Raw genomic sequence first — 57,013 nt, 5'->3', positions numbered from 1 at the left:
CAGCAAGAAGGCACAGCAGCCCTCCTGCTCTCCAGGGACCTAGCGGACCTCCTACGGCTAAAAAGGATAGCCTACAAAGGATGGAGGACGGGATTCACCTCCAAGGAAGATTATTCTGCGCTGGTCCGGTCCTGCAGGGAGCAAACCAGGAAAGCCAAGGCTGCAACTGAACTCCAACTAGCTTCAAGCATCAAGGACAACAAAAAGTCCTTTTTCAGATATGTGGGGAGCCGGAGGAAAAGCAAGGGCAACGTTGGACCCCTGCTAAACCAGATGGGGCAACTGACAACTGATGCCCAGGAAAAAGCCAACGAATTAAATGGGTACTTTGCATCAGTCTTTCATCAGTCCCATGGGACGCCCATGCCTGCTATGGGACAGGGAGATCCGGGTGATGGGGATCCCCTACCCTCCATAAATGCTGACCTCATGAAGGAACATCTTGAGAAGCTGGACATCTTCAAGTCAGCCAGCCCTGACAATCTGCACCCCAGGGTACTCAAGGAGCTGGCGAGCGTCATAGCCCAGCCCCTGGCACGGATCTTTGAAAACTCCTGGTGCTCTGGTGTAGTGCCCAAAGACTGGAAGAAGGCCAATGTGGTGCCAATCTTCAAGAAAGGGAGGAGAGTGGATCCGGTTAACTACAGGCCCATTAGCCTGACTTCTATCCTGGGGAAGATCTTAGAAAAGTTTATTAAGGAGGCCATCCTTGATGGACTGGCCCAGGCTAACATCCTAAGGGATAGCCAGCACGGGTTTGTTGCGGGTAGGTCTTGTTTGACCAATCTCATTTCCTTCTATGACCAGGTGACCTATCACCTGGACGAGGGAGAAGAGATTGATGTCATATACCTTGACTTCAAAAAAGCTTTTGATCTGGTATCCCATGATCACCTCTTGGCCAAACTGGCCAGTTGTGGCCTTGGCTCCACCACGATCCGCTGGCTGGGAAATTGGCTCTGTGGTCGGACCCAGAGGGTTGTAATTGATGGCAGTCACTCATCGTGGTGCCCTATGACCAGTGGGGTCCCTCAAGGCTCTGTTCTTGGACCCATACTGTTCAACATCTTCATTAATGATGTGGACATTGGAGTCAGGAGCGGACTGGCCAAGTTCGCCGATGACACCAAACTTTGGAGCAAAGCATCCATGCCAGAAGATAGGCGGGTGATCCAGGCTGACCTGGACAAGCTCAGCAAATGGGCAGATGAGAACCTCATGGTGTTTAACACCGAAAAATGCAAGGTTCTCCACCTTGGGAGGAAAAACCTGCAGCATCCTTATAGGCTCGGCAGTGCTACATTGGATAGCACTACAGAAGAAAGAGACTTGGGGGTCATCATTGACCACAAGATGAACATGAGCCTCCAATGCGATGCTACGGCTAGTAAAGCGACCAAAACGCTGGCTTGCATCCATAGATGCTTCTCGAGCAAATCCCGGGACGTCATTCTCCCATTGTACTTGGCCTTGGTGAGGCCGCAGCTGGAGTACTGCATCCAGTTTTGGGCTCCATGATTCAAAAAGGATGTGGAGAAGCTTGAGAGAGTCCAGAGGAGAGCTACACGCATGATCAGAGGTCAGGAAAACAGATCTTACAATGATAGGCTGAGAGACATGGGACTCTTTAGCCTGGAAAAGCGTAGGCTCAGGGGTGATCTGATGGCCACCTATAAGTTTATCGGGGTGACCACCAGGATCTGGGGGAACATTTGTTCACCAGAGCGCCCCAAGGGATGACGAGGTTGAACGGTCACAAACTCCTGCAAGACTGTTTCAGGCTGGACAGAAGGAAGAATTTCTTTACTGTCCAAGCCCCCAAGGTCTGGAACAGTCTGCCAGCGGAGGTGGTTCGAGCACCTACATTGAACACCTTCAAGAGTAAATTGGATGCTTATCTTGCTGGGATCCTATGACCCCAGCTGACTTCCTGCCCTTTGGGCAGGGGGCTGGACTTGATGATCTCCCAAGGTCCCTTCCAGCCCTGATGATGTCTATGAAACACTGTTTGTTGTGTGGCATAATGAAATGCCCAGGCTGTCCAGAAAGGAAAGGTAGGGTTACAATATTTCCAGTTTCAAAAAAGAGGACATCTGTATATGATTGTGGAGAGGGGGGGACACTTTCTAACTGTTACAGTAAATAGCAAGTGTTATTGCCACAGAAATTAAATGTAAAACAAAACTAAAAGCCACAGCACCCCCCCACCCCCACCCTGCCCTGCCAGTGCCCCTTGCTCCCAACCCATAGTCCCCCATCCCCTGGCTATGCTGGTACCCCTCACTCCCAACCCTTATCCCCATGTCCCTGCTGCTGCCTCTCACTCCTGACCTGCAGACCCCTGGCCCTGCCAGTGCCCCTCACTTCCAACCTACAGTACCCTGACCCTTGGGCCATGCTGGTGCCCCTTCCTCCCACAGCTCCCGCCCCCATGCCCCATCATTCCCAAGCCACAGCCTCTCCAGCTCTGCCAGCGCCCCTCCTGACACACAGTCCCCTGTTCCCACCAGCCCTGCTGGAGGGGGGCCCAGCTGCCCCTGTCCCAACCACGCCAGAATGCAGCAGCGACTCTGATTTATGCAGGCAGCTGCAGAGCAAGTCTGCCCCTGGTGGAGGGAAAAGGAGGGGAGGAGATCTGTAGCACGCCATTTAACAGCTCCCTGGACCTGTCTTGTGTGAATGTGGATAGTCCCTTTCTGGGTATGGTAGTAGTATTTCAAATTGCTTAGCTCTGATGGGACTTGAATCCACAACTTCTGAATGCCTGGTAATTGCTAGAAAGCTAATGCACCAGCCAGGGCACCACAGGGTTACTTGTGCCTTAAAATACTGCAGCTTCCCAATCCAAGTGACTACATGAACTCAGCAAACCATCACAGTCACAACAGTTAAACTGCATGTGATTCATTTTCAGTTTAAGGAAGGTAGGAACTGTTTTCAGAATCATTTCTCTATCTGGCTAGTTAACACAGGTAGTACATTTTCTGTGCAAGGGAATGAGAGAGCCAGTACCCTGAGTGTGAGGCTCTTGCACAGGAAAAACACAGGCTGTCTTGTACTGATGTTGCTCTTCAGCCAGTGCAAGGTTGAAGAGTTGTGTTCATAGCAGCCCTAGTTTTTGGTTCAAGTTGGTGGCCTTCCCCCTTCACAGCCTGGTCCGTGATCTGGGCTGCAGTGAAACTGATATTTTCAGAAGGTCAAGGAAAGGGTGATGGGCATCTAGCTGCTTGGGTCATCAAAATCACCAATTTTATGGAAGAGTACAGTAACGGTCTTCAAACTCCCAGCACCCGTTGAAAAGCACTGCCAATACAAAACAGCCTGGGTCAACCACAGAGACATGGCCAAAAATAGATTGGACTGTAAGTGGCATCAAGTAAGTTAAGTGCAGCAAACCTGCTAGTATCATGCCTGCCTGCTTCTCTTTTTAGTGTTAGGACAGCAAATCCAGGACCCTGTATTTCAAACAGAGGTATGCAGCAGAGCCTCTCTTTCTGTTGCTGACCCGCTGTATGCACCCCACCAAGTCACTAAGAACACTAAGGCATTTATACACCCTGAGAAGCATGGAGTTCTTCATCTCCTTCCCCAAAGTCTTCTCTGTGTGGCTTTCACACTACTCTTCCTGGATTGCGCAATGCCAAGGTTTCCACAAAGCCTTGTTGACCACTGTGCTTTGTCTCTTCACATTGAGATGGTGACCTGGGGTAGTGTGAGTATGGGGGCTATAGGTTCTCCTTCACTGCTCTCTCCATGGTTACTTATCCCTGGAATCAGGCCCTGGGTCGCTAGGTGTGAACCTCTCCCTGAGAGCACCTCCATTAGACTGTTCCTGTGGTTGCCACAAGGCAGGGAGTTTGTCTTCTACTGTCCCCCATCCTTCTGGCAAGACTGTGGCAAGGAGCCATTTTTGCATGGGGCTTTTTTGGGAGTCTCCCTGATGGAGACAAATCACAGATTAATGAGCTGTTGACATCAAATACTATTTTTTTCCAGCTTTGCAAACTCCTGCTCTGCACATTGCAGTCCTAGTGAGATGTGGCAGACTTATGGGGTCCTACCTCACAACTCTCTGATCCCTGCTCCCTGTGCAAAATACCACTGCAAGATGGGATTCTTAAATGGGCGTGTGAATGGTTACTTCAGCACTCCACCTCCTCCTTACCTAGAAGGTACATCTCCTTCCCCAGGTCCTTGGCCATCTCCATATAAGCATATGCTGGAGCTATCCAGGCTGTACAGCCGTTCTGGGGATGCTGAATTAAACCTATGGGCAGCAACAGTGGGCTAACCGTTAGAAAAGGTCTGACCTATTCCTACAGTGTTTTATACCAACACCAGATGAGTCCCCCATTGGGCACAACGTTGGCAGAGGAGCATGGGTCAAGCTGAACAGACTGAGAGGTGGATATATATGCTTCAGAACAACACTTCACAAGATGCACATTTTGGACAGCCCCTGTGCGAATGCAGAGTCCAATAAACATCACAGCATTTAACTGAAAGCTGCAATCTCTACAAATGCCCAGAAGGGGTGGGTAGAAGCCGTACATTGAGTGATAATGCCAGACAGTGGCTCACAGATTTGCAAGTTGATATCTGACGCTATATGAAGAAGCTTTTTGTTTGCTGTCATGGTCTCAGTGTTTTGTTGGAAATCAGTCTCCTACAAACAGGATGAATTGTTTTTCCCTTGCCTCCCCCCGGGGAGATCAATATATAAGAACGTAAATGCCATACAGGGTCAGACACATGGTTCACCTAGCCCAGTGTCCTGTCTCTAACAGTGGCAGGGGTTCTCAATCCCTGGGCCATGGCTTGGTGGCAGGCCACAGTGGGTTGGCTGCTGGTCTGCAGCCTGGTTGGATGCCAGACCGGAAGTGGCAAACCGCAGCCCCAGAGCCAGGTGGAGAGGCCACGGCTCCTTTCACAGGGCCCTCAGCAGCACAGGGTTTGGCCTGGGGAGGGGATCCTTACCTGTCTGCTAGCCGGAAATTCTAGCCACAGTTGGCAGTGATTGCTGGGCCATGGTCTGCTGGGCTGTGGCCACTTCCGGGCCATGGTTTGCCAGGTTGTGGCATAAAAACTTTGGGAACCCCTGGTTTAGAGGAAGAACACTGAACCAATGAGGTCCATCCCAACCTTGCGATTCAATATAGCAAAATATTGTCAAATGATGAAAATGTCAGAACAAATTCTGGAATGCAGAATTACATTTACACGTATAGTTCCCAGTATAGAAATCTGGTGACTTCCTTTTACAGTAGAATATAAGAACTGGGTCATACCATAGGTTCATCTTGCTTAGTATCCTGTGTCACAGTAAACGCTTCAAAGCTTTGTTTTATTCCAATATAGGCCCACAACACTTTTCTCTAAACAACTATAGAAACAAAATTCCAACACTGTAGTAATACACAGGTTTTGAATGAGGTTGAAGTTATTATCCCTTACCAACAGAAATAATGTACAATAATTCTTATAATTTATAATCTGTATTATTGATATAATGTTTATATATGTAAACATAGCATTCCATAATACTCAAAGAATCTGGCTAGAGACTGGTTTACTGGCTGGTGAATTCTTGTCTCGATATTTTTCAAGCCCAGTCTGCAAATGGGTTTGTTGCAAAAACACAATACTAGGCCTGTCGTGTCCTTGCTTCCAACACTCCTCTCCTTTTAATGGAGCCATTTAGCCCTTTCACATTTCTTTTTTATTGGCTCACACATTCCTCCACAGTTCATCCATTTGTATCATTTCTATACTTTGTTTTCTAAATAAAATTCCACTTTCTCAGCTGAAGTCTTGCCAACATGCTTGTAAGCTGTTTAGTAACACCAACAATAATAATACCCTCGTTATTCACATACCACACTCACCTTTTCTTCAAAATTAGCAGTTGAAAACTGGGCTGAGTGTCTTAAAGAGGAAACTGATTCTGAATGGTTTAGTTAAAAGGACAAATCCTTTTTTTTCCCCTTTCATTCTGACTTGCCAAGACAAGGTACATGTCTTATTTGTGGGTGTGTGGAATATGAATAAAGATGGCACATATATTAGCTAGAACTGCCTTCATCTCTTTAGAATATAAGCAAATAAGAAATAACATGTAACTGGTTATATTTGCTCTACTTAATATGCCTGTAGTACTATTTTGGTGTCTGTGTATCATTTTATACATTTCAGCCCTAAAAATAGCCTTATTTACTATACAACATTTTGCAATATATTTTTCAGGAGCATTTTTCATTTTTCCTCCAAAGCAAAAGCGCTGAGCTTGTATCAGGTCTAATCTCACACATGACGGCATGAGCAAGTGCTTATCTCATTGGCTTGGGTTTGCCATTCTCACATTTCCTGAACTCCCCAGTTATATTTTACCAACATAATGTGGGCTAAACAGAAAAACAGGATGGGGGAAAACTTCTCAGGATTCTCTCTCTAGGGTATGAGGAGACCTGGCTGGGCTTTTGTGCAGGTAGAGAGGGATAGGACAGCATGGTCTGATGTTGTCCAGGACCAAGACCAGTATAAGGGCACTGCCCTACCTGTGTCTGAATTGCCACTAGGGTTAGTGCTGGTGACAGGGCATGGGATGCTCACTTGGCCCAGTGAATGTGCTGTGCCTGCTCTTGGGCCTTGTACTTTGGAGCTCTCCAAGATAGGGTGGGACAGGGCAGCCATAACAGCCATAACAGGAAGACACTCTATCATCTGGGTGCCCCTGCCTAGGAGAGATCCATGCCATCATTGCCTTTACTGGGTTGGTGCAGTACTCAGTGGTTGGGACTGGCTGGGGGCAAGGCCGGTTCTGACCTCATGGTGTTGTCTCCTGTCCCATATTTCCTGTCCTCTCAGCCAGGGTTCTCTGAGCAACAAAACTCTGGGGTACCAGCATGGTGTTGCCAATACAGCTTTGTCACCACTGAGGTAACACTCAAGGTGGGAGATCCAGGAGGAAAGATCTGCCCTCTCCACTTGGGCTTTGTGTTGGTTTGTTGAAGGAGTCTCAGGATTTAGGGAGGTGGCATGGGATGGGATGGGGGAGGACTCCCTTGTCTGAGGACCCCCTCATAGGGCAGCAGGACTTTAGGTCCCATGACTCAACAGTGTCCATGTGATGTGACTGGCACAAGATGCTTTTGGGCTGTCTGAATCTTGTTTCCCCCATGTCCCTCCCCCCCACCCCATCAGCCCTTCCTAGTCTAGTCCTTCATTACCTCCTCTACCTCTTCCCAGCTTTTCCCAGGCCCTTATAACCCATCCAAGCTTCTCCAGGTGGGATCAGTGCTGGCAGAGGTGTGTGGAGCCAGAACCCCAGGGGAAAGCACAGTTTGACTGAAGTTAAGGGTGTTTATACTGTGTGACTTGTGACTATCAGATTATAATCAGGGTTGCTAACAATCCATACATTTACCAACAGTCTGTAAAAAACAGGTTAAAAATGCCTATTCATAAAGTCCATAAAAATGGGCTGTCCATAAACTAAGCAACCTGGAGCTTGATTGAAGAGCCCTCATTGTAAAGAAGGTGGAATCAGGTTTGATGGGCAGACAGAGCAAAGCAGCACCACCTATTGTCTGGGTGGGAGTGCAGCACCCTGCAGGGAGCATCCTCTCAGCTTTATAGCCCACGGGAGTCTCTGTAGCTCCCTCCCCATCAACCATGTACTGCTGCACTCTTATGGAACTCCCTGGTCTCTGTGGTTACCTGTACTGGTTATGTTTCTTTCTCAAGGAACAGGACCTGTTTGGTTGCGTCTTGTGGGAGGGACTACAGGCAATTTATCTCAGCAGCTTGTTCTGTTTCTCTTGTTTTGCCCGTCTCCAGGGATTGTATCTTTTCTCCACGCTGAGTATTTTCAGACTCTACCACTTGCAGCTGAGCCTTCAAATGTGTTGCACTCCTCTGTCTTATGTCCCAGCTCCATCTCCAAGGAAGGTGGCTTACTCAGGAACTTTTTGCTCTTTAGCTGTTGCTCAGTAGTCTTCTTCATTTCTGTCATCATTACTCTGTCCATTTCTGCTGGTGTGGATTGGGCTGCAATTACCACTTGTTGTAATGCCTGTGCTGCTTCCTGTAGCTGGGAATATTTCTGTCGCTATTCCTCAATCTCATTACACAGTTCCTCCACCAAATTGTCCTGACATGCCAGCCATCTCTGTAAGGCCTCTATGGTGTAACCTACATTTTTTACCTATTGGTCAAGAACAGGCCTGTCATCTGTCAGGGTTGCCTGGGCCTCTACCTGTCTTGGTGTTAGTGCCGCCATTTCCTTCTCCAGCAACTGCAGCTTCTTCTCATGCTTCTTGCTCTTTTCTACCTCTATCACAATGAGCCACTTGAGTGCCCTTGTTCTTTCCACCTGAAATGCCATCAGGTGTTGAATTTCTTTGGACCTATAGTCTTTCTTCCCAATGTTTGCAGACGTTGTTACAGGGCAGCCACCATGGCTTCAGCCTGCTTGGTCTGGACTTTTCTGCATCCAGCTCCCATTGCAGGTGAGCTCCTCTCTCTCCAGCTTCCTCCGATCACACCCTCCAGCTGAGTGTCTTACTTTTCAGTCCTCCACTACTCTCTGTCATACCTTTCTCAGGTCTTCCTTTCTCCATTGTTCTATCCTTTGCTCCTTCCCCACAGGGATAAGAGCTCTCCTATTCTAGGCCTACCTCTATCTTCCCTTCAGTCTCTGGCTGTAGTCCTGTCTGGGCCTTTGGTTTCCCTTGACCCTGGCCCCACCTGTCAGCCAAATGAGCCTCTCAGGTTCTCCTGGCCCCTCCAGCAGTATTCTCAACCCTGGCATTGCTCCTCTATATTTACTCTTGGGGTTTCTATTTTGGCACAAGAGTTCGCTTCCTCCCTCTCAGAGGCACAAATGTTCCCCGTGCACGGCCTTCCCGACCAATGCACAACTGTGACGGGGTCATCTCAAGGCCGGTCACAACATTGGTCCACCCACCTGTCTAGGGCAGTCTGCCTACCTGACTTGCTTACCATGCCTTTGTTGTAATTAACAAGTTGTTTCTAGGCAGGAGGCTGTCCCTTTAATGCCTGAATACCAAGGGCATAATACACAGCTCTGACCTACTCTTTACTGTGTCATAGATTCATAGATTGTAAGGCTGGAAGGGACCTTGGAAGATCATCGAGGAAAGATAACTGGGGGTCAAGTGACTCCAGCAAGGTGTCTAGTCTTCTCTTGAAGATTTACAGGGTAGGCGATTGCACTACCTCTGGAGGGAGCTTATTCCATAGTCTAAACACCCTGACTGTGAAAAAGTTTTTCCTAATGCTGAGCCTGAATCAATTTTCCAGGTGTTTGTGGCCATTACTCCCAGTTTTCCCCTCAGCTGCCCTGGGGAATAGTTGCTTAATGTTGAATTTCATCAGGTTCCAATCTGCCCAACTTGCTAGCTTGTCTAGGTCCGCCTGTAACTGTAGCCTATCTTCAAGTGTGACCACTCTTCCCTGTAACTTGGTATTGTGCGCGAACTTGGCCAGTGAGTTCTTCACACCCACATCCAAATCATTAATAAAGATGTTAAAAAGTACTGGACTGAGTACCGACCCTTGCAGGACATTGCTGCCCTCTTCTTGCCAGGATGACACAGATCTGTTCACTATGACTCTCTGGGTCCTATCTTGTAGCCAGTTTCTCACCCTCCTGACTGTCTAGGAGTTAAGCCCACAATCCTCCAATTTTCTCACAAGGACATTGTGGGATACTAGGTCAAAGGGCTAGGCAAGACCTGCCTGGGACTAAGCCATGACTGTCATTCAGAATCTTACCTTCTGCAAGCTTATCGCAGATAGACTCCTTGATGAACTTTTCTAGGATTTTTCCTAGGATGGAAGTTAGGCTGATTGGCCTATAGTTACCTGGGTCCACCCTCCTGCCGTTTTTATGGATGGGCATAACATTGTCCCTCTTCCAGTCCTCAGGGACTTCTTCAAAGTGCCACAAGTTGCAGAAGAGTTTTGCCAGGGGTTCTGCAACTTTGGCCAGCTCCTTCAGCATTCTCGGATGAAGATCATCCAGTCCTGCAGACTTGTATATATCTAATTTTATTAACTGGTCATACACCAATTCTATGGCAATAGTAGGAAGGCAATTATTCCTACTGTGCTCATCCTCTACTCTACCTGGTGTGGTTTTCCCTTTGGTCCAGTGAAAGACCAAGGTGAAATAGTCATTCAGGAGTTCAGCTTTCTCCTCGGTGCCAGTAACCAGCTCTCCTAAGTCATTAAGCAATGGGCCCACACTACCATTTGTTTTCCTCCTGTTTCCTATGTACATAAAGAAGGACTTCTTGTTCTCCTCGTTATACTACTACTGTCACCTCTGTGTGCCCCTCTGACGCTTGTCCCTCTGGGCCCTGTGCCTCCATGCGCCTCTGGTGCCAGGCCCTACACAATAGGGTGCCCTGCCCACTGGGCACTAATGAGGCCTCTACCTTCCCTTATAGTCTCATCCCAAAACCACCAGCCTAAACAATAATACAAGCACAAGCCCCTTGGCTACAACCCAACAATAGCAAAGAAGACTGTGTTTTGCCCCTTTAAGAAGGCAAAACTTCCACCTTAGGATAGTGTGCCTCCTAGCCCTGGGTACCTAGTAGGCTTCTGGAGCCTTAGTCCTTGTAGGTAGTAAAGCAGGCAACCAAACATCTCTTGGTAATTCTCTAAGGCTGGGCTCCTTCCCTTGGCAGTCTCCAGAGAGAATGAACCCTGCTAGCTCCAGCCCTGAGCTTATATGTCCCCAAGGCCCTGCCACCCTCTGGTGGTCATGGTCTGCAGGTGCTAGCCAATTACTCCATTAGGCTGCTGCTTGGGCAACCTGAAGCCCTGGAGCTCTGCTTAGCCTGTAGGGCTTCCTGGCCAGGCTGTTTCAGCCCTTAAAGGAGCAGGCACATCCTAGTGCCCTGCTACACCCTGCACAATACTGCCCACTCTGTCCCCCCATTCCAGGTTTATAACTATTTTCTCTGTGTGATATCTTGAATCTGTCTCTGGGCAGAGCTCAGACAACTTGTGAATTTGCACAGGGATGTTTTGTATGTCTGTTTTTGGCTTCATTGAGCCCTCAGGACCAGGACAATGTATTTTGAGCACTTGTGCCAGGGCTAGATAAATACCAAGGGTCCTCCCTTCCGTGGGCATACTACCTTGCATTTATCCATGCCCCTTAGCTGCCCACCTCTGCAGTATAGGAAAACCTTTCTGCAGTTGTTTGCTACCTACTGTGGAGTTGGCAACCTGGAATCATCTTGAATCTTGGCAAATGTTGTCATCCCCCTATTTATTCCCTATTCAGGCTATTTATGAGTATGGGAAACAGTCCAGGTCTCAACCCAGAGCCCTGAGGAACCCCCTGTAATCTTCCTCCCTTGCACTGTGTGTGTTTGTGTGGACAGTTTTGGTTGTGGTGGGGACTTGGGAACTGGGTGTGTTGAAGGAGTCAGGGGTCTCTGTGTGGAGAAGTGGAGTGTGTATGTATGAGGGACTGTGTGCAGAGGGCAGTGGAGGGTGAGTGTGTGTAGGCACATAGATGAGCCTATGAACTTCACTTCATAAATCTACTGGATACAAAAAATCATGGACTTATAGACACTGGATTTATGACACATCACAACCTTCCTGACATCTGATACACCAGATGACCACTGCCTCAAGAGGACCACTTGCTTTTCTTCACACGTTTCCCTCCCTCCTCACCCCTCATCTGTACCCAAGACCTTGCTGGAGTTATTTGAGCCCAGCAGTCTTTACCACCCAAAGCAGGGGAGCTGGACTCAATCTCATGAGGTCCCTTCCAACCCCTAAACTTCTGTGAATCTGTAAATGTCTTCTATACTTCCACTCATTTGCATTTTCATAGACTTCTTGTTAGACTTTAGCTTCTTTTCTACCTTAAATAACACTTAACAGCAGCAGAGTCTCCCAATGCCTAAAAAGGGGTGCTTGTGCCCACAAGCTTGCAAAGAGCTTTTTCCCAACTATTTAGTTGGTCTAATAAAAGATGTTTACCCAAAGAGGCCTTGCCTGCCTATGTCCTTAGACCAACACGGCTACAACCAACAACCCTGTAGGCACATATAGAATTGTGCATGGGGAAGGGAGATGGGATCTATGTGTGAACAGAGAACAGTGAATGGGGGAGGTCTGTGTGTGGGGGTAGCAGTGGGTCTGCATGCATGGGGAGGTGAGGGGTCTGTCTACAGAGGGCAGTGGAAAGGGAGGCTCTCTAGGTAGTAGAGATGTTTGGGGGAAGGAACTGATGGGGAGTGTTTGTGTTCAGAGTGGCTGAGGAGGTTTTCAAAGAGCTGCAAGGGAGTTGGAGGGCTCCACAGAGTGGTGGTGGAGGGCTGTCAGAGGCAGTGGAGTGGTTATGTGTGGGGGTGTTAGGGTGCTCTGTGTGTGAGGAGAGGACAGTGGGGTGTTGTGAGGAGTCTGGGGGCAGTGGAGGGGTTCTGTCGGCCTCCTGTGTATGTAAGGACATGTGGAGCATGGAGGGGTCGGGGTGGTATGGCTGGCAGTGGAGAGGTCAGTGCAGAGAAGTCATGGTGTGAGAGAACTAGGGCATTCTGTGGGGACTGTGGGGCTTGCAGGGGAGCACTGGGGTCTCAGTACCAGGGGCTGGGGGGCTGGTGAGGGCAGCATGCTGGTGCAGGAGGAGATCTGTGTATGCTCATGCAAGGGCAGCAGAGGAGGGGAGGGGTATGGGGGGCAGCTGAAGGAAAGTGCCATGTGTTTCTCCTGATAAAAATAGGATCCCCTGGCGGGAGGGGGGCAGGGGGGCATGCCAAGGGCAGTGATACAATGAGCTAGGCTGACAGTTGCAGCCCACAGTGAGCCCACAACCCCTAGGAAGCAGCCAGCAGGTAGGTGCAGCCTCAGCCCACCATTTCTTGCCAGCCCAGGGGGTCAGGCACCAGCAGAAACCCAGAGATGTGGGAGGGGTCACAGAGGGTCTGGCACCAGCTTGCCCCCAGCAGACACCAATGGATCAGGCTAGACCCCCCCTCCCCCCTCCACAGACTGCTATCCTGCTGAAGACCCCGTGGCAATTCCTGTACTTACCCCCACAGTACCTGTGCCAGGCCCTGGGGGATACAAGGCTATAAAAGCTCAGGGTTGGGATGGCGGGTGGGCTGTGTGGTGGGAGTGAGGAGCTCTGGCAGAGCTGAGAGGACCCCAAGGCTGTGCTAGAAGGGGGCTGTGGGTCAGGAGTGAGGAGCACCAGCAGAGTCAGGAGTGGGTCATGAGTGCAGGACTATGCTTGGCTGAACACCCAACATGGGGTGAGGGTGCTTGAATGGGGGACCAGGTTGGTGACCACAGCTTTGCCAAGGGGGCCCCACAGCGAGAGGCAGGGGTATATTTAGCTGGTGCTGGCACTCATGCACTCCCCCCTCCCGCAGCACCCATGCTTCTCTCCCCACCCCCACCTGGTGCAGGTTTTAGTGCTTGAGTCACTGGCCTGATCCAGTCATGGGTATTTGGGGTTTGTTTACTAGGAAGCAGGAGGGTCTGGTGCTGCCCCCTGCCTTAAAGGGCCAGATTCTAGCCTGTTGGGAAAGGGTTAATATTCCTCACCTTGCTCCTGCTTCCTGTTTACATCCCCCATCACCACCACCACCACCCTCTCTTCCTAGACTTGGCAATAGTGTGGCCAAGGTAAGTAGAGGCCATGAGGGGCAATTTGCAGATGAGCACAGGGCTCTCGGCAGGCTGGACGGTATTCTTTGCACAGCTTAAATCTGACCCTCCTACCTTTGGCCTCCTTGCAGAGATGGAGCCACAGGAAGCTGCGCCCCTCCCCACACCAGCAACAGAGCAGCCCAGGCCCTTGGAGGCTGATGGCACGGCAGGAGAGACTGTGGAAGGGACAGCAGGGATGCAAGCCAGAGAGGCAGCACTGGGGGACAAAGGGCTGGGGGGAGCAGGGGATCATGGGAGCGAGGCCAAAGGGAGCAGTGGGGCAGTAGTAGAGGATGCTGGGAGTGAGGCCAAGGGGGGCAGTGGAGCAGTAGTTGAGGATGCTGGAAGTGAGGCCAAGGGGGGCAGTGGGGCAGTAGTTGAGGATGCTGGGAGTGAGGCCAAGGGGGGCAGTGGGGCAGTAGTAGAGGATGCTGGGAGTGAGGCCAAGGGGGGCAGTGGGGCAGTAGTTGAGGATGCTGGGAGTGAGGCCAAGGGGGGCAGTGGGGCAGTAGTAGAGGATGCTGGGAGTGAGGCCAAGGGGGGCAGTGGGGCAGTAGTAGAGGATGCTGGGAGTGAGGCCAAGAGGGGCAGTGGGGTGGGAGGACCTGAGGCTGAGGTGAGAGCAGAGGCAGATGTGGGCTCCAAAGCAGTGGAGACAGCAGGAGTAGGAGTGTCTGGGGCTGAACCCCAGGAGGAAGCAGCTGGGACCAAACCAGAAAAGGAGGTGGCTGAAGAGCGTGGGGCTGGAGCCCCAGGCAAAGAGGTGAGTGGTCCTCCTGTGTCAGCTGCCCCCACCTCACCAGGGCCAAGCGTGACCTGGAGGTGCTGCCTGTACCTATGCATCTCCCAACTGGGAGTCATGTGCAGCTCGCATACTGGTGTGTGAGGAACACTGAGCAGGGGGTAGGGGGCAGGGATGCTGCCCCACTTGTGGTGCCAGGGTTTTGGAGTAAATCTCCCTGCCAGGAAAGTCAGGAACCCTCCTCGAAAAGATGTTCCCAAACTTTTTCTTATTGCATACCCCCTTCCAGATTCACCAGCTACAGGTATATGACACAATTTCTCTCATGTTCCCCCCAGAAGTGTCTTGTGTACCCACAGGGGTACACATACCACAGTTTGCGGACCTCTGTCCTAGAGAAACAACTGGGGGTGATGGTGATGGCTGAGCAGACGTAGGAGTCCCGAGCTGTGGGGGTGAGGATGGTCCCATAAAGGCTTTACCCTTCTGCTACCCCAGGAGCGCACTGCCAGCACTTCAGAGGAGCCACTGTCCCCAGACCTGGGGGAAGAGGAGGAGTACTGGCCTGAGTTTGCACCCAGCTCCCCTGATCAGGGGCCAGCAAGCCCCACAGGCAGCACTGTCTTCGCCCAGGACACAGGGGGCTCACAGTCAGGTAAGGACAATGGGGATAGGGGACAGGGGTGAGGGATGGACAAGATATCCAGTGTGCATGGAAGGGAACAATCAGCCTACACAACCCCCCTCCCCTCTCTCCCCCCACACAGGGTCACTTCCAGCACACACCCCCCCCCTCACCTCCCCCCACAAGCCCCAGCTCCGGTTCCCGGTTAATCCCATTGTGGGTGATGTCTTGATCTGTTTTTAACTCTCTAAATTCCTTCTAGAAGATGCTTCCAAGGGCCAAGAGGGCAGTGCCAGGTGAGTGTACCCATCATCCCATGTCAGCTTGGACCTTAGGGCTGGTACATGCCTTGCATATTGAGGGGGGGAGGGGGGGGCTGTGCAGCACATCGCCCCCTAGTGCCAGGCTGCAGTATTGGAGCTGGCATACAGCCTGGGACTACACCTAGTGTCCCCATAAGACACAGGGCCCCTAGTGCCAGGCTGGGGAGTTGAGGCTGTTGCACTGCCTGGGTCGGCCGCTGGGGCATGGGCAGCATCCCAAGTGCCAGGCTGCAGTTTGGGGACAGCAACATGGTGTGCAGCTCAGGATGGTGTCCCTATGCAGCCTTGCTAGTCCTGAGCTGGGAGCTGGCAGACAGCTAGGGTGAGAAGATGGTAACTGCCACACAGTATCCCTTGGCTAGGCTGGGGAACAGTGCAGAGCCAAGGTTCAGGCATGGTCCTTCTAGCAGCACAGTGCCCCTTGGCTGTAGGCTGGTGCTGGTGCACAGCCAGGGCAAGGGGCTGGTATCCATTGCTGCACAGCTGCCCCTAATGCCAGGATAGGGTCAGGCACACAGCTGGAGTGGGGGGCACTGGGTGGTCTCTCCAGCGTGGTGCCCTTGCTCCATGGCCCCCCTCTCTGACATGCCCTCACTTTCTCCCCAGCCCTGGTGAGGCAACGCAGCAGCCCAGGGAGCAGAGCCCCACACCTGAGGGAGCAGCACCTCCCAAGGAGAAACCGAAGCGGCCAGCACTGGATCGGAGGGAACTGACTCGGCCCCGCCTGGGCCCCAGGGCTCAGTCCCGCAAGGCCATTGTGGAGAAGTTTGGGGGGTGCGGCACCTCTTCGTGACCCTTGGACCACTTCCAGCCCCTCCAGGATTATCGGGGGCGGGATATAGGGAATGATTTGCCAGCAGGCCACCCTGCTATAAGGCATTGGGACAAAGTACTTGGGATCCCCCCTTACAGCACCATAACTCCACAGAGGACTTGGGGCGGGGGGTGGAGTCTGGCAGGGGTACCCTCCCAGGTATGGGATAATACAGTACCACTTCCAGCACCTGGGTGGGCTCTTCCATGGCCAGGCCCCTCCTAGTCCCACTTGACCTTGGTGAGACAGAGGTGGAGGGAGGGTCTTCTCTAGGCTGGAGGAGTACAGGAGAAAAGCCTGTCCCTATGCTAGCTCTGAGACCATTTTAGAAGGTCAGGGGGATTTCTTTTCCCATCCCTCCCCTCCAGGGCAGCCAGTGGTCCTGCCCCAAATATCAAGCGGACGGGGGGTACCAATGCCATCAAGAACATGCTGCTGGAGTGGTGTCGCGCAAAGACCCGTGGCTATGAGGTGAGGGGCTGGGGAGGTGAGGATGGTACCTAGCAGGCAGCATGGGGTGAAATGGGCCAGTCTCTTCCACATCCTGGCAGGGGAGCAAGGGGCAACCAAGGGGCTGAGGCAGGAAATGGTGCCCACATCAGCAGGAGCATGACCACTATAATGCCAGCCAGTATGGCACAGCCTGATGACCCCCTGTCCCCACAGCCACTGCCCAGACCTGGCCCAGGTGGTGTGCTGGAGGTATGCAGATGCAGGAGGAAAGTGCCTGAAACCCAACAGACTGGGCCACCAGGCACTGGCACGACACAGCCCCTGGCCGGCTGCTCTGCTGCCCCCTCTCCCCTCTGGCTGTGGATGGATGCCAGGGCAAAATAGTGTCTGCCATGAGCCATGGGTACCAACCGGAGAACAGACCACCAGCTGTCCTGGTCAGGCTTAGGCTCCTCCTGGGCCTGCAGGAGTGATGTCAAGGGGTAGGTGTGGGAGCAGAGTGAGGAGGATAGTACAATGAGTACTCATAGTCTGACCACTTTTCCCTCTCTTCCATTCCCTTCTCCATGCCCATGCCCACCCCAGCATGTGGACATCGTGAACTTCTCCTCCAGCTGGAGCAGCGGCTTGGCCTTCTGTGCCCTGGTGCACAAGTTCTTCCCTGATGCCTTTGACTATGCGGCCCTCACGCCTGAGAACCGCAGGGAAAACTTCACCTTGGCCTTTGCCACCGCTGAGTGAGTGCCCACCTGGAGGTCCTCTATGAGCCACATCTGAGTCAAGAGCTGAGCCCCTCAGAGGCAGGGGCAACAGGGGGCAGAGCCTGGAACTGCCCAGTCCAACCTTCCCCAGTAGGGGGCCTGCCCTGCCTACTAGGGGAAGTTGCAAGGGCAGAGGGCACATGCCATCCCACAATGCTGTGAGGAAGAGCCTGGCAAAGCTCTTGTTGCCAGAAGGCCCTCTTGCTGCAACTGCACTAATTAGCTCATTAGATGATTAGCAGGGTGTTCCTTTTGTGGCTTGGCTGCTCTCCCTATGAGCTGGCAAACTCACAAGAGCCACGAGGCACAGCTGCTTCCTTCCCAGCCAGCCCGAGAGCATGGGCCCAGCCCCGGGGCCAGACCTGCCCATGCCATGGTGAGACCAGGACATCCAGGGGTGACCAGCAAAGCTGATAAAGCACCAGACAGCTCCTGGGAAGTGTCCTCCAGACTGCACTGAGTGGCCTGGCTGAGCCCTCCTTCTCCCAGGCATCCTGCCCATTGCCTCCTGCTCAGAGGGACATGCCCCAAGCCACAGCCCTGGGCCCTGGTGTTCAGGCTCCTGGGAACGGGTCCACAACAGGGGGTGGAGTGAGCCATCCATATTGGCTGGCACCAATAGGCAGAGGAACCAGGTTGGGGTAAAGGATATGAGTGCCTGCCCTTTCTGCCCACAGGAAGCATGCCGACTGTGCCCCGCTGTTGGAGGTGGATGACATGGTGCGCATGAGTGTGCCCGACTCCAAGTGTGTCTACACCTATCTCCAGGAGCTGTACCGTAGCCTGGTGAACAAGGGGCTGGTGAAGACCAAGAAGCGGTGAAGCAGGGCAGGGCCCACACTGAGGAAGGGGAGAGAGCCAGCACCTACAGAGACTGCCCACAGGCATGGGGAGGAGGGTGTTCCCACATTCCCAAGTACAAAGCCTCTGCCCCGTCTGCCAAGGACAACTGCAGCCTGGGGGGGCTACTGGGCTGTGGCTTTGTCTGCTAGGTCTCCTACAGCAGCATCCTCCTGCCCCAGGAGGTGGAGAGGCTCTTCCTGCTAATACAGAGCAGACTGGGTGAGAGGCTCAGGAATAGGGGGATGCTGCTGCCATCCCAGTTCTGCTAGGACCCTGAGCCCCCCCACCAAGTGCTGTTGCTTCTACAACCCTGGTCCAGTGATGGGAGTGTGGGCATCACTATGGGTCCCAGGTGTTTATGAGCCTGGCTTTGCTTTCAGTGTGAGGGTTGGAGTTACTAGATACCAGGACAGTCTGTTACAGAGGTGGGGAAGACCTGCAGATGCCCAACAACCCCAATTTAAGCCTAATGCTGTGCAGACCCCTCTAGACTGGCAGATCATTTGGACTGCCCCTGCCTCTGCCTGCCAAGTCCAGGAAGTAGCCGGTGGCAGGCACAGCAAGTTTCCCATGAGTGCCCCAAAGCAGCTGGGATGGTAGCAGCTGGCAGGGACCATACTAAGCAGTCCTCCTGCCCCTGAAGCTGAACACCCTGTGCCCTACAGATGTCACTCTCCCCTTGGCCAGCTGGATGTGTGCTCCTCCTCAGCACCACATGCATCTCCTCCCCTGGGAGCCCTCTCCAAGCATCTGTTTGCTATGTCTGCAGCAGGTGCATAACCACAGCTAGTGTGTGCATGTCTTCAAGGCATTAAAGCAGGTCTACTCTGAGCTCAAGTAGCTGCTGTGCAGTCCTTGGAGTCAGTTGATCAGGGGCATACGGAAGGCTCTGCCTACACATCCTGCAGCCACATCCCTTCCCTGCAGTCAGATGGGCGTGACCATCCAGGCAGTAAAAGAGCAGAGTGCCTCCTACAGAAAGGCACATCTGTGCTGAAGTTTAAGGACTGCATTAGTGCCCTGTCATCCTGTTGCCTGTTTCCAAGCCAGCCTGTTGAAGATCCTGGGCCTCCTCCCTACCAGTATGTAGGGCTGCGGAAGGAGGGTGGGAGGGGAAGTGAGAAGGGCTGGTGCTGCCCCCTGCCGGCACAGCCTCAGTTCTGTTTGGTACAGAAGAAAAGGAGCACCTCCAAAAGCCAGCCTCAAAAGCAAGAGGCTGTACCTGCCCACTGGTATCAAAGTCCTTCACCCCTGCACTACCAGCCTGAAGCCACGACTGAGGACAGAGGCTGGCATAGGGGTTGGGAATAGTCCAACCCTGGGAGCTTGTGCTTTGACATCATCTCCAATGCAGCAGGTGGGACTCCCAACACCCTCTGCTTTGAACCCACCCCAGACCCCCGCCAAGAGAGAAGCCACATTGGCGTGACACACGTGGAACTCAGAGATCATGGTCTGCTTTTATTGGCAAAAATAAACAGCTACTTAACGTGTGCTCACAATGAGGAAAACCCACCCCATACAGGAAAAGGAGAGTTTAAAAAAAGATGGAGGTCTTCCACCAAACTCCCTAGCTCAGCACTGCTCTCCTTGTCAGAGTGGGCACAGCTGGCCTGACCTCAGTCTCTTCATACCACCTTCCTCAGTGCCTAGTCCCCAGGTCTCCCCAAGGTCACTTCCTGCTGTGGGTCCCTCCAGGTTCTCCTTGCTTCCTGTCTTGTCAGGTCTCAATTATTAGGCCAGTCTGAGCCATGAAAGCTGCCTGCTCCACCACCCCCAGATTTCTGCAGCTCAGATCTTAAAGTGCCAAGCAGACAGACAGACAAACACAAAGCCCCACACATATAAACCCTAAACAATCAACATGGAAAAGAGGATTCGTGGCTTAAAGTTCTGGTGCCAGAAGGGAGACCCCAGTGTCCCCATCAGAGCTGGGGAAGAAGAGAGGAGTCCTCAGCAAAGAGGGGACAGACAGTCAACTGGTGCAGGGAGAGGGGCACCATGGGGTAGGGCCCCGGCTCCTCTCCAGGCATAGGGTCTGCAGTGAAGTCGAGGCATCGGCAGCCCTTCCCTCCAGTCAAGGGCAAGGGACATGCTGCAAAGCTCCAGAGAGTGCATCCTGCCACCTGTCTCAGTGCATATGTGGAGGTATCCTGCCCCTGCCCAAGAGGGAGTAGGCACAGGCAGGAGAGAGCAGAGCAGGATGGCGGGAGGCGGTAGAGAGGGGGTGTCATTCGCCCGGTCTCTTCTCACTGAACTTGCGAGTGTGGTCCTCAGCGTTGCGCATGAAGCGCTTGGGGTCCTGGGTGAACTCATCGGCCAGGTCAGCACGCAGTGGGTGGTCTGGTTCAGGCTTGTTCACCAGAGAGATCAGGGCCTGGATCACTGCCAAAAGCACCAGGGGGGTCAATGTAGTGTGAGGGGGCAGGGGCACTTGCCCCAAACCAGAAGTGCAGTAAACAGGGTTGGTGCCCTAGACAAAACCCGTGGGCAGGGAGACCATGCACCAGGCTGCTGCTGCAAGAACATGCTGTAGGGCTGCTCTTCCTGTCAGGACCTGGACTCCATGGGGGTGAGAGGTGATTCTGGCACCTCTGGTTAGTGCCACACTCACCCACCCCTAGTTATGCTACTGCCCCAAACCACCCCGCCCACCCCTGTTCCCAGGCACTAAACAACAAATGAATGCCTGCAGGCCCTGCACACCCCACTGACCCCTGTCGAGCTCCAGGAAGGCTAGAGTGAGCAGGGGCCAGGGGAGAGCATGTACCTTGGTCTGTCTTGGTGGCAGGCTTCCAGTTCTCAGCGCTGATGATGGGCAGGCAGACCTGGCCCTTCTCATCCACGTTGGGATGGTAGATTTTGGTCTTGAAGGTGATCTTGGGGGGCTTGAAGGGGTACTCAGGGGGGAAGCTGATCTCGATCCGGAACGCACCTTTGTTGTAGGGAGGGCTGTCCTAGATGTGGGTCAGGAGAGCGGGGAGGGGAGTTACAGAGTGCCATCCAGCCCCAAGGGGCCCTTGAGGCATTAGACTCCAAAGGACTCCTCCGCTTTCACACTAGCCAAGACCCCCGAGAGCAATCCTCCCCTTGTTCAGATCCCCCCATGCTCACCGGCACCAGGAGCCCCTTCCACAAGAGCACGTTGGTGTCATCCACCTCAATGTCCTGCAGGCAGCGGGACCCCGATCTCTTCATCTCATCCAGCTCCTGCCACAGCAAACACAGACCAATCAGGGACCATGGCCCACTGCCCCCAGAAGCCACCCACCTGTGCCTGTCCAGCGCTGCCTTAGCCCTCCCACCCCATGCCCACCGTAGCGTGTGCAGCCCTACCATATTCTCCCAATTACAGGGAGGCTGCGGGGGGCCGGGTGGGTCCATCAGGTCTCAACCAGCCCCACCTGTCAAGCCCAGGCCCCTCTTGCACAGGGCTCCTATCTGTGCCTCTACAGACTCACTTCCTGAGCCTGGGGCAGTTTCACCAGGTAGCACCCACAGGCCCCTCGGAGACGTTCAAGGGGCAGTGGGCGCTGGCTGCTGCTCCCCAGCCCTTGTTATCACCCTGCGACCTTTGCTCCCTGCTCTCCCTCTTGTTGTCCCAAGGGCTTTCTTGGGCACCCAGCAGCCTCCCTGGCTGAGGGGGGCGCATTGCTGGCGGCCTAGGCCGGCTGGTAAGGAACAGGCCTGCACCCGAAAGCCCGGGGCAGAGCCGCGAGGGAGGACACGCCGCCCCCGGGAGCCGTGCAGGGGGCCCCGGGGTGCCCTGTGCTGCCCCAGCCGCCCGGCCATGAGGGGAGGCGGTGAGGGGCCGCGCCGGGCCGGGCCAAGCGCCCCCTCCCCCGCCTCGGCCACTGCCGAGCAGCAGCGCGGGGACGCCCAGGCGCGGGAACCGAAAGCGAAAGCGCCCGCCCGGCCCCGCGTCCCCTCAGCCCCGGCCCCGGGCCCGGCCCGGCTCGGGTTTCCGCCCCCCCAAGCGGCCGCCTCGCCGGGCTGCCCGGGCGCGGAGCTCCAGCGGTACCTTCCCGACTCTGCGGCTGGCAGTCATCTTCCCTAGCCGCGGCGGCCCGGCCCGGCCCGGCCCGACCCGACCCGGCGCCCGGAGCGGCCCGTCTGCCGGAGCTGAGCGGAGCGGACCCGCCCCCGGGGCGGCGCTCCCGGCCCCGCTGCCGGCCCCCTCCCGCTGGCACCGGCCGGGCAGGGCACCAGCTCGCGCCCAGCCGCACCGCCGCGGGCCTTGGACTGGGGCAGGAGAGGACAGTGCTCGCCTGTTCCCGGCTGGTCTCGTCAAAGGCGTCGTTTCGGACCCAGGAGGTCTCGTTTCGGGCACGTCTTCTCGGCCGGGAGCAGCGCTTCTCCAGCCGTCCTGCGCCGGGACCCGTTCGTGAACGTCAGCGGGCAGCCGCGGCCCACCGGCCCTGGCCCCCAGCGCGCGGGGTAGGCCCCGCGCCTGCTCCTTTCAAGAAGAATCCATTGTTAGAGGTTGTTGATCCAAGTTTGGTAGCGCAGCCCCTTCGTCTATTCATAGCTCCGAGGTGGGCAATTATTTCAGGCGGAGGGCTGCTGACTGAGTTTTGGAAAGCCGTCAAGGTATGCATGACAGACAGCCAGGGCAGATAAATATGAATTTTCTAAATTTTGTAGGGGCCCCATGGGCTGCATCCAGCCTGCAGGACGCATTTTGCCCACCCCTGTACACTGGTGACATGGAGGGGTTGCATGGGGATGCATGTGCACCCCCTGAGAGCACCAGCCACACTCACCGCTTAAACGATGGGCAGGGGGTCATGCAGGAGCACAGGTGCCCCGCAGCAAGCACTGGCCAATTGCTGCAGCCACCCCCAGAAGCAGCTGCACCGATCAGCCACAGCAGTTGGCCGTCACGGGATCAGCAGCAAGAGGGGACCCCCCCACCCTGGGCAGCAGGATCAGCCATGGGGGGATCCCTCCGGGTTGTCGAGACTGGCCGTAGGGGGGGCCCTGACTAAGGCGGAACCAGTCACCCATGGCCCTGTAGCTCCTTATCCCCTCCGTGATTCCCAGTGGCCTCTCTGCTCCACAAGTGCTGACCAGCCTCTTCTCCTTTTAAATGGTCTTGATGTTGCACTGTTCAAACTGCCCTTTCTCCTGCTGCCTGCTAAATCATGGCCCCTACCACACTTGACACATGTATTACACAATTAACAGGTGAATAGCACAGTAAATTTAGCTTGGCCACACCTGCAAAGTAATCATCACAGAATTAAAATGACAATCCAGCTATAAAAAGAGCCAACCAGCTGTCAAGTTAAGGCTTGAAAGCGTGTAAGACCTGGATAGCGGTTGCTGTCCAGCTTTCATTTGAACACATAGCAGGGCCAGCCACTCCTGGTAATCTCTTTCTCTCCTAGTTCACAGCCCTGCAGACTGTTCTCAGCTCTAGCTCAAAACCTTCACTCGTGTGGTGCTGTTAACTGGGGTGTAGAAATGGCTTGCCGTGAAGTATTGGAAGCACTGTCAAGGAACTCCAGAAAATTAGATTTTGTTTCATCAATCTGAATAAGAGATGTACATTTAATAATAATAACAATAGGATTCATGACACGATCATTTGACTCTTTTTTGCTGTTGCCTAGTTTTGTTTTTTTAGTTCAATATATTATCTAGCAAATGAGCGCGTGTTCCAGTAAAGGTATATTGTTTTAGCTTTGATCTTGAACTCAATAATATAGCACCAGGCCCCTAGCATATTAGTAAACCTTCCAGGTTCTCTTTAACTGGAGGAAAGTGTACACTGTGCTACACGTGATGATGATGTGCCATACCATCTTCACCCCTCTTTCCAGAATCCTAGATCTGCCCAAACGTATTTGAAGATCATGATCACAACTAGATCCATGATCATGATCATTGGATTGCAGCTATTTGTGTACATGAATGTGTATGTGTGTTTCTCTCTCTCTCTCTCACACACACACACACACACACATACACACACACACACACACACAGACAGAGAGAAGAAAGTCAAAAAGCAGGCAGAGAGAGATGGCACAACCCTGACAGAAAGTTAGAGCTTTTGGGCATAGTGCTGGCTGGAAAGAGGCTTTATACCTGTGACTAATGAAATACTAGCTTGGTGCTTGATGCCACTTGTGATCAGGAAAGCAGGACTTCCTGCCCAAGCTTTATAAATAAACACGATTCCATCAAAGACCCTTAGTTGTCATCAGTTTCTTTTCTAAATAGAAGCATCCCACAAGACCCTGATTTTTGGCAAGCTCCTCAGATGGATATTGCACTTGGCTGTAACAGTGGGGGGCTTTAAGATAGTCATCAGATCTTAGCAAGTTTGTTTTGCAGCTTTAATCCAACCCCTAATGGACACCTCTTGCACAAATGAGTAGAGAGGTCCAAGTCTGCAAACTCTGGTCCCTTGGTGTATATTTGATGTGGATTGTGAATGATTATGCCGCACCTGCAGCACACATTTACACAGCACACCACTCACTTAAACTGCTCATGAGCTATTTCAAGCACATTCTCAGCTCATCAGGTCTCCCACAAAGGTCACAGTAGCATCATTTTTTCTTCTCACAAGGCCTGTTCTAGCCACAGATTTTGTACCAATATAACTACTGGTAGAGGATGATGAGGTCATAGCTACATGAATTGTGTTGGCCCAAGACAGAAATAAGCCATGGCCAACTGGAAACAAACTGCTTTCCCTGAAAGAAACCAATTAGTCTGTGAAGAAAATACTTTGGTTTGGATCTGAGGTATGCTATCCTTTGCTAGATCAGATTTATTGTGGTTCAGGTCACTGTGTAATGTGTCCTCAACTTTTCTTTTCTTGGGGCAGCTGGGATTTACCCCACAGGTCCCATTCATGTGTCTATGGCCAAAAAGACTAATACAACCCACAGCGTGGACACAGTTACAGTGGTGGAGTAGAGTTCTATATCAGTATGGCTCTCCTGGTATAAGTACCATTCTATTACTTTAATCCACGAGGGATGGGCTATAACTACAAAGACATTGTCCTTCATTGCATGCCTCTTCTCTAGAAAGCTGTTCAGATTGCCTCATCCAGATGTCTTTCCTGCAAGCTCCAGTCACAATGCCCCAGTGGGCCCAGCAGGCTCCCTCTCCACCAAGGTAAGGTACAAGGGAGGCCGATGACACTGATGCTGATGTAACAAGGTGGGTGAGAAAGGAGACTTGGGCCCATTGTCCCCTTACGGATCGGACCAGGTCCTGGATCAGATTCTGATCCCATTCTGTTTTCCCTTTGCAGTAGTTCCTGTCAACTCCTGACTCCAGGCCCGATTCAAAATCATGCCCCAGTTTATCAGCTTTTAGTCAGGACAGGAGCAGAACAGTTTGGTTTGGTGCCAGGCCTGTACCTCAAGACACTATGTAGAGAATCCAGCTGGCCTGGCTCATTGTCTACAGCTTTTTTGATACCTGTTTTGGCAGCAAGGCCCAGATAACCCTTGCATGACTGAATCAGATTCCCTGAAGAAGCAAGGAGTGGGATGGGCCAAGGGATGAGCACAGGGTTGGGGAAATTATCACCAGTGCTGTGGCAAGAAAATTTGGCACCTGGGGCAAAGCCCACAGTGGCAGCCTGCCCTCGCCCCACACACAAATCCAGAGGGCACACGACTCCCCCATGCTTGACCAGGAGTGCACACAGTGGCAGAAGCCACCCTCCCCCCTTCCCAGCGGCCCCCCCAAACAGGCTGCTCGCAGCTCTGTCCCGTGCCCCACTCAGGTAGCACCTGTTGCCGTCCCTTCTCTTCAGCACCCAGGGCAGTCGCCCCCTTGCTATGGCACTATCACTGAGAATGGGGTAGAATCCAAATGCTTATGGAGACCTCAGACCCCTGCCCCACATGCATACTTGCTCAAAGCATAAACGCCACAAGGACCCAGAGGCTGGGGGGAGCATGGTGACCACCCGCAGGCGGCAGTGGGGGGTGTGGTGGCAGCAAGCGGGGAGCTCCCGCAGGCAGCCGTGGCAGTGTCAGCGGCGGTGGGGGCTGGCAAGTGCTGACTGGCAGTCGGCAACCACCCGCAGATACCGCTGGCAGCGATTGCCCACAGACGTCATTGGCAGTGCTGGCAGCAAGGAGGAGTAGGGGTGGTGAATGACGACTGCCCACAGGCACCACTGGCAGTGTCAGCGGTGTTTTTGCAGGGGGTGCACTGCCAAGCTCAGGGGGTGCAGGTGCACCCCCTAAACATCGCTCAAAGGAGCCCAGTAGTGGAAGACCAGGGCCAGATCCTAATCTCTTCTTTACCAGTCACCTTCAGGGAGCTCCTGATCAGTGCTGGGGTGATGGCAATCAGGACTGGGCCCTGGCTGGGGCACTGAAATGCCTGTGCATTGTTGTGGAGTGTTGACATGACCATACTTACCTGGCAGAGGAAATACGGTGACCCCCAAGGCAGTTTTCCTAGTCGCACCCAGGGAAAACCTCTCTCCTGGCATGGGAGAGTACCTGCAGAAGTAATGTATAGTTAACCTCCCACTTCCACTTCCAGTGGGAAGATCTTGGCTTTATGCCCACTGTATGGAAATGGGAGACTCCTCCCTAGCTTGCTTCTGGGGCCTTATGGCTAAACTCGGGGGCATCCAAACCCCAAGCCTCTGGGCTTGTGCCTGCACGTAGGATGTCTGCCAAAGGATTTGGAAACATCTGAAGCCCCAGGTGGGGTGGAGGATATTTGCTGGTAGTAGGGCCACTTACGGTTCTCGACTGACTCACAGATTTGGAACTGAGTTAGCTTGAAACATGGAAAATGTTCAATTAGAAAAAAAAGTGTTGGCATGACCAGAAGTCTCCCACCAGAGCTGGTCCTTAATCTATTAGGCACCCTTCCAGTTACTGTGGGGATAAGGCTGTGGCCACTTCCTACCTGGCATTTCTCCAGAACTGGAAAGTCCCTCTAGAGCCCCACAAGCCCAGCAGCCCCCGCCCTCCCTATTTACGGGAAGTCACACCAGGGATCAATCATTCTTAATCTTTAACAGGCCAGGGCCAGAGCCAGCCAATGGGGGTCACCCATCTGACACCCCCCTCTTCCCAAATCCCCTGCCATGGACTTGGCTTCAGTCCCCAACAAGGGCAGCTCTGGAGGGCAAGGAGTAGGTCAGGTTTTTGCTAAGTAGGGGTCCCCACTCCCTCTTCTTTATGGGTTTTGTTGTTTCCTCTTCTGCTCCTCCTACCAAATTCACTCAGTCTCTCTGCCTGGTTTCCTGTCCACTGGGCTGAGGAGGGGGGGCCACCAGATGAAACTAGTGTCTACACTGGACATGTGATGAAAGATTGCGAAAGAACTGGGGGGGGCAGGAGGCGGGCAGAGCTAGAATCAGGCAGAGAGAGGGGGAGACAGATACGCAGACAGAGAGAGGGGCAGAGGCAGACCGGCTCAGAGACAAGCACGGTGGGTAAAAGGCACAGTGGCAGACATAACAACAGGCACAGACAGAAAGGGACAAGCAGATGCAGACAAAGAGGGCAGATGGGCACAGAAAGACTGGACAGGTGGGCAGATCCAGATGGGCAGACAGGCACAGAGCATGGACAGGTCAGGCCATGCAGGAGATTGGTGGGCAGGCGGGCACAAGAGCTGAACAGACAGATGGACATGGGGGAGGGGGAATGAGCAAACAGACCAGAAGGAGTAGAGGAGCGGATGAATGTTGCCAGGGAGAAGTGGGGGTGGACAGACACAAGGGGTGAGTGGACAGACAGATACCGGGGATGACCAGGCAGTGGACATAGGGGCGGGTGGAGAGGCATAGGACTCTGGGAAGAGTTTGCCCTCCCCACCCCACAGTCTGGCCCAGGCATGGTGCTGGGGAGGTGTTGGGAGTGTGCTGTTGTGGGGACTGACTCCTCAGTGTTGCTTCAGCAGGATCCCCCACCATGAGGAACTGGCTGATCCTAGTGTGGCTGGCTATCGCCTTTGCAGACAACTTCACAGCTGTGAGTCCACGCCCTGGGCACCCCCTTCCTTCTGATCCTGGAGACCCCTTCTCCTTCCTTGGGGGACACGAATTTTAAGTTTTCAATCCCAGGGAAACTTGAGGTTGTTGCTAACTGCCTTGTGTGCTAGAAGGGCAGATTTAACACCTTACACACCATTCCTCCAAGTGGAGCGGTTGGGGGTGGGGGGCGGGTGTCCTCTCCTTCTGGAAGAGGGATATGGGGTGATGTTAACCCTTGGAGTGGTGGAAATAAGTGCTCCTAAGCTAGGGAGTGGGGCCCCATGATTAACACTAATCACTATGGGTGAATGTGTTGCGCTAAGCCTAGAAGTCATGTAATCCACCCACCAGAAGTCTCCACGTGCCTCAGGTGAGCAGGGAATGATGTACCCATCCTTCATATCCTATTTCTGAGGAGGCAGCAAGGGGGACAGTGGGAAGCGGGACCCAGTGGCTCACAGCATATCTAGACACTGGACTCTGTGCCCCATTTGCCAAAGTACACAGCCACATTCACATGGCACAGCAGAGGATAATGGACATGGAGGTATGTGCCTCGCCTGAGCTGTCCACCTGGGGGTTCAGCTGGCACATCCTGGGGGAGCTTTGACTCTCCACCTGGTAGACAAAGATAGCCTAAGCTAGAACAACCAAAGATTTTGACAAAACTCTGGGGTGTTTCATAAAAAGAGAAGTTTCTTCTATATTTGGCAAACAAACTGCCATTTTTTTGCAAAAGTTTTAGGGTTTAAAGTGACGGAAATTCAAAACTGTACTCAAGCAAACCAAAAAATTGCCTGATAAAAAGGCTGTTTCCTGCCTGACTGTTTTTCAGGTTTTCATTACAGAAAATGGGAACGTTATCAGAAGTGTTTATTCAGTGTAAATCTGAAAGTGAAAATAGCTGAGCTTTGGCAACTGCACAGCTGAGGATTTGTTTGTTTCGTTGGCTTGGTTTGGGGTTTTATCAGTTTGTTTGTTACCATCAAGTGAAAACCAAATAAAAAAAATCATCCATTTAGTAAAAAATGTTTGGTTTCACTGAAGCTTTTCACTGGAACCCTGGAATGTTTCTGTTTTCAGTTACCAGAAACTGAATATATGCTGGGTGTTAAACATGAAGATCCAGATTTTAAACCTTTAACCACCGCCTCAGAAATTTCAGCCTTGAGGAAAAAGTCCTTTGTGCAAAAAAAAAGGGGGGGGAAGAGGGAGGGTAAACAGTGTCACTCAGTCCAGTGTGCATTAGCAATACCCACCTCTTTGAGTCTGCTCCCTGGAAATCATAGAAAAGTAGGGCTGGGCAGGACCTCTGGAGCTCATCTAGTGTAGCAGGGTCCAACCTTTTTGGCAACCATGCCACAAATAAGCCCCACATCCTCCCTCAATGCCACTCTGATTCCTTTCCCCTTTGCAATCTGCTGCTCTGTGGTTTCTGCTTCCTGCCCTTTCTCATCTCTGAAGTGCCCTGTGCCACACATAGAGGGTGCATATGTGCCGCAGGTTAGCCACCTCTGATCTAGTCCAAACCCTGAGGTAGGATCATCCCTATCTGAACCACCCCATACAACTCTTTGTCTAACCCAGGGGTGTCCAACCTTTTTGAATGTGGGGCTGGATCACAAACTTTTTATCACCCAGTGGGCCTGCGAGCAATATTCAAAGATCTCACAGGAAGTGGTATCACATCAGGAAGTGATGTCATGTGACCTTTGACACCAATGAAGTTGCAGGAAGTGACAATGAAATGGGTCTGGAAATGTGGTTTAAAATCCAAAATAAAAACAATAAAATCAGTACCTGACCTGGACCCCATGAGGCAGCAGGCATCCTGCCACCAGTCAACCAAGACCTTGGGAAGAAATTTCCAACAGCCTCTTGCCAATGGGAGGAGGTAGAAATTAAAGAGAAAACCTCTTCCCCTTCTCTTTTTGTCCATCTGTTAACTGACAAGGCTCAGAACAGAGCCTGAAAACCTCGCTGTATTTCCAGTACCAGCTCTCTGTTCACAGAGGTTAGAACAGCGAGGGAGTGGAACAGACTGCCTGGGCAAGCTGTGGACTCTCCATCTTTGGAGGTGTTAAAAAAGATTTTGGACAGCACTGGTCGGGTGTCATCTAGGCCAGTGTTTCTCAAAACATGGGTTGCAACCCAAAAGTAGGTCTCAAGAATATATGAAAGGGTCATGAGCAAACTTTAAAAATGGGTTCTCCTTTAAAGAAGAAAGACATACAGCTGTTGCTTTTCTCTTGTGGGCTGGCAGAGTTTCAGCCTGCAAGGGGCTACTTGGGGCCCCCCATGCCCCACACACTGGGGCACTGGGGTTTGGAGGTAGGAGCAGTGAGGGACACTGGGTCAAGACTGACCATCTATGTTTACAAATTGGGTCCTGGTACAAGAAAGGTTGAGAACCACTGATCTAGACTGGGGTGGGCAATTATTTGAGGCAGAGCAGAGCAACGCAGGGTACAACCCTTGCCCTGAGCCTTCCTCCCCCATGAAAGGCAGGGACCCCCGGCCAGGCAGGAGGTGGCACAGACAGATGACGAGGGCGAGCCTGGCCGCTGCGCCGCCTTTGCGGGTCCGCATCGCCATGCCACGCTGGGCTGGAGGGAGCCAGAGCTGGGGCCAGGCGGCACCTCAGGGCGCAGCGAGCGCAGGCTCCGCCCTAGCCCAGGGCCGTCCCGCGCAGTGCAGCCAATGCTGACAGCCCAGCAGGAGGAGGCACCTGCTTGCGTCACTCTGCCAGCGACCCGGGTCTGGACAGCCAAGCTGGGCTGCCTCTCCCCTGAGGGCGGGGAGTGGCGAGTTACTGGGGCCAGGAAGCAGTGGCTTCCCCAAGTGGTGCTGGGGATGGGAGGAGGCGGGCCGGGTCTGTACTCCTCTTCCCACATGCACCGCGTCGGCAACGTCAAGCTGACACGGTGTGTGTGGGATCCTTGTCCCTTCCCCAGCCCTTCAGCAGCCATTAGGAAGGTGCTGAGAGGCTGGGGTGGGGACAAGGGGCAGGAACAAAAGTAAACCGTGTTTGCTTTCATTTCCTATTGCAGCACCACAGGCCACATAAAATGCCTTGGTGGCCCATGGGCCGCATGTTGGACAAGCCTGGTCTAACCTATTGTGGCTGGCTCACTGCTTTTGCCTGGCAACCCCAACTTGGAGAAGGACACTGCGGATTGGTGGAACATTTCCACCAATCAGGCAACAGCTGGGAGGGGCTTACCCTGCCCCTGCTCAGAGGTTGTGGAGGATGCGAGGAGCCCCTGGACCTGATTGAAGACTGTGCTTTGCAGGTCTGGCAGACTCTGGGGACAGGCCTCCCATATAAATAAAAGCTCAGCGTGCTCAGCACACTGGGCAGATGCAGCGAGGGAATCAAGAAGAGTGGAGCCAAGAAAAGCGGGGGAGCTCTCCCCCAGCAGGCAACAGGTCCAAGGCTCCTGAAACCACCACAGGTAAAGCAGCCTTGGGAGTAGTACAAGACCACTCAGGCTGTTGATGGCACACGGGAACGGTGTGGGGAGACCTGGCCCTGGAAGCAGTGTGAGATGGCTCGGGCCCGTCACAGTGCGCGGTTCGGTGCACAGACCCCAGGCTTTGGGAGCCGCAAGGATTGGCTCAAGCCTGCAACCTCAGCAGGGCCAGTGGGCCACACAGTGCATGGAGCAGCGCATGGGGCAAGGGCGTTGGGGGCCACAGTGAGCAGGCTCAGGCCCCATCTCCAGGCAAGCGGCCAGGTCCTACAGTGCACCAAGGCGGTGCACAGGCCCAAGTCTTGGGAGCCAGGGAGCAGCAGAGGCTGCTTGGGTTAGGCACCCGGCGTGAGGATGGCCAGATGGCCGGAGCCCGAAGGGCCCGGCTTGTGCTAAGAGAGCCCTCGGTGCCAAAGCCAGGGCATGGGGAAATAGTGCTGCAGCATGAGGCCCAGCACCCAGAAGCCAGTAGCAGTGATGTAGCAGCTGAGAGAAGCTAAGCCATTGGTGCCCAGAGTGGGGCACAGGGTGGGGAGGAGCCCAGAGGCGTGGAAGAAACCTGGAGAGGCGCTCCAGCAGAGGAGACCCCATCGAGCTGTGCCCTGACCACCGCCACCTGAGGGTGTGTGAGTCATTGGGCCCAAGAGTCCCAAAGGGGAAAGACATTTGGGGCGGGCAACCCCAGAGAAAGGACTGGGTGAGCATCCCCCTCCCTAGTCAAGGCCCTAAGGGGAGGGGCCCCTGGTGCTTCCTGGACAAACCTCAAGGGGACCCCATTGGAAGGACTATCTCGTGCCATGAGTCGGGGACTATATTAAGGAATAGATGTTATTAAGCTTGTTTCTGTTTGCACCTTATATTTTGCAATTTAAATGTATTGTGATGCTGTATTGTGTTGATGCTGCTGAAATTGTTTTATTGTGATGGGTAAATAGTGTTATTTAGGGTTTGACCTTGGTTATTAGTTAGTGTTCACTGTGTAAATATATGTATGTGACATTTAGGTTTATGTTTATGTATATTATAACTCAATAAATTGTATATAGTTAAGAACTTTGGGCTTGGGTTAACTCTATAGAGGAAAGAGGGATCCGCTCGAAATTCTGGCATCCCTCTCACAGTACCCCCTCCTGCCTACCCATCCCATCCGACTGAGAATAGGACACACCCTTGGATATGCCTGGGTTATACTGTTACTAAAACTGCACAGTCAACCCCATCACACAGCCACAAAGCATAGCACCATAATCTGCTACAGGTAAAGCGGGGGACAATGGAGGTCAGCGTCCTGCCACTGCAAGACATGTTCAAATACTCTTGAGATATCCAAGAAAAAAGAAGGCCATGCCAGCTGCTACAGAGGAAGGCAAAACCTTCACAGTCCATATCAATCTGACTGTGAAGTAAAATTCGTTCCTGGCCCTAAATGTGGTGATTTGTCTGACCATGAGTGGAGGGGATAAACCCTCTGCGTTTTAATCCCAGGAAGAACACTGGCACACCCCAGTCAAAATCCCCATGCCTGCCTGCAACCAACACCCAACACTTCTGAGCAAGGTGAAAAAAATCTCTGGCACATATAGCAAAAGGAGGGAGAAAGAATTTCTTTCTGGCCCCACTTGGCAGTCAGCAAAACCCAGAAGCATGGAAAATACCCATAGTATAGTATAAGGATAGCTACTCCTAGTTTATTAATTCTCAACCAGGGTGCTGCAGCACCCCCGAGTGCCATGAGATCCTTTGAGGGGTGCTGTGGTGTCTAGCCTGTGTGTGAGGAGTAAAGCACTCTCCTCCTACCGTCCAGCTCCCTGCACCCACTGTAGCATCTTGCAGACCAGCAAGGTCCCTGGCTACTCCTCTCAGAACTGCTGCTGCTGCCCTCCCCAACCATCCAGCACACCTGCACTACCTGTCCCCACACTCTGAGCAGCACACTCTGCTGTGGGCACGTAAACGGATGGATGCATGAATGGAGCCATGTTTTTCAGTCCATCTTGGCCCCACAACTTCTCCCATGCTCCTCGGACAGATGGCTCTGGTCACCGGCAAACAATGCTAGGGAGCAGCCTTCAAAGACCACCCTTGCCCCCTCAAGTATGGACCAGAGTTAGAGAGGGGTGGAAAGAGCAGGGCACAGCAGAGTGAAGTCCTGTTCTTCCCCTGCCCTCCACCCTCCTGGCACTAGCTAGCTCAATGTTTCCCAACTTTTTCAGCCTCAAGGCAGCATTCCATAATTTTTGTGAATTAAGATTCTCAATTGGCTTCCTGGCATGCTGCTATATTCAGGAAAATTAAGGGGGGGGGCGTGCCTTGAGGTTGAGAAACACTGCCTAGATAATTCCTGGCAATGCTTATCCAGCTTCTTCTTGAACTCCTCCAATGATGGAGAATCTACAGCTTCCCTAGGCAGTCTATTCTGCTGCCTCACTGTTCTAACAGTGACAAAGTTTTTTTTTCCTGTTATTCAGTCTAAACCTGTCTTGCTGCAACTTGAAGCCATCAGTATGTGTCCTGTTCTCTGCAGCAACAGCAAAAGGTGTGCTCCCTCTTCTTTATGACAGCCCTTCAGATATCTGAAAACTACTTCAGACTACTACTTTCTTCAACCTCACCTAGTATGACTTGACTTCCAAGCCCATTAGTATTTTTGCTGCCCTCTCAGGAGGCACTCTAACTTCTCCACACCCTTTTTATGATATGGAACCCAAAACTGTACATAATACTTGGGGCTTAACCAGTGCTGAATAAAGAGGCACTGTTACCTCCCATGTCTTTAGGGTTGTTAACCCTCCTGGATTGGCCAGAAGTCTGCCAGACTGCATTGATCTTCCAATGACTATTGAAAGCAATCTGGGAGATTGATATTGTGAACAGGTTGAACAGTACAATTAGTGACTAGAGGTGCACGGATACATCAGTCCCATATTGCATCGGCATTGATGTAAGGAAAATTAACGGTATTGGCAACCGGCTTTTTTCGACTGACGTGGCCGAGAATGTCTCTGATAAATGCCCTGTGCATGTGCACAGCTACAGCACGGTACGCAGGTGGCCAGAAACACAGCCTGGCAGTGTGGAGAGCAGCATCTGGCTGGTAAGTCTGTTATGAGTGTATGGAGGGGGAGATTGAGGCCCCAGCAGTGAGGGAGTGGGACTGGGGCTGGAGCTGGGCCAGGGGCAGGTATTGCACAGCTGGAGCGGGGTGCAGAATGGAGCCACAAGTGGCTCATCTGGGAGGCATGGGGTGGGGGCTGCTCCTGCTGCTGCACGCACTCCAGGAGGCATGGGAGGCACATGTTCCCAGATCTGCACATGGGACAAGGACAGGCTGCTGCTGTGGGCTGGGGTGGTGCCATGCTCTTCCTGGCAGGGGGTTTGGACTGGGGCTACACTTGGAGCAGGCGGCAGCAGTGCTGTGAGGGGGCAGTACAGCAAATTTTGGGGTGGCTGCAGCCCTGCTCCTGTAGCCCCCCTCCCAGCGCCACCACCACCTGGCTCAGACCTCCGCAAGGAAGAGCTCAGTGCCACCCCAGCCCACAGCAGCAGCCTACCTTTGCCTCATGCACAGATCTGGGGGCACATGTCCCCCATGCCCTCCTGGGGTATGCACAGCACCAGGAGCTGGCTCCACACCTCCCCCTCCACCTGCAACCCCTGGATGATCCGTTCACAGCTCTGTCCTGTGCTCCTCCCCAGCTGTGCACCACCTGCCCCAGCCCCACTCCCTCCCTCACTGCTGGGGTCTCCTCAATCTGCAGTCCCCACCATGCCCCTTCCCTCTCCCTTTGCCCCTTCCCCCACAACAGACTTACCAGCTAGACACTGCTCTCCAAGCTGCCAGGCTGCATATCAGCAATTGGCTCGCTATTGGCCTATATGGCTCATTAAAAATCGGCCATTGGTATTGGCCAAAAAAAATCTCTATCAGTGCACCCCTATTAATGTCATTACATCATGCTGGGGGGAAAAAAATCTCCTGGAATAGCTTCAGTCAGAGTATGCAATCCTACATGTCTTGCACCTAATGCTTCTATTGATGCAAACCAAAAATGCATTTGCGTTTTGTGCATCTGCATAACACTGAAGACTAATATCAGGCCTGTGATACACCAAGACTCCTAGATCCTTCTCTGTAGTGCTGTCATCCAGCCAGTTGTCACCCATTTTGTATTTTTATTTTTGATTATTCTTTCTGAGGTATAGCACCTTGCATTTGTCAGCACTGAAATTCATCCTTTTGGCTCCTGCCTAGATTCACAGATTCATACTTGGTAGGGTCAGAAGGGACCTAAGTATATTTTCAAGTCCTACCCCCTGCCTTGGGCAGGAAAGAATACTGGGCTCATCTTACCCTAGGTAGGTAATTGTCAAGCCTCCTCTTAAAGACCCCCAAGGTAGGAGCCAGCACCACTTCCCTTGGAAGTTGGTTCCAGATCCTAGCTGCCCTGATTGTGAAATAGTGTCTTCTAATGTCCAGCCTGAACTACTCTCAAACAACTTATGGCCAAACAGGTTCAGGTCCCATAGGACCAGAGCTGCCAGGGCCTTGTATCTGTTCCTGAGTTGTAGATAACCAGACTGTCAAGGTCCTTCCAGAATATTCAGTTCTTCCCCATTTTTGTGTCATCTGCACATTTGTGCAAGAAGCTCTCTGTTCCAGCATCCATATAATTAATAAACATGTTGAATATCACTGGACTCAGGACAGACACCAGTGAGGCTCCACTCAAAACCTTCTGGCACTCTGACATAGAACCATTTAAAATTACTCCTTGCCTGCAGCTATTGAGCAGTGTTGCCAGGTGTACAATAATTATTGTAATTGTACAATAAGTTCAACTGTTGTATGATGTATGACCAGTAATAGTAAAAGTGTTCAAAACATATGATAATTTTTGAGGCACCTAATTGATACAGCATATGCAAAACCCAAGTCATTCTCAGGGAGTCTTAACTGACTTTTGGGTTTGCTATCAGCAAAGAAGTCCTTTTTTAAATACATAGCGGGCAAAAAGAAGGTTCTGAGTAACATGTGGCCCCTGCAGGACACACTAGGAAATTTGGTTGTCACACCAGATGACAAAGCCAACATATTTAACGATTTCTTTGCCTCCATTTTCCTGAGCAGGGACCAGAGCAGCCACCCCCCTCTGGGCCCCTCTTAAACCCCAGGGGAGGTGAACCTAGGCCAAGGATTAGTGAGGAACTAGTTAGGGAACTTCTGGAGGGACTGGATGTATTCAAATCACCTGGTCTGGAAGAACTCCACCCCAGAGTGCAGAGGGAATTAGCTGAGGTCATTGCGGGACCCTGGCACGGCTTTATGAGCACTTGTGGTGCTCTGGTGTGGTGCCAGAGGACTGGAAGAGGGCCAATGTGGTTCCCATCTTCAAAAAGGGGAGGAAGGAGGACCCGGGAAACTATAGGCCAGTTAGTCTTACCTCAATCCCGGGCAAGCTTTTTGAGAGAATTATTCTGGCACATGTCCACGAGGGGCCAGCAGGGGAGATAATGCTCAGGGGCAACCAACACAGGTTCATTAGAGGCAGGTCCTGTCAGACCAACGTGGTGGCCTTCTATGACCAGGTCACCAAATCCTTAGATGCAGGGGTAGCAGTGGACATAGTCTTCCTGGATTTTCGGAAGGCCTTCGACACCATCTCTCATCCCGTTCTCATTAAGAAACTGGAGGACTGTGGTGTCAGCACCCACACAGTCAAATGGGTCGCTAACTGGCTGGAGGGCCGCACCCAGAGGGTGGTGGTGGATGGGTCCTTCTCAACCTGGAAGGACGTGGGCAGTGGGGTTATGCAGGGCTCGGTCCTCGGGCCCGCACTGTTCAACACCTTCATCAGCGATTTGGACGAGGGGGTAAAAAGCACCCTGTTCAAATTTGCTGATGACACTAAGATGTGGGGGGATGTGGGCATGCTAGAAGGGAGGAATAGGCTGCAATCAGACCTAAACAGGTTACAGGGGTGGGCAGATGAGAATAGGATGGGATTCAACACCAACAAGTGCAAGGTGATGCACCTGGGGAAGAAGAACCAGCAGCATACCTATAGGCTGGGGAACTCCCTTCTCGTCAGTGCAGAGGCAGAAAAGGATCTTGGAGTCATCATTGATGCCAAGGTGAACATGGGCTGGCAGTGCGGGGATGCAGTTAGGAAGGCCAACCATACCTTGTCATGTATCCATAGATGCATCTCAAGCAGATCCAAGGAGGTGATCCTCCCCCTCTATGTGGCACTGGTCAGGCCACAGCTGGAGTATTGCATCCAGTTCCAGGCGCTGCACTTCAAGAGGGATGTGGACAACACGGAGAGGGTCCAGAGGAGGGCCACTCGCATGATCAGGGGTCAGCAGGGCAGGCCCTACAAGGAGAAGCTACGGGAACTGAACCTGTTCAGCCTCCACAAGACAAGGCTGAGGGGGGATCTAGTGGCCTGTTACAAACTAGTCAGAGAGGACCAGCAGGCATTGGGGGAGTCCCTGTTCCCCCAAGCACTATCAGGAGTGACTAGGAATAATGGTTACAAGCTGGCAGAGGGTAGGTTTAGGTTAGATATCAGGAGGCGCTACTTCATTGTCAGGGCGGCTAGGATCTGGAACAAACTTCCAAGAGAAGTGGTGCTGGCTCCTACCCTGGGGATCTTTAAGAGGAGGTTAGACAATCACCTTGCTGGGGTCGTTCCACCCCAGTACTCTTTCCTGCCATGGCAGGGGGTCAGACTCAATGATCTGCTCAGGTCCCTTCCAACCCTACAAACTATGAAACTTTCTTATGACTTCTTGCTTCATAATAAAGAAATGCTTTAACTTCGACGACCCAGTTCTCACTCACTTACTGGCAATTATAGTGAACAAAATACAGTAAATAAGAGGAAGATGTATTTGCATGCCTATTTGTATACTTATATACATATTTTTCAGTGTACGATAGTTTTTCAGCAAATACGATAATTTTGAGCTTCTGTTGCAAAATATTGCGGTTCGTTTCTTGGGAGGCACGCATGCGAAGAAATCTCAGACACACACTTATGAGCAGCACAAAAGGTGTATTTGCAAATAGGGTCGGAGCAGAGTCAAAGGACTCAGATTACTCCGCGCCCCTGAGGAAATTCTCAGCTGGCTTTTATCCCTTCCCTCCTGGGCACGTGTGCAGAAACAGGAACTCTTACAACTCATTTCCGGTTCATACAAACATGCATGTGACCACGTCACTTCACCCATCGCATGTATATTATAATTAACTACTTAAGTATGCAGGGCGGATAGGTGAATATGCATCAGCTAATTGCGCATGCTCAGAAAGTTCTTTAGGTCACCAAGAGTTGAAATCCCCCCCGCTTTCAAGGACACAGTCAGTTGAATTCCAGCTTCTGTAATCTGCATGTGAAAACCAGGAGGAGTGTGGAGGAGGGAGTGGGGGAGAGCGTAATTTAGCATAAGAAAAAACTGTAACAAGGCTAGCTAAGGAAGAAAAGTCCTTGGCAGTGTTTTTTTTCTTATCAGGTACGAGATGCAAACTGTGCAGTTCTAACAACACTCCATTTCTAACAATATTCTAACAATACTCCATTTACTGTACATTTCTAACACTTCCAAGATGATAATTTCATATTTATGACCTGGCAACATTGCTATTGAGCCAGTTGCCTATCTACCTAGCTTACACTTCTCCAATTTGTTATGAGAAGCTGATATGGGATTTTGTCAAAAGCCTTGAAGAAGTGTAGGTATACTGTATTTACTGTGTTCCCTTCATCTACCTGTGACAGGATTGGGTCCCAGGGGCAGCTGTGATGCCCCTGGTGGCCACATGTCTCCTGCCCCACTCTAGCCCCTGAAGTACTTTCCCTTTCCTCTTACCTGCCACACCTTGACAAGGAATCAAGGGAGTTCAATCAAAGGAATTATTTGATTGTAAAAAGGGGTCCCAGAGACAGCCTCTTCTATTCTTTGGCCATTGTGTCTCTACCAGACCCAGCTGCTGCAAAAACACTAAGTGGGGCCCTCCTGGCCCTGCCCATGCCTCAGGGCACCAGTTGTCTTAAGGGGTATTTGTGGCCTTCTTCTGATCCTACAGCCATGCCAATGCCTTGCAGATGGTACTTTGTCACTAGTTACTCCCTTGTACAGTCTTTGGCCTTCTCAGCCTTGGCCTACAGATTACTTTAGCTACAGACTGGTAGGCTAGGCCCACTGGCTCTGGCTTGGCCTTTCAGTCTCAGCCTCCTATCAGCCTCTGGATACCTCTCTTGCCCTCTGTTGTGGGCAGTGCTGCTAAATGCTCCCACGTGGAAACCAGCAGGGCAGCATGCTTCAATGGCCCTGGGCTGGACAGTAGTGGAGCTGTCAGCATCTTGCTGGGCCAGGCAGCAGAGCCAGTGCCAGAGTCTCCCTTGCACAGTGTCCTCTGCACCCTCAGAGCTGCCTCATGGTTTTCTTCTTTCTCTTGTGCTGGGCCTTGCTCTTCCCACCCTGCAGCAACATCCTAGGGCACTGGCTCCTGCTTTCCATGCCTCACCACCCACCTCACTCCCCGCCAACCCTGACCCACCTCAAGCTGTTGCCATCTTCAGCTGCTTGCAGAAACACCATATGGGGGAGGGACCACTGCAACCTGGGATACTGGAGGACTTCAACTTGAGCAGCATAGCTGTGCGGGGTGTGCCATACCTTAATGGAATAGGAACTGGGTTATGCAGATCAGAGATAATTCTGTCCTGGAATGGCATAACTTTGAGCCACATAACGAGTGCTTTAAGCCATTTAAAGGTGTTAATGTGTAGCCAATCCAGAGGTTAAATGCACCAGGAGCTGCCTAAAATTCCTGTGTAACAAGGCCTGCCCCATGTACAGCCTACTGCTTTGCAGCTAACCCCCACCCACCTCCCTGCTGAGATAGTCATTCCCCCAGGAGTAGCTCCTATTCCAGCTGATACTGCCTACTTCACAACGCAGCCAGCCCTTGTTCAGCCACTGGTTCCACCCAGTAAGCTTCGCCAGCTGCAGTATCCCCTTAGAGTAACAGGAGCTTCTGGTTTTCTTGTTAAGGAAGGGGATCAAGTTTGTTTGGCTACAGATCTGCCTTTTCTTCTCCAAATGTTTGTAATTATAATATGCTTCAGTAACTTCCCAAGTATTAAGGTGAAGCTAACCAGCCTGTGGTTCTCCAGATCCTCCATTTTGCCTTTTTTTTTTAAAGAGGGGCACTATATTGTCCCTTTTCTATTCCTCTGGTACCTTGCCTTTCTCCCATGACTTCATAAATATATTACCAAAGGCTCCAAGATCTCCTCTGTCATTTCTTTCAGTACCCTGGGATAAAGTTCTTCAGATCCTGCTGACTTTAATTTGTTCTGACCTATCAAAATCTCTCTGACTGTCTCATTTGCTATCTCATCCCTCAGTTTGTCACCTTCCTTACCAGAATAATCCTTCTAGGTATCTGGATGCAGCTTTTTTTTTTTGTGAAGTCTGAGGCAAAGTAGCTATTGAATAGCTCTGTTTTCTTTGTATCTTCTGTTAAGAGTTCCGCCTAGCTATTTCATGGTAGACCCATAACTTCCTTGGTCTTCCTTTTCTGGCCAATATTCTAATATTATAAAAGCCATAGCCTGTCTGTCTGTCCATAACGCTTTATTCACACGCTGACTGGCTGATGGACAGGAGGTGGCAGCATGGCAGAGTACCGCTATGAGGGTGGGGATACAGGAGATGGAGCGAGGGGGTGGGGGGTGAGACCAGCCCTGGAGGCAGTGGCAGCAGAGCAGATGGAATGGGTGGAGCGAAGCTCTGCTTGCTCCGTGGAGGTGGCTGTGGTGGCATAGATGGGATGGAGGTGGGGGGGCGAGCCCAACACAGCTGGCCTTGCCCCCCCCCCCCACTGCCCTGCTCCCGGGAGGCAGCAGCGATGGAGTGGACAGAGCATGGGACGAGGTCAGTGTACTGGCCTTGCCCCCCACCCCTTGCTCCATGGATGCGGCAGCAGCATGGGGTGCTGGGGGCAGTGCTCTGTCCATGCCCCCACCCCCGTCATTCATGGGGAAGGGAGGCAGGTTGAGGCGGGCGGGGCAGACAGGGTGCAAAGCAGGCCTAGCCCCAAAATGGTGGCAGAGGGTGGGGGTGTTGTGCCAGGCCAAAAGCAGCAATGGGTGGGGGGGGGCACATCAGGCCCAGCCTGGCCCCAAAACGGCAGTAGGAAGTGGGGTTGGGGGCGCACTGGGCCCAGTCTGGCCCGGCCCCAAAATGGCAGCGGGCGGGGGGGGGGTGTCAAGCCCAGCCCCGCAACGGTGGGAGTGTGGGCCCAGCCCCAAAATAGCAGTGGGCAGTGAGGCACCTAGCCCAGCCCGGCCCCGCAATGGCGGTGGGCGGGGGGCAGGCCTGGCCCTGCAGCAGAGGGGAGGAAAGGGGGAGCAGGCCTGGCCCTGAAGGTGAGGGGAGGAGTGGGGGGACGGACACAGGCCTCTGTCCCTGCCCACACCCCAGCCCCGAATCATTCTTGATGCGCAATTGGCTAGTACTTATAGAACCTCTTATTGTTGTCGTTAACATCCCTTGCCAGGCGCAGCTCATTTTTTACTTTTGTTGCTTCAGGATCTTGCTTTTTCCTGGTATGTTTCCTTGATGACTTTCCCATTGTTCCATTACCTGTATGTCTTCCTTGTGTATTTGAGGCACCCTAGATACTCCTTGTGGAGCCACATTGGTCTCTTATTATCATGTTGAACTAGCTTCTTGTTGGGCTTCCAATACTGTGCCCTTTAGAAGCTTTCTAGCCCTCCTGGGCACCCTTAATCTTTCAGTCTCTCCTCCCGTGTCACCATGCCTATTATCTCTTTGAGTTGGTTGGAATCTGCCTGTTTGAAATCCAGTGTCCTAGTACTGCTGACTTCACGCTTCCTCCATCTAGGTTCATTAATTCTATCATATCATGATCACTTCCTTCCAAGTTTTCCATCACCTTCACATCCTCCATCAGTTCTTCCCTTCTGATCAGGACAAGATCCAAGATAAATGATCTTAGCTGTATCCTCAACTTGCTAAAAGAGAAAGTTGTCCTCCACACAAATTAGAAACTTGCTTGACATGTTATGTTTGGCTGTACTACTCTTCCAGATGTCCATAAAACTGAAGTTTCCCATTGATACCATTTCATAATTTTATCCTCTTTTTGAAGGTTGCCTCATCTACTTCTTTTTCTTCATATGACGGTTTATAATAAATCTCACCATTGTATCACTACTGGCCCTTTCACCATTTATCTTCACCCAAATATACTCTTATCTCCTACTTTCTTTCTCCTGAACCAGGGAACAAATGTATGTATTTTTATATATAAGTAAATGTCATCACCTTTACAAACCTGTCTTTGAAAAATAGCATAGTCCTCAGTGTTGTGTTCCAGTCATAAGAGCTGGCCCACCAAGTCTCTATGATACCAATCAGTTGATAGTTCTTTTCACAGACCACAGCCCATCCTGTTTGTTCCCCACACTTCTTGCATTTGTATACTGTATACACATTGGACATATTTTACATTCACAACTAGTCCAGCCCCCTGCTCAAAGCAAGAATCAACTTCTCTAAGCCAGTCCAACCAAATGTTTGTCTCACCTGCATTAAGAACTTCATTTCTGCAACCTGGTGACAGATAGGGCAGGAAGCAGAAACCACAGCAATAGATTGGTAAGGGAGCACTGGGGTTCTAGACCCTCTTCAGGCCTCTTCTCCAGCCCTGATGTACCCTGAGAGCAGGAAAGTATCTACACTAAACCTGTACTGTTGCAATTTTGGCCCAGTACCTCTTGCCCTGCCCCCTGTGAGCACAGAAAATGGTTGAGCACCGTCATTGTTATAACAATTCTTTGTCTATTTGAAGAGTCATGTCAAATCCTCCCTCCGCCCCCCTCTCCTGCCCCCATCTTCTCCAGACTAAACAATTGAAGGTCTTCCAATCTCAAGTCCATTACCCCCAAATCCCACTTACCTGTTGGCTTGTTCTCCTTTTGTCCAAGCCCCAAGAACACAGCTGACATAGAGCCAATAAAATTGATGATTGTTACGGATTTCTCCTAGCTGACTAACAACGAGGACATCGCTGGAGACAAGGAGGGTGAGAATGCTGGTCCCACTTCTGAGCTTCTGGGCGAAATCAGACAAGATGACACACCCATTCTGGAGAACATGCCACAGCCTAAGGAAGTTCCTGAGGAGGAGGAAGGGGACAAAGCAGCTTGGGGGAGAGAAGCAGAGGACCAGAAATTTTCACAGGAAGCTGCACAGGTGAAATCAAGTGAAGAGGAGACTACAGGTTTCAGCCCTGATGTGAGAACAGCAGACGAACAGGAGACTAACAGGACAAGCAAGCTGGGTTGGGGTCCTGAGGAATACCTGCTGGGAGGTTGGGGTGCTGTGGAGCCAGACACCAATATCACCACTGAACCTGTGGAAGCAAACTCCACTGAGCCAGTGCCAGCACCAGACCCCATCTCCCCACATGTTGTGTCCCTCATTGCGCCTCCCCGGTGCACCCTTTCCGATGACCCGTGGAGCACCTGCGGTTCGGTCTCATTGGAGGATAAAGCCCGGGTGGCGAGGGCGCTGACCGACTTTGCACTGAAGTTCTACAAGACAGCAGGCCAAATGGAGGGCATGGGTACCAACATGGTTTTCTCACCCCTCAACGTGGCACTGGGCATCTCGCATCTCCTGCTGGGTAAGGGCAGTGAGTGCATGCACAGCTACTAAATACACTCACAGTGCGTTTACATGCACAGATCTTTACACAGTCCCCTACAAACAGTCATTATTTATAAGCATGCACAGCTATCATGCACATACATCTGCTGCATGCTCACACAAAACCACTGCATGAACATACAGTACACACTTATCCTACATACAACCATCATATACATAGCCAGTGAATGTGCACAACTACTATGCACACATGCGTGAACACACAGCCATCACTCACGCAGTTACAGTACACAGCAGAGGCACATGACAGTCACAGGCATGTATACAAATCCCTACACACAATACCCATGCATGCACAACCACAATACAAACATCCACAATCTTTACACACATCACAGCTATCTGACCATTATATATATGTAGGTGTCAGCCACCTGACATGTATGCATACATAACTATTTCATAGGCACATGCAGCCACTACACAAATACAGAGCCACTCCAATCATGCACAAATATGCTCAGACAGGCATGGCACACGTTACCCCCGCACAATCATCAAGCACAAACACCTCTGTCTACAACACATACAACTGCTTATACAGTCACTGCAGCCAGTCACAAGCATAGGCACAAACATATACACAGCCATCTCTGACATGCAACCATTACTACTGTACACTGTTTTCTCACATCCAGTCCTACCCCCTGATACTTCTTTCCTCCTTCCCCAGTCCCACACCAATACCACAAATATAGGCCCCTCACTTACCCTCTCCCATGTCTGTGGGTTCATGTCAAGACTGGGCCCACCAGCTTGCCAGAACAGCACACCTGGATCCTATTTCTATTGGCCATGGTGCCAGCAGACCTCCTAGGACAGCAATGCCTCTTGGGTTCCTACTGGCACAGAGGCAGGAGGGTGTATTGGGGATGTGCAGCCCCAGATAAGATGGGAGAGTGCCTAGCTGGGCAGGGGTACCCTGGTAAGATGAATCTCCAGCCCAACTCCTGGTTACAATTACCTATCTGCCAAGCTGTTGTCTCAGGCTGGCTCTGCTACAGGTGCAGCTGGGATCCTACTGACCTCTTCTCAAACCTTGTCTATCCTACCCCTGCTGATCCCCTCTTCTCTCTGTTTCCTTGTCCTTCCCTAACAGGGGCACAGGGTGACACCAGGGAGCGGCTGAGCAATCTCCTCTCCTACCCTCCAGATCTCACCTGTGTCCACAGACCACTGAAGCAGCTCATCAAATCCAAGGCCTTGCTGACTGCCTCCCAGATATTCCATCACAAAGGTGAGCAGCTATACAAGCCAGGGTAGGCAGAGTTGCTGTGGGTTTGGGGTCAGATAAAGACTTTAGTCACCAAAGAGGCAGGGGTGCTGTGTGCTCCCCTCTGCACACCTCCAGTCACATTACAAGTGGCAACTGTGGCAGGCCAGTAGGGGGCGCTCCTGCATTGAGCCGCCCACCTCCCTGCTCCCCAGCACCTTCCAGGCTCCGAGTGCCTCCCTAGGGGTGCCTCACATCCGGCTGACCCCCTTCCTGGAGCACACTCGCTAGCCTGGGGGTAACATAGCTGCCACCACCTTGAGAAGGGACTCTCTCGGCCCTGTGTCCTCAGGGAAACACAGGCCTAATAGTCCGACGGGTACTCGACCCAGTACAGGCACTTGGGGCACTTCCCCAAGTCAGGAGTCAAAAAGAAAAGTCTCCCTTAGTCCGCAGACCTAAGGGGCCTCTTAGGCATAATTTAGACCCACCCCTCAATAAGTCTCCTACACTGGTCTCAAAGGAGAACTTTATTGATTACAGGGGTAGGGTGAAAATAGGGAACAAGATAGACCAATATGATAGGAATCCCATAGAGCAAAACAGTCTGGCTGAGGTAGCCTTTTGATCACGCACCTGAGTTACTGCCAGCTATATATCTAACCAGATCTCGAGTAGCTTACTCACAAGCATCATCCAGAGGCTGCTGGAGATCCCCTCTGGAGGCAAGCCATTCCTCAGTCATGAGTTATGGGGGAGAGAGGCAGTTTCAGATGGTAAAGCTCCTCTCAAAGTCTGAGTCCCTCGCATGGCTGCTGCCCCCTCCTCCTGGGCAGTCTTAACTTATATAGCCCCTGTGACGTCATTCACCTGGTCCTGCGCAGGCCAGCTCCGGTTGGCTGTCAGCCAACCAATTTGAAATACATCACTAGTTGCCAAGCAGACTCCAGCCCACCAGGTAGATGCCCCTCACCCAGGTAGCTGATACCAGTCACGTAGGCAGAGGGAGCAGGTTTCCCCCCTCATTCAGGAAAGTATCCAGCTCAGGTTACCTAAAGAGATAGGGTAAGGGTGTGTCTCCTCTGCTGGGCCCATCCTAATCAAATTGTCACAGCACAGAGATTTTGGGGAGAAACAAAGGTGGCTTCCTGCCACAGCAACATGTCCCAATAAAACGCCACAGCACCACTTAGGTAGCGGAGGAAGGTGCTGGTCTGATTAAAGTCACAAGATGGGACTGTGATGGTACACCTTTCCAATGCTTGGTCTGTGATCGGTATCCCAACTTTAAAATGTACTGCATCATTGTTAGTTTCATGGTGCAGTTCACATTAGGATGTGCTGTTGCAGGCAGCAAGAGGGTTTGATCTCATCCTTCATTTCTCCCACTAGAACTAGTCCTTGGTGCAGCAGGCTGAGACCTGGATTTGGTCTAAAATTTCTGAAGCGGGAGTTAGCCCACATGCTGTTTGTGGCCACATCTGTTTCAGGACTGGGGCAAAAAGTAGGAATAAACAAGTTACACTAATATAAACATATAGATTCCATGCTATTGGTTTCTCCCCTAGTGGGAAACCAGAGTCCTGAACATCCGCTTCTGCTCAGCAGAGGGGCAGACAGAGATACAAGGAGGAACTTTGTCTTAGTGTATCAGGTAGATGATATAGGCATGTGGAAGGAGGTAGGATTGCCTTGGCAATGGGGGTGGGTTCAGGAGCTTCAAACTCCTCATCTTCATGATCATGGCTTTCAGGCCTGCAAATAAACAAGGCCTTTCTGAACCACTCACGACGCTTCAGTGACAGCCAGCCCCAGGCACTCAGTGGCAATGAGACCCTGGACCTCCAGCACATCAACAAGTGGGTGAGCGAGAAGACTAATGGCAAGATCAAGAAACTGATGGAGGATCTGGCAACTGATGTCCAGCTGGTATTGCTCAGTGCCATCTACTTGAAGTGTAAGGACATGGCACTGCATGGCCTGGTGGGCTTCCTCCCATAGACAGCCACTCCCCTGCCCCTCAAGGGACTTGCCCCCTAAGATACCTGCATCCCCAGATACACACATTGCCAGGGACCCACATGTAAGAGACCTGAATCCTGTGGAACTAACTCTTTGACATGCCGGTGCCCCTTGGACATCCCCACCGCCCATACCCAGCACCCTAGTGACCAGCCCCATCAGATAACTGGGCCCTCAGGGACTGTCCTCTGAGGTCGCTGAGCTTTCAGAGATCACATCTTAAGACCCCTTCCCCTGAGGAACCCCTTAGAGCTACCCCAGCCTCTGAGACATCTCTCATGAGACCCCTTGGCTCTACCCTATGCCTCTCCAGCCCTTCCAGCCATACACCCTAGCTATGTCTCCTCATTCTCACCCTCCAGCTAAATGGAAGACTACCTTCAATGTGAAGGACACCCAACTGGAGAATTTCTACCGCCAGGATAAGAGCTTTGTCCAAGTGCCCATGATGACCAGCAAGAAGTACCCACTAGCTTCCTTCACTGATTCCAGCCTGCAGGCCAAGGTAATACCAGGGCACTGTCTGCCACAGCCTTCTTGTCCCAGCAGCAAGTCCTGCCTGCTCACCTCCCATATCTATGCCACTTTTTCCTTCTCTTCCTTCCTTTTCTTCTCTCCTTCTCCATTTTATCCTTCACCTTTGCATTTTCCATCTCTCCTGCTTCCCAGAAGCACTGTTGTTCGATGCTGGCCCCTGAGTTCCAGATCTGTGCCCCATCTCAATTGCGTGAATCAGTTTCACAGAAGCTGAGTCAGGGCAGGGAGGAGGGAGTGCACGTTGTATGTCTGTGTATGGGCAGCTGTTTGCCTGGCAAGGAGTTTCTTCAGTTTGATTTTTCCTAGAAAGTGTCCAGAGGCAACAACGATGGGACACAAGATAAAATTTTACCTTAGATTAGCTGCAAGCACTTCCTGATCCACATTTCAAGTATACCGGTAGCCTGGCACACACCCCATAACTTTCATAGGAAAGGTTTACTTCTCTGATAGTTCCATGCTAATCATTTTGAGGTAGAAGGAGAGGACTGGCAAGAATGGATATAAGTGAGAAACCAATGTGTTATGTTTTCAAAAAAATCAGCACCAAAGTTAAAACAGTTATGTTTTACTTAGTTAGAAAATCTGTTTTCAGTAAGAAAAAAATAGATTTTTCATTTTAAAAATTGATTTTGGTTTTTAAAAGTTCCTGTCTTAGAGCAGGAAATGTTTTTTCCCCAATAACAAGAAAACAATTTTTCTATTAGAAATAAATATGTCTTTTGTTATTAAGAAAAAGATTGATTTAAATATCACATTTGAGAAAAGTATGCTAGGAAGGAGTGTTTAAAAAAGTAATTCAGGCAAAAAAAATAATCACATTTTTCATTTTAAATAATCCAGGGGTTTTGGGTGTTGATACAGAAGAACAATTTGTTTCCAGATTCTGTCCACAGGTAGATGAGCAGGGTAATTCTGCCACAAATATAGTTGAAAGGGATTTATTCCATTGAAAGAAAAATGATTTGAATGAAATGCATCATGGGTGAGAGCTGCCTATGCTGGGAGTGGGATCAGCGAAGCCAAGAAAGGGAAGGGCAGGAAGGCTTTGAAGGGGACAGCACTGACCGTGGTGTAAACTGTGTTCCCAGGTTGGGGGCAGTGCATGGAAAGGCAGTTGTTATTTTCTGAGACTAAAGACAATGGCACAATGCTAGTTTGCAGGAGCTAGTAGCCTGGAAGGAGATGTGGGAAAATGAGGAGCAGTGTGGGGAGATGCTGGAATCAAAGCATCCATGGCTGTAGAAGATCTGGGTTCAGTTGTGCCATGGAGGGTCGTGATCAGGGGACACGTGATCCTAGCACAGGATAGGTACTCAGAGGCATCTGTTCCTTCCCCAGCTTGGACGGCTGCAGCTGTCCAACAATATGAGTCTGGTGATCATCATTCCCCAGCGCGTCAACCAAATGCTCTCTGATGTGGAGGAGAAGCTGAACCCAGAACTCTTCTCAGCCGTGATGGACAAACTCATGGGCATCCCATTCAAGCCCACTGTACTGTCCATGCCCAAATTCAAGCTAGACTCTTCCCAGGACCTTATGGCCATCCTAGGAGAGATAGGTAAGCACTGGGGTGGGTGATCATCACTGGGGCACAGGTAAAAAAGTTTGGATGGGGACTGCCCTTCCCAAAGCATAAAAGGGTGGCAGGGCACCGTTATGTAGCCAGCCCTATATGGGATGTTCCTATAAGTGTCACGCAGCCACTGCCCAGGAGCTGCTGAACAGGTGGGGTGGTTTGAAGGAAAATCTGCAGGAGAGGACAGGCCCTAGAAACAGGGTCATTCCACTCCTCAGGGATGCATGGAGACCAGTGTTTGAGCTATGACAGTTCTGTCCAACTGCCAAATGGCTGGGGGCTGCCTGTCCCACAGGCACACCACCAGAGGCTGCATGCCCCACAGGATGTATCAGGGTGAGCCGCAGCCCTCTTGAGCTGCACACCCTACAGACCCACCCACCCCCATTGCACTTTGTGCCCCAGGCTCACCCTTAGCTCCCTGCAGCTACTGTTGTAGTTGGAGCAGTGGGGGAGCAGGATCCTGGGAGCCATAATTTAACCCCTCATAGGCTGCATAGGACCTGTAGGCCACCATTCAGACAATCCTGGGTTATGGCATAACTTCCTAGAGGGGGAACAGCTGACCTATGACCTCAGGTGCCCTCAGAGACCTTCCCCCAGATGACCCCAACTGACCTGGCTGACCTGCCCCAGAAGCACTGATCCCTGCCTGGCTGATCCTGAGGCATGTGCAGCTTAAGTGATCAGGGCTACTGAGGGATCCTCTCCAAATGCTCTCTGTATGGCCTGTTTTCCAGACTACGGCCTCTTCTTCGATGCCAACCTGTGTGGCATCTCAGAGGATGAGGAGCTGGCAGTGTCCGCTATGCAGCACCGGGCTGTGCTGGAGCTCAGCGAGGCAGGGGTGGAGGCCGCGGCTGCCATGGCTGTCTCGGTGGCCCGCAGTGCCTTGTTCTTTGAGGTGCAGCAGCCCTTCCTGTTCCTGGTGTGGAACGACCAGTATGGGTTCCCCATCTTCATGGGCCGGGTGAACGACCCCAGTGCATGAGCCTGCCCTCCCTGTCCATCATGCTTTGGGCACCCATGTGGCATGCACCAGGGCATGGGCACTCTACATGGTGGCTTGTGCAGAGTAGAACCTGGCTGGCAGAAGGAGTATCTGTTTGTCTGTCTATCCCTCCTTCCTTCCTTATAACTCTCCATCTATTCCAGTACATAGTATCCATCTATTTACCTACTCAGCTATCTGGGAGGGAATTTGACCTAGTGGAGAGAGTACTGGGCTGGGACTCAGAGTGCCTGGGTTTTGTTCCCAGGTCTTTCACTTATCTGTGCAAATCATTGTACCTTTGCATGCTCAATTTCTCCAGCTGCATTATGGGGTGACACATTTGCTTAGCAAATTGTCATCAACGAAGAGTAAAAATTGTGACTTGTCACTATTGATCTGCCAGTTCTATGTTCTTTTTGTTCCCTGCCCCTGCCTTCCTGTTCCTGAGACCCTAGATTCTCCCCCATGCACACACCTTGTTTCACTTTCTGCTCAACCAGCATTTTTCAGCTCAGGCCTACCAAAATACACACAGATCAGGATCCACCCACCCCCCAGCTGTATTCCCCCAACATCAGCCTTCACCTCTTGTTTTTCCCTTTTCCCCCACTACCCCTAGACCTGCCACCAGTGAATAAATTTGAATCTATAAGCTTCCTAGGCTTGTGTGACCTTTTCTCCAAAAAGCCACATCAAGAGGAGCTGTACCTAGGGAATGCTTCCTAGAATGGAGGCTGGGGATAACTCCACTGATCTAGCTACCTCCTTGGGTGGGAAATGCAGTGGTGCAGGGGTAAATAACACTGCCAGGGGTAATTATTCTGTTGGATGTAAATGAGCTGAAGGAATGAAACATGCAAGTGTCTGGGGATTAGAAATAACAGGGGTTTTATTTCAAAATACAACTGCCAGCAGTGCTCCCCAGTGGGGCCTTTGAGCATTACAGAGGTGGAAGGTGAAAGAAGCAATTAGATATATTTATATCAATCTAATATATATATATTTGTAGCATCATAAATACATGTTCATACAGCACAGGTCAAAGGTGGGACACTTCTTATTCCAGGTCAGTTCCTCCCTCTACCCTTTGTCCTCCTCAGCCAGGCACTTTGTGTCCTGTTAGGTTTGGAGCACTGGGGAAAACTTCATAGAATCATAGGAAAGTAGGCCTGGAAGGGATCTCGGGAGGTCATCTAATCCAACCTCCTGCTCAAACCATAATCATTTCTGCCTAAACCATCCTAGTTGACTGTTTTGTCAATCCCAGGGGTATTGAACTCCCTGGGCCCTGGGCTGGATCCAGACCAATGGGCTCCTTTTGGGGTGGATCCATGGAGACAGCAGCAGCTGCTGCAGCAGGTCTGTTCAGGTCATGGCACAGGTCTGTATTCAGGTGGCAGCATGAGGCCGAGGCCAGCAGCAGGGGACAGACAGCAGTGCATAGCCCTTGCTCATCCTCCTGTCACTTATGGTCATATCCACTGAAGCCCCAAATATGGCAGCAGATCATACCCTGCTAGCCCTGCCCCCAGCTTCTGGTAGTCTGCTGGATTATCAAGGGGGTGCATGGAATGGTTTCACAGGCTGGATCTGGCTCACAGGCCATAAGTTTGATGCCCTGGTCTATCCTGTTCTTAGACACTTCACAAACAAGCCTCCCAACTAGCAAGCACAATGCTTAAAGCATCAAAAACACCTTAACTCCCCACTAGTTAAGCCGGAGGACAAGGGTGTTATCAATGTCCTTCCCCTGTAAAAACAGGAAGTGGTTGGTAAATACACTCGAGATCCGTGGGAAAGGACCAGGCTCCACCCCACCGCAGTGCCTGAGTGATGTAGGCTTCTCTGGCCCTTTCTTCTAAAGAGAGTAGGAAGCTTGAGTCTCAGTGAGATTTACATTCCTATGTCACTTAGGTGCTTTCGAAAATCTGACTCATGATCTCAATCTGGGACCAACTATAGTACTCCAGTGCGCATGTGCACACCACACCAAACATACCTCCATGTGTTAGATTGCTGCCTGCAGGGTCACCCTGCCCATCTTGTATACATACATACTGGACCACTGCATGCAAACACACTGTATAGACATGCTGCCTTATGGGAAACATGCCAAATGCTTAGACCCTGCCCCACTCTGTCCACACCTGCACATTGCCCCCTTGCACCCACCCCAAACATTCACCACCCCTGTCAGTTTGCACACATACATACCTTCCACATATACACTCATCACTCCTTTTGCACACACATACCCTATCTGTTGCAACTCACACTCATTCATGCATGTACACACCCAAAGGCATATGCACAGCAGCACCAGGCGTGTCCTCAGTTACAGGGGAACTGCAACTGTTTCAAGTACTCCAGCAGCTCCTGGAAGAGCTGAGGCCCCTTGGTGATCTCACTCCACTTGCTGTTAAAGGACCAGGTCACATTGCAGGCAGGGCTGGAGCCCGTCCACTGCATTTGGGGGCAGAGCAAAGACAGTCAGAGCATGAAACACCTCTCCACACAAAATCCAGCTGTGCAGCACCTGGCTTCAACTGCCCAGCACCCCTGTGCCTGACAGGTCCCAGGCCTTCTTGGTGCTGTTTGAGCATGGAACTAGCTGGACTGCAGGCACCTGTCACCCCCTGACTGGGTTTGTTCCCAGCCTCTCAGTGCCCTGGTGCAAGCCCTAACGTTGAGCAGCAGGACTGGCCACAGATCTGTGCTGGAAGCTTCAGCAGTGGGATAGCAGGCAAGTTAGCTTTCTATGTTCTCCAGGAGGGCATGAGGGCTGTTCAATGATGCCCAGAGGCACTGGCTACTGCCACCTCAGGAACACCTGCCCAAGTTATGAATCCCTGGAAAATCTCAGTTTGCACAGGCTCAGTAGAAAATCCTTAGGACCCAACAACTGAATGATCAAGACAAGGCACACAGGGGAAGCTGCTGCCTTGGTGCCACACCCTAGCTCTGAGAGCAGGGAGGAGACAGTTTCCTTGGGCTTTTGCTGTCTATGTGGACAGGGTCAAAGGGCTGGGAGGGACAGAGGGGAACAAAGACAGAAGGAGGGGGAGGGGAATGGGGAATGGAGGTGAGGACAGGGCAGAAAGTGTTTTAACCACTGGAGCACACTACTTTGGAGAGCCCATCCTGCAGCCCAGGAGCCTTGAAACTCTGCTGGCCATCAACACCCATGGAAACCATAGGCCAAATATCTCCTATTACACAGACACCTTATTCTCATGGAAGATAACAGCTGACTACTTTGCAGGGCTCCAACCTCTGGGCTCTTGAAGAAAGCTGAGGACTATTCAGGATGGGAGTAAGCTGGGTATGTTCAACTTCTGGCCCATAGGACTCCCCATGGGTGTGGAGATTTGGCGGCAGAGGAGCAATAGCACTGCCTTCCTGTGGCCAAATCTCCAGACACATAGGAAGTACCAAGCCCTGTACACTGGATCAAGTGTCCAATCCCAGCAGGCAGGGCCAGGCAGGGGTTCCAGGGTCCAATCCTAGTGTGAGGGACCCGGAAAGCGTGGTGCCAGGCCCTCCTCCTATGACCCAATCCTGGTGGGAGGGGGCAGTGCTGGGCCCCAGGAACTGATCACAGCAAGGGGTGGGGGTGAGACGGAGTGGCACTGGGCCCTTGGGACCCAATCCCAGTGTGCGTGAAGGTGGGTAATCTGAGCCCCAGGGCCCAATCTAGCCCACAAAGGGGCCCTGAGCCACTCTCCTGGTCCGCATGTAGAAAATGCAGGGGCGAAAACTTTGCTTTTACGCTTAGTCATTCCACAAGAGCATATCTGGAGAAGCATCCGCAACTTGTTTCTCTTACCCTGCCATATCTTAAGAGGCATCCACTAACTTGTTTCTCTTACCTCGCCATATCTTAAGAGGCATCCGCTACTTGTTTCTCTCCCGCCCTGCTAACTCATAATTAGAAAGTCCCAAGTCTCGTAACTATGTTGGCCTAAAGTACGCACACGCTAAAGAAAGATTCCAGTACTCTGTAACAGGATATATAAGTAATGAAGAACCAGCACTAGGGGTTGGCTTTGATCTGAGTCTCATGACTCCAGGCCGACCTGCTTGCAAGCAATAAAGGCTTTATCTCTGTGGCTCGTGGTGTGATTCACTTCTGGGGACCAAATTGGAACTTAGCCTCCAGGAGCTCGAACGGCCCCTTGTGCAACACACATGGTCAAAAGGTTGAGCATTACTGAGCTAAATGCTTCAGGATGGAGAAGGGTGGGGGGCAGTGCTGAAGCTGCAGAGATAGGGGTTTCGTTTGGTATTAAATTTGGGACTCTTTTTTGCCAGAGTTTTGCTGAGGGAAGCTCTGGTGAAACCTGGCACGGGTGGGACTGTTGTGTGTGTCACCTGGCTTGCAATTTAGCTGCTTTGGAGCAGCCTGCTGAGGCCAGGGCCCAGGCATGAGGGTACATCTGCAGTGATCAGGCTGACACACAGCCCAGAATTGCACTCATGTCCCCTGAGTATCTTCTGTATAGTGGGACTCTGCACTTTCTTGCTGCAGGGTCCCACCCAGTATGGCAAGACAGGGGTCCAACAGCACAAGGAACAAACCACGTGTAAAGGAACCCCGCCACCACCCCCATCTTCCAGCACCAAAGGCAGTAGAGGTTTCTCCCATAATTTAGCTGCAGGATTCAGTTCTGTCCCAGGAAGGGGCACATGCCTGCTGTACCTTCATTTTGCTGATGGTGTTCCTCAGTGATGAGAGGTGGATCTGGCAGGTAAGCATTAGGTAAGAGACATTTTCTGACAACTTCATACCCTGCAGTGTGCAGATGAGATGCTGAATGCAGGTATTGAACTGGCATAGCCGGGTGTCAATGGTGTCCTGTGTTGGGGGAAGAGAGAAGTCAGCACTCCATGTTTCCAGCTGCATCTGTGGGGATCCCAGGAGGACCAAAGGAGCAGTCCAGTTCTTTGTTCCCTCTTTGTTGTGCCTAAGGGATCAAGCCCTGATTATGTGTTGGATATGGGAAGCAGAGCACTCTGGGTGGCATAATGGAGATTGTTCCTCTGGGGCAAGGGTCAACAACCCCTGGCACATGTGCCGAGCACAGCGTGCGAGGCCATTTCTCTTGGCACATGACTGCCACCCTGGCTTCTAGGCAATTGTTGCCAGCCATGAAGTCTGGTCTGCTCTCAGCAGGCAGCTGGGCAGTTGCAAGCCCTGCTGCAAGCAGAGCAGGTTCCATGGCTGGCAGCAGCTACCCAGAGCCTGGGCCAGTTGCAGCCAGAAGCTCCATACTGGTGCGTGCACACATGCCTCAGAGTGGACAGTGCGGGAGCGGCCTGAGGCAGCGCAACCTTGGCTTCTCCCTCACTGCCAGCACAGAGCTGATGCTGGGCTCTGGAGTCTGGCGTAGCTGTTTGTAGCCAGCCTGGGTTCTGGGCAGCTGCAGCAGGCAGTAAGCAGGCTGCAAACAGCTGCGCTGGGCTCCACAGCCCTGGCATCAGCTCCATGCTGGCGGCAACTGCATGTGCACCTCAGAGCGGACTGCAGGAGGGCTGTGCCGCCTCAGGCCCTATCTCCATCATCTGCTCTGAGGCGCACATGCACCCAACAGTATGGAACTAATGCCAGAGCCCAGAGCAGCTGTTTGCAGCCTCCCGGCTGCAGCTGGCCCAGGCTCTGGTAGCTGCTGCCAACCACAGAGCCCAGGCTGCTTACAGCAGGCTTGCAGCTGAGCCCACCTGACTCCCAACCTGCCCTGAGCCCAGCCCTGGCCCAGCCTCTCCACTGGGATGAGGCTGGCACTGCCTCTTGTCAGGAGCACTGCACCTTTTGCGGGCCTACCTGCGCGGGGTTAGTGGGTGGTTGGGCTGATGGGCAGGCTCCAGGTGGGGCCCTTGGCCAGCTGTGCTGCAGCCTAGGGGCTGGCTCCCTGGGGAAGCACAGGGGCTCTGGCAGGACCAGGGCATTGTTGGGTTGGACTTTATTCAGTGGCCCAGGAGCCCAGATCTATGCACCCACGCATCTGGTTCTGTGTTTGTCTGCCTCTGTCTGGTTCTGTGTGTCTGTGCGCACACACGTGTCTGGTTCTGGATGTGTGTGTGCTTTTGTCTGTTCTGGGTGTGTTCTGGTTTTTTGTGTTTGTGCACGTGGTTCTCTGTGTGCGTGTCCAGTTCTCTCTCTGCTCACCTTTTTCTTTCCCT

At 52.0% G+C, this 57,013-nt stretch overlaps 3 protein-coding genes across 8 annotated transcripts; 2 read left to right on the top strand and 1 right to left on the bottom strand.

Annotated features, from left to right (window-relative positions):
• Positions 1 to 12,825: 12,825 nt before the first annotated feature.
• SMTNL1 (smoothelin like 1) lies at positions 12,826 to 19,099 on the top strand. Of its 4 annotated transcripts, none has more exons than XM_090032123.1 (8): positions 12,827 to 12,887; positions 13,797 to 14,470; positions 14,948 to 15,104; positions 15,340 to 15,370; positions 16,004 to 16,171; positions 16,580 to 16,682; positions 17,250 to 17,401; positions 18,103 to 19,099. In XM_090032123.1, the coding sequence occupies exons 2-8, from the start codon at positions 13,799 to 13,801 to the stop codon at positions 18,245 to 18,247; spliced, it is 1,428 nt and encodes a 475-aa protein (XP_089888249.1). In that variant the 5' UTR covers positions 12,827 to 12,887; positions 13,797 to 13,798; the 3' UTR covers positions 18,248 to 19,099. The 4 variants fall into 4 exon arrangements, with proteins under 4 accessions (XP_089888251.1, XP_089888250.1, XP_089888249.1 ...); XM_090032122.1 differs by having other exon boundaries at positions 15,337 to 15,370; XM_090032125.1 differs by lacking the exon at positions 17,250 to 17,401 and having other exon boundaries at positions 12,826 to 12,887; positions 15,337 to 15,370.
• A 610-nt stretch (positions 19,100 to 19,709) lies between these two features.
• Positions 19,710 to 22,678, bottom strand: UBE2L6 (ubiquitin conjugating enzyme E2 L6). 2 transcript variants are annotated; one of them, XM_090032127.1, is made up of 4 exons: positions 22,537 to 22,678; positions 21,383 to 21,478; positions 21,039 to 21,225; positions 19,710 to 20,653 (listed from the first exon to the last, which is right to left on the bottom strand). In XM_090032127.1, exons 2-4 carry the CDS (start codon positions 21,464 to 21,466, stop codon positions 20,499 to 20,501), a joined length of 426 nt encoding a protein of 141 aa, XP_089888253.1. In that variant the 5' UTR covers positions 21,467 to 21,478; positions 22,537 to 22,678; the 3' UTR covers positions 19,710 to 20,498. The 2 variants fall into 2 exon arrangements, with proteins under 2 accessions (XP_089888253.1, XP_089888252.1); XM_090032126.1 differs by lacking the exon at positions 22,537 to 22,678 and adding an exon at positions 22,290 to 22,497.
• Positions 22,679 to 27,607: 4,929 nt separating this feature from the next.
• SERPING1 (serpin family G member 1) lies at positions 27,608 to 51,489 on the top strand. Of its 2 annotated transcripts, none has more exons than XM_090032120.1 (8): positions 27,608 to 27,700; positions 28,175 to 28,245; positions 43,805 to 44,444; positions 45,588 to 45,725; positions 47,455 to 47,658; positions 48,086 to 48,228; positions 49,602 to 49,821; positions 50,580 to 51,489. In XM_090032120.1, exons 2-8 carry the CDS (start codon positions 28,186 to 28,188, stop codon positions 50,828 to 50,830), a joined length of 1,656 nt encoding a protein of 551 aa, XP_089888246.1. In that variant the 5' UTR covers positions 27,608 to 27,700; positions 28,175 to 28,185; the 3' UTR covers positions 50,831 to 51,489. The 2 variants fall into 2 exon arrangements, with proteins under 2 accessions (XP_089888246.1, XP_089888247.1); XM_090032121.1 differs by having other exon boundaries at positions 27,633 to 27,700; positions 28,172 to 28,245.
• Positions 51,490 to 57,013: the final 5,524 nt, after the last annotated feature.

The sequence above is a fragment of the Crocodylus siamensis genome, chromosome 2, assembly GCF_052110815.1.
Source record: "Crocodylus siamensis isolate JL-2025a chromosome 2, ASM5211081v1, whole genome shotgun sequence".
In the NCBI taxonomy this organism is placed as follows: Eukaryota; Metazoa; Chordata; order Crocodylia; family Crocodylidae; genus Crocodylus; species Crocodylus siamensis.
Note: the sequence above shows the minus strand (reverse complement) of the source record. Positions and strands in the feature narration are given on the sequence as shown.

What these genes read in the sequence shown, in the direction of transcription:
- UBE2L6 (XM_090032126.1), bottom strand. Translation starts at nt 22,316, where the DNA reads ATGACTGCCAGCCGCAGAGTCGGGAAG. An exon ending in GGAAGGGGCTCCTGGTGCCG is followed by an intron (nt 21,226 to 21,382) that starts GTGAGCATGGGG and finishes ACCCACATCTAG; the next exon opens with GACAGCCCTCCCTACAACAA. An exon ending in TGCCACCAAGACAGACCAAG is followed by an intron (nt 20,654 to 21,038) that starts GTACATGCTCTC and finishes TGCTTTTGGCAG; the next exon opens with TGATCCAGGCCCTGATCTCT.
- SERPING1 (XM_090032120.1), top strand. Translation starts at nt 28,186, where the DNA reads ATGAGGAACTGGCTGATCCTAGTGTGGCTGGCTATCGCCTTTGCAGAC. An exon ending in TTGCAGACAACTTCACAGCT is followed by an intron (nt 28,246 to 43,804) that starts GTGAGTCCACGC and finishes GATTTCTCCTAG; the next exon opens with CTGACTAACAACGAGGACAT. An exon ending in ATTCCAGCCTGCAGGCCAAG is followed by an intron (nt 48,229 to 49,601) that starts GTAATACCAGGG and finishes TTCCTTCCCCAG; the next exon opens with CTTGGACGGCTGCAGCTGTC.
- SMTNL1 (XM_090032122.1), top strand. Translation starts at nt 13,799, where the DNA reads ATGGAGCCACAGGAAGCTGCGCCCCTCCCCACACCAGCAACAGAGCAG. An exon ending in CTGGAGCCCCAGGCAAAGAG is followed by an intron (nt 14,471 to 14,947) that starts GTGAGTGGTCCT and finishes CTGCTACCCCAG; the next exon opens with GAGCGCACTGCCAGCACTTC. An exon ending in ATTGTGGAGAAGTTTGGGGG is followed by an intron (nt 16,172 to 16,579) that starts GTGCGGCACCTC and finishes CCTCCCCTCCAG; the next exon opens with GGCAGCCAGTGGTCCTGCCC.